Below are 72,089 nucleotides of genomic sequence, written 5' to 3' on the forward strand. Positions count from 1 at the left end.
CTTATCTTCTCCTCTTTCCACATCACCACCATCTCTACTTTTCCAGTCAATCATGGGAGTCGCCTACAGTGTTGGAGAGTAAGTGAAGAGCATTTTTGAGGAAACAAACAACATTTTGGAGGGATTCGGAATACTTGCATGTTGCATGTGTGTATCGGGCATGGTAATTGCATAGCAGATTGTTTTATTGGAATGACGATTGCATGCGTGTGCATCAACCAAAGAGCTTTTTTCGTTATTATTACTGTGCAAGCAAAGTATAACTGCTGTGAAATGTTGCAATGTTTCTTCAAAACCTCATTTTTCGGAAACGGGCATGTCTCAACAGTCTCAGTTTTGCCTCAACCAGTTTTCATTCAACAGTTTGAGGTGACACTGTCATCATAGCTTTCATATTTTAACTGTAGTCACTGTAGTATAATATATATGGCATATATATATATATATATATATATATATATATATATATATATATATATATATATATATATATATATGTTTTTTCTTTTAACTCGTGTAGTAAATGATGTCACATTTAATTAATACGCTATTTGAAATGATAGATTGAATGGTAAAAAAATATCTGGATATCTGGAAGCTGAAACATAATGGCTTTTTGAGCAAATACACTCACTGGGCACACATTAGGCACCCCTGTACAAGCTAACAAGATCCAAAGCTGAATTCAAAGTGCATGTACTTTATAAAGGTGATACTGCAGAAATGTATTTGCAGAAGTGAAGAGATGTTACGTATATTTTGATTGTTATTGAGCTGGATGAGAAGAGAATTGTATTAGAAATACTTATCATACTTTTGTGCCATGTAACAATAACATTCTGAATGGCATTGCATTGTGCAAGTGTACTTCATGTTGTGGCTGTGTTTGCGCCTGCCCTATACACTGTATACGTTAAATGCCTGGACCTTTTTTTTTATTTTTTATGAACATTCTGTGCTTTCTGTGAAGTAATCAGGCCCGTTTCCCTTTTATCTGTATACCTGTAGGGTTGACCACCTCTACACCTTCTTTGTACAATGGTCACCAGATATGTGCACAAACAGCAACAATAAGAAGAACGGTAAACCCCACTTTCAGAATCGGTGTCTCGTAGGAAAGAAGAACAAGGGACCTTCAAGTAAACATCTAAGCAACCCTGCAGCAACAAATTGGGGGGTAAGCGTTTGGACAAACATGTTTATATCGTACTTAATGTTTGTTTTGTCACACTGAGGTCTAAAGAATAGGTGCTCATACTGTAATTGCCTAATGTGTCCATGTAGAGAATCTTTTGGCAATGTTGGCATGCCATTAATCCCAGCAGTGGCAACTCCCACTCTCTCTTTACATGGACATCCTTTCTTGGACTACTTACCAGGGGCGGAGCCAGGACGTGGCTAATGGGTGGGCCTGGAAAAATCAGGGTGGGCCTGAATATTCCCCTCACTGAGCACAATCCTCCTGTCCCGACACATCGTATGTTCAAATAAAATGACAAACTGAAGAATATGAAGTTCAGATCAGCCTAAGACAACAACAATCATGCCATTCTTAATATTCAATATTATAAAAAACACAAGGAAACACAAATTCAAAAGTAATTTCATAATAAATTACAGACAATTTTAAGGTATATATTTTTTCATGAATCTCATTGGGTGGGCAGTCTGTCAATCTGGGTGGGCCCGTGCACACCCAGGCCCATCCATGGCTCCGTCCTTGCTATTTACCAGCATAGGCTGTGTACTTACAACTACACCGCCCCCTTCCTGGTTTACAGGAAAAAGAAACCATGCAGTGTGGCAGCACTAACCCAATGATGTGAGCCCTCATCTTGTCTTCTCACCATTTGAATACCACACACGTGGTGGGTTAAGACAGTTTGATAAAACATGGCATAGCAAAGAACAGCATCTGGCAAAGACATTAGGAGTTATGAAGTGCTATCTACTATGAATGACTTTCCGCCTTTTCCTCTGTTCCAGATTGTAACCGGTAAAGACCCAAAGCGCCGTTTAAGTCTGTGCAGTTCAGACTCTGAAACAGAGGACCCTGAGTACCAGGGGAAAGTTAAGAATGTTCTGCTACCTGTCCTAAGTGATTATAGCGAGCTTCTGGACGACAGACACCTGCTAAGTGTAAGTGTTGCCTTACATAGACATCAAACTGGCTACGTATACATCGACCAAATTTCTTTAATCCGATCAGAATTCTGATTAAAATCATGACCGGTCGGATGCACTGCTTTCATGGACACTAAAAGTATTGATCCGATTAGGACTTGCGTGTTCATGCATCACACTTTCGATTGGAACAAATTATTTTGACATGCGCACTTTGACCAAATATACCGGAAGTAATAGAAGAAGCCATCGCGACTTCCATGTCGACAAAACATTGCTCCATCCATTTCTACTTTAAACGTTAGCGTTATTTCACATATTTTTCCCATTTGCGCTGTTACGTCGAGTTAACGCTTCCTAATTGGAGCTGCATATGTACCAGTTCAGTCTTGCGCCCGCCATGTCTTTAGATCGGAACAAATTATTTTGACATGCGCAGATTGAACAAATATACCAGAAATGGTACAAGGAGAAGACGTAGCAACTTCCGTGTCAACCTGCCATGTCGTTTGCTCGCTCTGCTTCAACTTGAGGCTTCCGTGAACAACATAAACGCGTATAGTTGCATCACAGGCATGCATGGTAAACACAGTTTGTTCCGAAATTTCAGAATAAATGTCTTATGCGCGCCGATCGGAATTACAATCTACATAAACCACCTCCCTCGTACTGAATAAAATCTTGGTCGGAATGGGCATGATCGGGTCAGAATATTACACAAGGGATGTGAACATGAAGTATTTTTATTCCCAGGCATTTATCCGAATAAATGTGTCCATGTAAACCTAGCCGCTGATGCAAGAGACAATTACTGTATTGGCTCCATTAAGAGCATTTATCTGACAACTGTTCTAGCTATAAGCATTGGTAATGTGACTGATGGCCTGTTTTCTCACAGCTTGCATCTCACATGCCAGAAAGAACTCAAGGCTATCGGTGGCAATTGGTCTACAGCACTGCTGTCCATGGGAGCAGCCTAAAGACACTCTACAGAAATATGGCAGGTTTGGACAGTCCTGTGCTGCTGGTCGTCAAAGACATGCAGAAAAAGGTTTGTATCTGAGCTGTGCTATTCGGATAATATGAATGAATACACAACATCTACATCTGCTATCTGTCTGATGATCTTCAGGTTTTTGGAGCCTTTTCATCTGATCCGTTTAGAGTAAGCAAATATTGCTATGGAACAGGAGAAACCTTTCTCTTCACCTTCAACCCTGACTTCCAGGTACAAATTCATTTTACCTCACTATGCAGAGAATGGCCATTTAAGTGCAAATGTCCCATGTCTTTGTATTTGCCAATCATTCAGGCTTATAAGTGGACTGGAGAGAACTCCTACTTTGTAAGCGGCAACCTGGAGTCTCTTCATCTTGGAGGTGGAGGGTAGGTTAGAGTTACCTATAATTTATGTGAAAAGTTCTTCAAAGTACAGTATAAGAGCATCTCATAGATGAAACAGGACTGAATGACAATTATTTTTGACGGCTATATGTGAGGTGTCAAATTAGAAGTTACATTTGTCAGGTCTAACCAGATCATGCTTATTTGCTTGTGTAGGGGAGAATTTGGCCTATGGATAGATGCGGATCTGTACCGAGGCTCCAGTTTTTCATGTCCCACATTCCACAACGCTCCACTCTCCACACAGAAGGACTTCATCATACAAGACCTTGAAGTCTGGACAGTACGGAACTGAACAAGAACATCTGAAAAATATTGGAAACAAATTTGAAAGATGAGTGTGGATGCTTCCACCAACAAAGCTGTATGTAGCCAACAGTAGCTTAACGTGTGTGGGAGGCACTTAATGAGCAGGGCTGTTATATTGCCTCTCAGGCTGGTGTTTCCAGTTTGAGGTTATTCCCACTAAAAGATGACAAGTTGCTTCAAATCCTGTGATTTGGGGCACCGTTGCCTTAAACTACTGCCTGCCATCAGAAGCCTACACTAAGCCTTTAGCCTTCCATGCCCTCCTGTTTTTTGGGGAGCATTACAATTTAAAGTTCCTAAACCTGTTGGGTAAGAAACTTTGTGAAAACAAAGCGCCTTTAGGATGAAAAAAAAAAAAGATAAATACTGTACTTTATGTTGAACAGTCATGTTTGCGTGTAACTTAGAACTGTGTTTACTGTATGCAGACCTGGGCTGTTTTGGACATGAATATACATCCCCTTTCAAGGGAAATGATACATGGTACAACCACTTTAATGATGATGTGCCTCAAAGTAGTTTGTTTTTACTACACTGAGTATGATTCGAGTAACAGTGCCAATCTGCATTGAAGAACTACAGTTACTGGTGAAGGCCTAGAAGGTCAAACAAAATAAAAGTTCTCAATTTTATAAAGACAATAGAATAAATGTGTGTATGAATAAATGTGTGAATAAATGATGTGTGCTATATGAATTGGAAATGTATCGCACTGTCGACAGTTGCTGTATTTTGTAATGTTTTCCCTGTGACTTTTCTATGGGTTAAATGTTGACAAGACATTTTTGTCTATTTACATTTTAGCATTCAAGAAAAATAAGACAGAAAGTGAGCCAATTTCTTTCTCCTTTTTTTTTTAACATTCCCTGGTGGTGCTGGCACTGCCAGTGTTTTGAATTACTATCAAAGCAATGTCTTTAATGCTGACACTGAATAAAATAGCATATTTATTTGGACCACAATTTTTGTATATAATTCAACTGAACTGGCATTGTCACATAACACATGCACCACTAGTAATACAAACTCCATAATGCATTGCGGTGCTCATGCTGTTGGTTTAAAGAGTTTTTTAAATTATAATAATAAAAATTATCTTTTTTTTTTTTTTAAATGACATTAATGAAATTACCATGTATATTTGTATTCAAAATGTTGTCTGTCAAAGCTTTTGGCTCGAATAATTTCTGAGGTCTGGACCTAAGTAAGAACAATAAGACACTGTCACCATTCTACTTTCCCTGAAGACAACAAATTGAAAATATCGCTAGTAAAATACAGATATTTCAAAATGTATGCATACCCGGTATCTAATTTTAGACAAGCAGGGTAAATAGTGTACAGGCGATGATGAGTAGAGTTGTTTCGTTTATCTCTGTTGTCTATTTTGTGACAAAATATCTGCTCTGGGGTGCAGTTACCTTCCCTATAGACTCTCGTTAAGTTTGAAGTGTAGTAAGGGCAGGTAGGATGCTACATTCCACAACTCCTAGACGCAAGGTCTCCATAGATTTATAGATCTACTTGTGGATGCCCATTCCACAACCAGGTACAGTATGTGCTCTGCACCTCTCTGCATGGTAATATGTGTGGATCAAACACGGCAAAGTTCATTCCTCCACCCATCCACCTGTCTGTTGGAATTTATATTATTTGTTGTTTACATCTCACAATACCTGTACATAGGTAGGATTGCTACAAATGCTACAGAAAGAGGGCAGACTCAGTCAGTCTCTTTGACATATTATATATACAGTATGACCTTAATAATGTATATCTTTGCGTGACTGGTGTTTAGTGTGAAGTAGACATGTTTTATTAAGTCGCACATTTTAACAAGTAGAAGAGTTGCCCCGACTAACTCTGAAGATTTAATCAATCCAACTTTTGTTCATACAATGTCAGGGATGGGTAACTGGCGGCCACACAACCACACTCTGAGTGGTCCCCTGATTACCGGTAATTGGAAAAAAATATATATGGATTTTTTTCCACATAAGAATTTTACTCGAGTAAATACTCAAGTTAAAAAAACGCTTGGGTTGACTTCCTCTTTAAATTGTATTTTGGTGGGTATTATTTGTTTCATTGGTGTCTCTTGTAACTGTGGGAACATTTGTTTCAACAAACATAATGTAGAAATAATAATGATTATTCTTTGAATGTGTGTCACTCAACTTGCATGCAACCCTGTTACCATTACCTTTTTAGCATGGTAGAAGAAAAAGAAGCAGTTAATCACATGATACGCTGGACTTCAGATCATCAAACAGTTTTCCATTTTTACATGCAAACCTATTACATAAGTGCTAATGTTAAGCTCATCCAAGTGTCCCTTTACACAGTAGGTCTGACTGGCAGTTCACTTCTACTACGTCTCCTCGGTAACTCTGGCATATCCAAACCACCAGCACCCCCTACTGGCACTTAGCTGTTAAGTCATATCCCTCCCGTTTTGGGATATTTATTGGAAGCATATTTTTGTGTATTTTGAACATCAATTGATTTGATTTGTTTTAAATTCTAAAAGGTCCTAAAACCTTAGCATTTTTGTTCAGTTTTGTCTCCAGCGTGTCCCCGGGACCTTTTTTCATTAGTTCTTTAAAAGTTTGTACGGCTCTCTCCGCCAAACCATTCGATGAGTGATGGCGCTAACATGATGTGTGATTCCATTTTGCGTCATAAACTCCTTAGTTTGTTCAAGCACAAAATACTGGGCATTATCAGACACAATAATTTCTGGAATACCATGTGTACTGAAGCTGTTTCTCGAACAGTTTACTGTTGCTGCTGATGTTGCAGAGTTGACTGGATAGACATCAAGCCACTTAGAATGCGCACCCACAATGACTAAAACCATTTTCTCCCCATGTATGGACCTGCATAATCAATGTGAAGTCCCCTCCGCGGCTTCTCTGGCCACTCCCAATGGTGGAGTGGTGCACAAGCAGGTGCCTTCCTGTGTTCTTGGCATGCGGTGCATGATTTTACCTTATTTTCCACATCATTGTCCATTTGAGGCCACCACATATATCCTCTTGCCTGTCCTTTCATGCGGCTCATCGCTGATGTAACTGTTCCATCATGGAAGCTTTTCCTCTCTCTGGTATGACAATGCGGGCTCCCCACATCACACATCCATCTTTTACACTCAACTCACGTTGTCTCTGTTTATAGGGTACAAACTACAAAGTCTTTATCTAGATTGATTGGCCAACCTCTCAACATGTACTCCTTTTCTCTGGAGAGTATGGGATATTTTGCTGTACATTTCTGCAGTAGGTGTGATGTCATCACTGGAGTTCTGTTCTTGATCCAGCATTAACACCACTTCCTCAGATGATGGACCCTTGGATGTCTCTGGCAATGGAAGACGACTGAGCGCATCTGCGATACCATTGTCTTTACCTCAGGGGTCACCAAGTCCGGTCCTCAAGGGCACCTATCCTGCTGTCGTACAGCTTTCATCTCATGGAATAAACTTATCAGAGGTTTGTGATCTGTCTAAATTACAAATTTTCTGCCATATACTCGTGGAAATACTGTATTCCAAAAATAACTGCTAGTCCCTCTTTATCAAGCTGGGGATAGTTCTTTTCTTGATGCAAACCCAATGGGCTTCTCTTCTCCATTACTCATTCGGTGAGCTAGCAGTGCTCCCACCCCAAATGGTGATGCATCACAGGACAATATCATGTCTTTTTTTTTTTTTTTATCATAATGAACTGTTGGACTGTAAACATTCCTTTGATTGTTTGAAAGCCTTTTCTTGCTCTGGCCCCCAAGACCACATTTGATCCTTTCTTAATACTTCGTGCATAGGTGCCAGTAATGTGACAAGTTTGGGAAGAACTTATTGTAGAAATTCAACAATCCCAAATACACTCTGTCACTGAAGTGGGTGTGGGTGCCTCCTGTATTGCCTTCACCTTTGCTGGCAGTGGCAGTGCAGCCCTGTCTTGTCCACTTTGTGTCCCAAAAATTTTTGACACCCCTCATTTTCCATAAACTGGCACTTGCTCCCTTGTCAATGAAGTCCTGCACTTTCCAGCCACTGCAGAATTTGACCCTGTGTGTATTGTATATCTTTGTCATCTTTTCCCATAATAATGTACTCGAGATATGCTGCCACTTCTTCAGTCACTTGCACAACCCCTTCCATGGTACGCTTGAAAATGGCTGGACTGGAGCTCACACCAAAAGATATCCTTGTGTCTGTAAACAGTTCCTTGTGAGTGTTAACTGTTACATACGCTCTTGATTCTTCATCCAGCACAATCTGTTGGTATGCGTGGCTCATGTCTAATTTAGTGTACTTCTGTCCTCCAGTTAAGCAAGCTATCATGTCCTCCATTCTGGGAATGGGTACTGTTCAGTGGTTGAGAATTTGTTTACTGTTATTTTATAGTCCCCACAAATTGTGGCTCGGGAATCTGGTTTGAGAACTGGTACAATGGGTGCAGGCCCATTCTGAAAACTTTACGGACTCAATGATTTTCTCCTATAAAAGTCTCTCTACCTCTGTTCTACTTTTTTTTCATTGCAAAAGAAACTAATCTAATCACCCTGCTTGTAAAAGCAGGGTGTGACTTCCTTGGCTACATGGATTTGAGCTGTGAAGCCCTTCAACATCCCTAGCTCATCTTTAAATACTTCTTCATATTTAGACAACATTTCATGGAGAAGCGTTTTGGGGTGTGAACTAGTGTTCTGTCGTCCCGCCGTCTTTGCACCCTTTTTTCGCGCTTCGGCTAAGCCCCCATTCATGGCCCCTAAACCAGATTATTTATTATTATTTACTATTATTATTATATTTCCACATACAGGTACAGTATGTGCTCATTCATAGCAGATTCGATCGAAAAGGCGGGAAACTGACGACATTTGGTGGAATTGTACCTGTGCCGAAAAATTGTATATTCAAGTGTAAATATGGTTTATTACAAAGTCGAAAAGTTTTTGATGTGTAATTTCATTCGATTTTCAAAGTCACTGTTTACCGATGTAATTTGTCTTAGTTTAGCTGCCGTAGTTAGCAAACTTCTGCGCATGCGCCGCATGTCGTGTAGGAACCGCGAACCGTCCAAATAATGGAGCCATAGCTCCCATCGACTTCAAGACCGAGCGCAAGTTTTAATTTACTACAACTTTACTGACATTTTAATATAATTTAAACAGGAAAATTGCCAAAACTACAACCCGTACCGCCATGCTCGCTGACACAAGGACCTTAAGTCGATGACGTCACACGCACTGTCCCAATTCTGCAATTTTCGTTCTCTTGTAACCTGCGCCCTTGAACCCTTCGTGCACTTCGACTACGTGTGTACTTCAACGAAGACCGTAGGGTTCAAGTGTGGGCATTGGGATTGGGCCATATATTTCCGCTCTCCCTCCTCGATGAAATTTCTGGTGGGAGGTGCAAGCAGGTAACAGAGGAACGAGGAGCGTACAATTTGAGTAATGAGGGTGGAGAGCAAGATGGTGATGTGAGCGGTTGGGAAAATTGCAGGTCCGACAGTCAAAGTGAGTTTAGTGTTCAGAACTTAACACCCTGGTGAGGATATGCAAGAAGCTGAATTATAATACTGAATTATTTGGTCCAACGTGATAGCAAAAGTAGAAATATTTAACTAAAAAAAATGGCAAACTCAAAGCTAGTGGTTAGCATCCCGACCATAATTACAACCTGGTGGCGCTACAAGAAGCATGTGAGGAGGAAGATGCAGATGGAAATGATTGCAGATGGAGCTCCACTCTCATACTCCACTGACAAGCCCCCATCCAAAAATACGTCATAGTCGGATATATGCGACCTGACCGTTCAGATCACGGCCGCACTGAAAAAATTCGGATACGTATCCGATCTGGGACCACATATGAAAGCGACCCAGGTCACATTTGAAAAAATCGGAATTGAGCCGTTCAGATTGTCATAAAAAAAATCAGATACAGGTCGCATATGGCAAAAAATATCCAATCTGGGTCGCATTTGCCTGCGTTGTGAACCTAGCCTAAAGACTAGACTATCATTCTGTCCCTGACTCCAAAAGCCAAATTTGATTTATAGACTTTTTAAAGCATTCGACTCTATTGAGCACCATTTTCTGAAGGAACCCTTAAAAGGTTTGGGTTTTGGAGAAAAGATTTGCAAGATAATATGTATCATTTACAAGGACATTTACAGTTATGTTACATTGCACCCCGGTATCACCCAAAGAATTAATATGTCTTGACGAGGATGTCCAATTTCTCCGAAATTATTCATTATATGCACTCAACTGTTGGCCTATCTTATAGTGAACAACCCAGATATACAGGGCATAACAATGTTTAACAAAGAATTTAAAATTAGTCAGTTTGCTGATGATAATACAATCTCTTTTAAAAGACAAACTAAGGCTTCAAAATGTTATTTCCGAATTTTCTCATGCATCAGGACTTGAGCTAAATCTAAAAAAAATTGAATTATTACTACTTTATGATTCTGCTGATGTGAAATCCAAAATTAAATATTTTTACATAAACAATAACAGAGATGCCAAACCAAGAGAATCTAGAAATATGAAGGAAAAATATTGAGGAAATAACTAAAAGTTTAAATGACTGTTTGATGAGGGATCTAACTATATTAGGCTGAAATTTATTCTCAAAATCAGAAGGTATCCCAAAACTCGTATGCCCAAGTTATTCACTTTATATCACTCCACAAAATATCAAAAAGACAAATACGATATATCAATCCATTTGGCATAACAAAACCCACTATATGAAAAAAAATCACAACTCATAAAAGAATATAATAACGGAGGTTTAAAAACAATACACTTTTTAGAATTAATTGGATAAAAGCCTTTCTAAACAAACCAGATTCTTTATGGTTTCACATTCCCCAAAAATATTTTTAAAAGAGTTGGGGGTATTGAGTTTCTTTTAAAATATGATTTTGAAATATCTAGGTTGCCAGTGAAATTACCTGATTATCATAAACAGGTGTTACACTTTTGAAAGATAATATTTACCCATGATTTTACACCGCATGGCTCCACCCTGCGGAACAACTGATTAATAACCTCTAACGAAAAAACTTTGTTTGTTCAAAAATGGTACGAAAAAAATATCATCCTTATTACAGATATATTAGATAAAGATACAGGCGGCACAGTGGTCGACTGGTTAGCACGTCCGCCTCACAGTTCAGAGGTCGTGGGTTCGATCCCGGCCTGCCCATCCTGTGCGTGGGTTTTCTCCGGGTACTCCGGGTTCCTATCACATTCCAAAAACATGCATGTTTCACTCTAAATTGCCCCTATGTGTGAATGTGTGTGCAGATGTTTGTCTCTGTGTGCTCTGCGATTGGCTGGCAACCAGTTTGGGGTGTCCTCTGCCTACTGCCCGATGACTGCTGGGATAGGCTCCAGCATGCCCGCAACCCTTGTGAGGACAAGCGGTATAGATGATGGATGAATAAAGATGGTCAATTCCTGAGTCTGGAAGAATTTGAGAGAAAATGTAACATTACAAATTCTAAATGAGAATATAAAAGTGTTTGTAAAGCTGTTCCCAAACATCCATCCTTCCATTATCGATACCTCTTATCCTCACAAGGGTCGCAGGGCGTGCTAGAGCCTATCCCAGCTGTCTTCGGGCAGTAGGCGGGGGACACCCTGAATTGGTTGCCAGCCAATCGCAGGGCACACAAAGACAAACATCCGCACTCACAATCACACCTAGGGGCAATTTAGAGAGTCCAATCAACTTACCATGCATGTTTTTGGAATGTGGGAGGAAACCGGAGCACCCGTAGAAAACCCACGCAGGCACGGGGAGAACATGCAAACTCCACACAGGGAGGCCGGAGCCACGACCTCTGAACTGTGAGGCGGACGTGCTAAACAGTCGACCACCGTGTTCCCAAACATGATTCAAAATTATTATGGAAATTTAACAACAACCTGCTTCTTAATAAAGAATTCTGCAGTCAGGTATTAGCCCTATATCAAAGTGTATTGGTACTTGAAATGTCAGACCTAAATAAATGGGACTGGTTCAAATTTAGAATTAAACAGATAGCAATACAAACCGGAAAAGAATTAGCACAAAAAAGAAAATATAAACAAAAACAATTAATTGAAAATATAAATAAAATATGTAATGTAATGTAGCTCAGAACCTTCAGTTGATGAGAAAGCGAGATTGCATGCCCTTCAACTACAGCTAGATGAACTGTACTTAGAAAAGGCAAACGGTGCATATGTGAGGTCAAGAGCCAGGTGGCTCGAACATGGAGAAAAGAATTCAGCTTACCGGTACTTCTTTGGCTTAGAAAAACACAAACAAAGTAAAAAGATAATTAGTAAATTGAAAAAAACAAATCAATAATTGAAGATTGAGAACAAATAAATAAGGAAATTTGGTACTTTTACAATAATTTGTACAAATTAAATTTCCAAGGAAAATAATGTGATTTTCTTTATGGAACAGTTAACGACAAAATTAAGAAAATAAGTGAAGCCGAAAAAAGAATTTCTATAGGAAGATTTAAACACATCGGAAATTGAATCAGCATTAAAACAAATGAAAGAGGGTAAATCACCAGGAATTGATGGAATAACAATAGAATTTTATAAACATTTCTGGAACGACATCAAAAACCTGTTGTACAAAGCCTTCATGTAATGTATAAAAAAAGATTCTTATCCCCTACAATGAAAACAGGATTAATAACATTATTGCCTAAACCAAATAAGGATCTATTGGAACTTGATAATTGGAGGCCTATAACGTTGCTTTGCAATGATTACAAGATATTAGCTCTGGTGTATGCAAATCGACTCAAACAGGTTTTGGCTAAATTAGTTGAGTATCAATCTGCTTTTATTAAAGGCCGAAATATTCATAACAATGGTAGATTAATACTAGACATGCTGGACTATCAATCTTACTTTGAAACTGAAGGTTTTGTTCTGTTCATCGACTTTTTTATAGCATTTGATTCTATAGAACATACATTTTTAATTCATACATTACAGAAATTTGGATTCGGTGCTAGATTCTGTGAATTCATCAAAATGTTTTATAATGACACAGTTAGCTACATTTCTCTAAACCCAGGAATCACCCCTAAAATAAAAATTCATAGAGGCATTAGACAAGGCTGTCCGATATCACCAAAAATGTTCACTCTGTGTATCCATATATTAGCATATTTGATCGTTAATCACTCAGAAATGAATTGGATTAAATTTGGGGATTATGAATTTCAAATAAATCAATTTACGGATGATACGGTTTTATTTTTAAAAGGCAAATTAACAATTGAAAAGGCGTTAAAAGTGATCTCTGTTTTCTCCAAAGCATCTGGTTTAAATTTGAATCTGAACAAATGTGAAATTCTCTCATTGTCACATTGTGATGAAGTTCAAATCATGTCTATTCCTATTAAAAAGGAAGTAAAATACTTGGGTTTAAATATAATAAGAAATAATAAATTGAGGGAAAACAAAAATTATAATGACAAGTTTGAAGTTATGGAAAAGACACTAAATCCATTTTTCTCCATTTTTGGGCGAACCATTTTATCCAAGGGTGAAGGCATTTCAAATCTGGTCTATCCATGTCAGTCTCTATTTATTACTCCCCAAAGCATTAAGAAAGCCAACTCGATTATGTACAACTTCATATGGCGAAACAAAACACACTATGTAAGAAAGTCACAACTAGTCAAACAAAAGCCTTTCTTTTGCAAAATGATTCCACATGGTTCCATATCCCTAAAAGTATATTTAAGAAAGTGGGAGGATTAGACTTTTTGTTGAAATGTGATTATGAAAACACAAAACTGCCCATAAAAGTATCTGACTTCCATAAGCAAGTGTTACACTACTGGAAAATGGCATTTACCCACAACTTTAGTCCACATCGTTCCACCTTATGGAACAACAGAACAATAAAAAGAAATAAAAAAAACTCTATTCAAACAAAGGTGGTATGACAAGGGAATAATATTTGTAGCTGACCTTATGGATAACTTTGGATCAATTATGCCACTTGACTTTTAATGAGGGCGGCACGGTGGTCGACTGGTTAGCACGTCCGCCTCACAGTTCAGAGGTCGTGGGTTCGATCCTGGCTCCGGCCTCCCTGTGTGGAGTTTGCATGTTCTCCCCGTGCCTGCGTGGGTTTTCTCCGGGCACTCCGGTTTCCTCCCACATTCCAAAAACATGCATGGTAAGTTGATTGGATACTCTAAATTGCCCATAGGTGTGATTGTGAGTGCGGATGTTTGTCTCTGTGTGCCCTGCGATTGGCTGGCAACCAGTTCAGGGTGTCCCCCGCCAAAGACAGCTGGGATAGGCTCCAGCACGCCCCGCGACCCTTGTGAGGAGAAGCGGTACAGATAATGGATGGATGGACTTTTAATGATAAGTATGGAATACAATGTTCTTATACAGAATACAGAAATATATGTCGTGCTATTCCAGTCCCCTTAGCTCAACAAATTAAAAACACACTTTCATATTCAGACGTGAAGATAACTTTACTAGAAATTCGAATTGGCCATTATAAAATTGGAGATAAAAAATGCAATAACAAAGTCATTCAAACGAGTTTCAAACATTCAAATGAGATTCAAAGAAATCTTTTTTGATCTAGTCAAAGCTACAAACATAAGAACTAGTGAAATAAATTTAAGAATTTCAAATAAACATGTTAAATTGATGAAGTGGCCAGTTCATCCAAAAGCTAAAGAGCTGCAATTCAGGATTATCCTTTAATTACTATCCAGCTGCTGAGACTTTACGCAAGAGATTTGGGTTTGATGTGGAGCAATGTGTTTTTTGTTATACAAACAATGAGACTATTGAACATCTTTTTTACTCATGTCCAGCAATCAAACTATTTTAGAAATATTTGTTTGATTGGCTAAAAAACAATATCGTAAATATCACTCCCTTTAATAAAGAACACATTATTTTATTTAAAGATGAATCCCCTCTGTTGTCAAAGTTGATGAATATAATAATTATACTTGGGTAAATACCATATTCACTCCAGCAAAATGAGAAATAAGTGCCCGTCACTAAAATGTTTCCAAAATGAATTGAACAAATATTTCCAATCTTTAATCCTAATGGTAGAAAGAAGTGAAAAGATAAAAGGTTTGGTGGAAACTGCAAAACAATATAATTTGTTTGAATGTGAAGAGTCTCAATGATTGTTAACTTCAAATTTTGTTTTTACTTTATTTTATGTTTTTAAACACTTAAAGCAATTTTTGTAAAAGACATCTTTGAAAAAGCCTTGCAAATGTTCTTTTTCTGTTTCTAATGTATCAAGACAATGTTTTCTGAAGAATGACAGATGTTTTCCTGTTCGAGAATGTATATAAAAAAATAAAAATAAATATTAAAAAAAAAAAACACTTTCTTCTTTGTGTGTAAAACACAACAATGAATTGCGACCTCTAACGTAGATAGTAGCAACATCCCAAACGTATTTCAATTCAAAAATCAAAATATTAATTACAAAAGACAAAGAAATGCATCATTTCTTTTCACCAATTATTGAAAAACAAAATATTTTCAATTATTATTTATAAAAAATAACTACGCTTATTAAATGGCGCTAACATTATGGATAAATACCACATACACTAATGTAAATAGCAAACTAGAAATCCGTCCCTTAAATTGTTTAAAATAGAATTATAGTCACATTTTGCTTCCATGTCAACTACGGAGGGACTCGAATATGGACTTTCAGAAGCTATGTGAAGATGCCTCAAATTATTCACGTTTTGAATTGTAATGTTGTACATTGAGAACACAGATCGTAAAGGCTTAAAATGTCATTGAACATGCCTTGCTGTTCCTTTTTGTTTTAATGTTTGTGTTGTATTGTTTTAATGTTTTGTTACTTTCCCCTTTATTCGTCTTTCTACGGACTTGTAGCACAAACACAAATGTTTATGTTTCATTTCCCGTCGAGAGTTTTGGATATTGTATTGTCTGAATAAGGGTTTAAAAAAATTACTAGGATAATACAATCAGAAAAGGGGGAAAAAATACGCTGTCATAGTAACTAACGTGGGTCTGTTTTATTTTTTCTTTTGTTTGCGTTTTGTTTTTAATTTGATTGTATACTGTAGATGGCTCTTTGTTAGGATGTAGATTTGTGAATGTTTTGAATGTTAAATGGCTAATTTGTTTGTATTTGTTCTTGCATTAAAAAAAAAAAAATAGAGTAATGAGATGCACCAGATATTTACTCAACAGGTGTATATAAACCTAATGCATTGCGATGAAACCCAACACGGCGGAAGTGCGAATAAAGCATACAGAAACCATACACCACAGACATAATGAATTCTATTTAATTGGAAATACTTAATGTACAATAAAGGAAAAAATACAGTTTAAAATAATTATTAGATTAACGCGCCTGTGTGTCATGACGGGTACGGTGGTTACGTGATATGCGACGAAGTGAAAGTAGCTAGCTGGTTGTTCGAATCGCCAAATAGAATGAGGGAGACAGGGGACTGGTATGTTGTGTTACATATAGTGCGGGACTAGATTGTGAATGAGTGGTTAGGGTATAAGGGTGGATATTCGGACAGAGCCACTGAGTTTCCGAAATGTCGGAGTGAACCAGTGCACACTCGGAACATATTTCCGAACGCGCCCTACTTATATGCTTCCCTCGTAGTAGTTTGATGACTTGTGGGATCGACTGTGTTTGTTCGTCTTCCGGTCACACTTTCGACAATGGAGGGTGCCAATACCGTGACACAACCTGTGCAGGACAATTCCAAGACTAATGTTTTAGCCGAAGGATATGACAAGAAATGTATTTTTTGCAGGATTGTTAACCATGAAATGGACACGGAACTCCTCCACTGTGTGAGAACATTTTCATTACGGTGTAACATAGTAGTAACATAGTAGAGTAGCTGTACTCGCTAGCTAGCATTTCGTTCTAGTCGAGTCACCCGACTCTTAACTGCAATATTACCCCTTCGTCCACGGTTTGTTAAAAAAAATCCGTCTGCCTCATATTCTATCCTCGTATTAATTTAACGTGTTAAATACACGAGATGTTTAATCCTAGCCATCTCTTGTTTACAAAACAATTTGCTCATTGTTACTCTGTAACAAGTACCTTTATGGTTAAGAAAGCAAGTTGTACCGAAGTGAGCATTAATGGGTCTCTCAGTATGTTGCTGCATTAAAAGTTCTTCATTGTTTACCACAGGATGAGGATATCTCATGCTTCAGAGACATCAAGCCTGGAGCGCCGCACCATTACCTAGTTGTCCCGACTAAACATGTTGGAAACTGTAAATCACTCGGCAAAGAACACGTGCCCCTGGGTAAAGTCCCACTTCACATATTTGTGATACAGTATGCTATGTTTATGCATGTGGCAATCAGAAGTATCTCAAGCACAGGTACATCAAATTAAGTATTGACACTCTCAGTGAACAATATTTATTGCTAGCCATTTTATTTTTTAATTTAAAAATGAACAAACACATACCAATTAAGGCGAGAAAATGTGGTTGCATAAAAGTGGACGCCCTCAAATGACTACTTTGTGGCAGTACCTTTGGCTTTTATTATTTCACTCAAGTCTTTTAGGGTAAGAGTCATTGGTCCTTAGCACCACATCACATTTCTGGTGGAAAGGTTTGACGGCGTAACAGTTTCCGCTGCCAAAGTTTTTACAAGCTACTGGAATGACATCTGTCTGAAAAACAAAGAAACTCTTGTCGCCAAATTAGTGAAAGCCTGGGGTTGTCTAGTAGATGTACAGTATATATATTCAGTAGCAAACACGAGGAGATACAGTAGCTTCTCCAGCCAACTTTGCAGTGTGATGCTCTGTCAGCCTCAACTCAGTTTTGAGCTTTAACATGAATCCCATGTTGCCACCATGTGTTTACATGCTGACAAGAAGTTAACATGCCACCTTACCACGAGTGTGGAAGTGATGCGTCCATCAGTGTGGGAAATATTTGCCTACTGTTTGCTGCAAAAATGCTCAAAAATTGTGAATGTGCACAGCACTTTTTAGATTACTCCACAGATGTTTGATCAGATTCATGTCTGTACTCTGGCAGGCCCATTCCAAAAAAGTCTTATTCTGGTGAATCCATTCTATTATTAATTTGAATGTGTGCTTTTGACCATTGTCAGATCAAGTTTTTTTTCCATCTTCATCTTTCCAGCAGAAGCCCAAAGTTTGACTGGAATTTGGAACTGTTCATAATTCTTTCCCCCTTGATAGTTCCATCTGTAGAAAGCAGCCGCAAAGCTTGATGCTGATCCCACCATGCTTCACTGTAGTTATGATGTTCTTTTAGTAATGAGCAGTGTTGTGTTAGCGTCACACATACCTTTTGGAATTACGCCCAAAAAGCTCAACCTTGGTTTCTTTGGACCAAACCATATTATCCCCTATGTGTGGAGTTCAAGTGTATTTTCCAGTATGCAGCCAGACCTGAATGTTTTTCTTTGTAAGACATATCCCAGAAATAAGAAAATGGGAGAAATTTGTCATGTGATTTACCACACGACCAGTACTCCTTCAACGTTGCTGTCGGGCTCTTGGCAGCCTCTGTGACTATTTTTGGTTGTCTTTTCATCAATTTTTGAGGGACTTGTGGTACAGTGTATTAGTTTGTGTGGTAACATCACTGTTGTTCCTTATTTTGTCCAAATGATGATGACAGTCTTCGGTGTGTTAGGTGATTTATTCAAAGCCTTGGGGATTCTTTTGTACCCTTCTCTTGACACATACTTTTGAAAAATGAGTACCTCTGATGTTGTTTAAAAGCTCTCTGCTGATTTTGGACTGTGCTGGATGATGGATGGATGTAAGATGTGACTACAAAAATGCCAGTGTAGTTAATCAGAGGTACTTTAAATGAGGGCAGGTCAGTGTGTGTTGACTTCCATTTAACATGGTTAAATGAGTTTGAATGTGATTTGTCCCTTTGACCCTTTATAAGAGGGTGTGCATTCTTGTGCAACCACATTATTGCAGTTGTTTATTTTTTTTTCTCTCTACAAGTTTTAGATTTAACAAATCAATCGAGTTCTACATTAAATTAATGGTGGAAAAAAATATCACAAAATCCTGTCATTTCAACAGGGGCGTCTAGACTTTTTTTTATCGACTGTACGTACCTACCATTATCAACCTGTTCATAATGTATATTTTAACAGCTTGCTTATTTTAGGTATACTGTATGTTTGTTAAAAAAGATGTTGCCTGACCACGAGTAATTGTCTTTGTTGTCTTATGCAGTGAAGCACATGGTGGAGATAGGGAAGGAAATCCTGCAGAAAAACAATGTTACTGATCTCAGTGACGTCAGGTGAGCAACATTCAAGCACACAACTCTTACCCGACACAATTCAGTGGTCTCCAACATTGAATGGTTCTGAAATAAAACAGTTGTACATGGAAATAGAACAAAAAACAACTAAACAAAAACAAAAAAAAAGTAAAAGTGCAAAAAAATGTAGCATTACACAACCCGCGCATGGTCTCGGCCTTGTAAGCAGTTTTGAATATGTTATGGTCTCACTGGTTACCTAGCTAGCTGCCACATAATTAATGTTATTTCATAGTTTTTGTTGTCAGTGGTATGCCAATTGGTTTGAGTGGTTTGACTATTCTTGATATGTATTAGTACGCTGTTTTAGGGTTGGGGGTCAGTAAAAGTAACAAAGTAATATAACAAGTTACTCGTTATATATTTGCAGAGCTGGGCACTTGACCCTTTTTTGCCGGTCCGGCCGCAACCCTCCACCCTTGACCTGGGTACTCTTCCGGACACGACCCTCCGGCCATATTGATATACATTGTCGGCCCCCGCCCCGTTCCGCTCTCCAACCCCCCCAAAAAAAGTGTCCGTGATTGACGTCACCGCGGGAGAGATGCTAACGTCAGAGGCTTTTTAAAGATCATTAGCTGGCTAATTTACAATTTGAACCCGCTGTGGACACGCTTCAAATGCACAAGTAGTACTTACCGAACTGTGTGTTACTAGTAACTGCGTTACTTGCATTGCGAGCCCCGGGGTTGGATTTGTCATATTGTTTGTATAAATAATTATTTGGGTCCAACGGACGGCCAGAAGTCGCAGTCAACAAGATACTTATTTTCCACACTTCCCCTCCTTCACACTTCTCGGCCTTCAAAATAAAAGCATTCCAGCAAACCACTCTCCACAGCAGGTTTACTACGGCGTATTTCCGTAAGTAGGGAAGACGAGACAGAAGAAGTGCATGAACTCCACCTTGATGTGCCGGCGTCACCCTTGAGTGCTGCGCGCAGCTTGACTATACTCGTGGACACAAGTTGTTTTGAAACCGTTACATTCCAAGTCGGGGGGCGTCGCTTCAAAAAGACAGCGAGAACAATGGATATCGTGCCTGCTACAACCATAAAGTGACCGAGATGAGTAGACGATGCATTAAATTTTATTGCGAAAACGATCTGGAAGGTGGCGGCTAAGGGGGAACATGGGTAAGTAGCTTCTTTTTACACATACGCTGCTGCCAAACTAGTTTGCTTTGCAGCAGCAACGCGCTGCGTGGTGCATTCTCTCCTCCGTGTGGGAAACTATGTCATCGCAACATGTGACATAATGGATCGATCAGAGCAGCAACAATTCCTGGTGTGCGCATGGCATGTGTCGCAGACCTGTCGCCAACAGCACAATGCGTCGATCATGTGAATCAATGCGGCAGTTGTCGCTCTCGCCGTTGCGGGAGTAGAAAGAAGCCTAAAAAGAAGCCTTTCACTGAGTAGGCTGAGATGAAATTTGGCCGCATCACGAGCACGTCACGCGCATGAAGGCCGATTAGTGGGTCGGACTAAAATCCACTTTCGGCCCTGCTTAGTGCAGCCCTTTTTTAAAAATTTGTCGGCCCCCATCCCCCACCCCAAAAATGGGCATCCGGCCGGGCCGGAGGGTCCAACCGGTCCGCCCCAGGGATGGACTGCCTAGCTCTGTATATTTGTAATATTATTACAGCGTCCTGTAAACACGTTACAATTTTGGGACTATAAAACAAAATGAATCACCAGGAGAAAGCCGTCAATTATATCATTTATAACATAAGTTATTAACTGAATCAATCACTATTTATTTCTAACTTGCTTAGAGAAATCATGGTTAAAGATACGCACATAGTCCAAGGAATCTCTCTTATGAATGCCGTATTTTCACATCGTAGTCAGCATCTAACATGGCTGAGAAGTCGTTGTTTGTGAGACCAATCACTGTCATGTTTTCATGAAATATAACATAAAACATATTCAAAATACAAGCTGGAACAAACCCAAGTACAAAGCTGCATTTAGAATTGTGAAGAAGTAATTTGAAATATTTTACATTTTGGAAGTAACTTACCCAACACCGCTAGTACGCTTACTTTAGCATAGGACAACTAAATGTTACTAGTGTGACAAAACTGCTCTAGTTAAGCTCTGCTCGCTACTAATACTGCTAGTGAAGTGCTAGATGTTCAATGAGTACGGTAGAATTTTATTGTCACACTAGGAGCACTAGTAGTACTCTTCCGCACTCCAGAGGGCTATTGCGCCTCTTAAAGGTGAAACATCATATTGCTCGTTTTGAAACATTTGACAGTAGCTGATGGTGTGTGATTACTGTTACCGGCCAACTTGGCTGATGTGTGCCGATGTGCGGACGTGGCAGGGGTACTATACTACATTAACCCGATTGTCGAATGTGGACTAATTAGAGGTTACAGAATATCGTATTAATTGGTGAAAAACGGGATCTGCGCCAGCTGACTTTTTTTTCACCTGTGAGTAGCATTTCCACATGCTGATGGTGGGTTGAAGTTTTGAAATGCTGATCAGAAACAACTGCAGTCATCATAATAACGGTGCCGTGATCATTTGTTTGTACAGCATTTGATCACGTGTGGGCCATGCATGCAATGCATTGCTTGGCAACCTGATCAACTCTTACTGGCTTTGCACTGACTTCTTATCGTTTTTCGATTACATTACTTGACTTGGATTTATTCATAAGTGAATGCAAAAACCTGTAGATGAGCTGCACATGTCACTGGTGACGATCAGTATAACTTCCACATCCACTATGCAAGTTAATTCCACATTTAAAGTGTGACATACTTTCTAAATGGATCACAAAGGGATCACATCTCATTAAAACTTCACTATGTGGAAATCAGAGGCACCCTTAGACTTCCCCGAATCGTGTCTCTTTGTTGGTTGCTCATGGTGGGTATGTCAGAAGTCAAGGCGTAAAAAAAGAAAAAAAAGAAAAGGGTACTCACTGGAAGAGTGAACGTGAGAATATGTCCCTAAATGTTCAAATGGCTTTATAGAAAGCATGTATTTCATATCCTTGATTGGGAGGCTACTGGTGCATGACACATGGCTACTAGTTGGGCCTATTGGTGTTACCGGTATTTGTGCTGCACAGTAATTGACCAGTAAGGTGTATTTGTGTACTTGTAGTTCTAAAGTGGCACGATTAGTGAGGAAAAACATTACTTACTTACTTACTAGTTCGTCCTAGTCAGTGCATAGTAGTTAGTACATGGACCTTAACAATAAATGTGTAAATGGCTTTCTACTGTACATACTGGGCCGCTCCCTTATAAAAATTATTATTATTGTTTATGTGTATCCCAACTTTTAGGTACTTTTTTCTGGTTCTCAATTAAACTTTCTTTCTCTACAGGTTTGGTTTCCATTGGCCCCCATTCTGTTCAGTCTCACATCTACACCTTCATGTTCTGGCACCTGCCAGCCAGATGAGCTTCATGTCACGCCTGTTCTACAGACTAAATTCTTACTGGTTCATTACAGTAAGCTATCCCCTCTACATTTATGCTATGTTCTTTAGTAGATTTGTACAGTTGAGGTTATTACCTTTAGAGCTGTCCCGACTAGTCGCCATAGTTGACGTCTCCAATGACTAGGCTTGTCACGATACTAAAATTTCAACTTCGATACCAATACTGAGTTCAGTATCGATACGCGATACCATTTCGATACCACACGGAACAAATTAAAGCACAGGCTTTTTTTTAAAAAAAATGTTTACTGTAAAATATTTCTTATCGCCAAAAACTTTAATTATCATTAATACAACTGTTTTTTTAATAGGTAGTGCAAAAAAATAGTTCAGCTTCAGTATTTAACTTTGACAACCCTCTGTACAGTCAATGCCTGGAACAATGACACATTTTAAGTTGTCTGAGCCTGGGGTAGTGCAAAACAAAGGAAGAAGTAGTGCAAAGAACAAAACACACACACAAAAAAAAATTATTAATCTGTAAATTGTCTGAACTAGTGCAAAGAAATAACGATACTGTGCAACACCAATGGCACATCATTTTCAAGTTTTTTGAGGTAGTGAAAAAGAATAACACCCACTACTCACGGTTACATAAATTGACAACAAAATCTGTAAGTTGTCTGAGTATCTAGACCAGGAGTCTTCAATCCTGTTCCTCGAGGGCCAGTGTCCTGCCTGTTGGACAGATGGAAAACAGGTAGGACACTGGCCCTCTGGGAACAGGATTGTAGACCCCTGATCTAGACCCACATGTTTGTCTATTAAGGCAAACCAACAAGTCACAGATAATAATAATAGTAATGATAAAAAAATAAAATAAATTAAACTATTTTCAGTTTAATCCAGAACAGTAGCAGGTAGGATTGGGCATCGTTTGAATTTGGACGATTCCGGTTGATGTTTTGATTCAATTCTGGTTCCTAATGATTCGCAATTCCGATTCTTAACAAAAAAAAAATAGAAGGATTTATTTTTGGACAAATCACATAAACTTCTCTGTTCTTCAGTTTCATGAACTTTTTTGTGAACTTTACCATGGATTACTCAAAGGGCTGTTTTAAACCAGTATTTATTTTAATAATTTTTTTTTGCATTATTATCTAGAATTATTTTCCACAAGAGCTTTATTTTTTAGAAGTTCAAGACAATACAATGATGCAGCTGTTACTGAAAACATGCTACTGAACACTTGGCTAACCTTGTCTGGCTTTAAAAAGAAAATATATAAGACAAACACAACGCTCCATTTTACAGGCAAGCAAGGAAGTCTATCTAATCTAAGCAGTCTATGTAAACATATGATGCATATGTATGCACAGTGTATGTACAGTGTTTCTGTATATGCTACAGCTGCATATGCTATAAAATAAATATTTGCTGGATATGTGCATTTGTGTTTTGAACTTGTTGGTTCAATGTTGCCATTAGACGTACTTAGCCGATTCTGACTTTGGGTCATGAGCCCTACCCATTCTATGGCTCGGCGTTGGCCGAATGAGCCAGCCGGGCCGGCCCGGCCCGAGCAGGATCAGCAACCCCGCGAAGGGGCAGCGGCTGCTGGGAAGATCCGTGGGAAGGGCCGGGCGCACGCTCAGAGTCGCTGACCGAAAGGACCTCGGCAGCTTGGTTGGGGGCAAGCTTCCGTGCTATTGCGACACAGCTTTGGCTGCAGGAGCCCGGGGCGCACACTTTTTTTTCTAATCTGTAGTACTTCGTTTGTAGATCATGCGCACGGCTAACTAGGGAGTCGACGAGCACTCTGCACTCGGCAGAGTAGGGAAGGAGGGGCGGGTGCTCAGGGCAGGCTTCGGCAGTGTGTGCGGGAGCAGCAGACTATTTGGAGCAGACGTTGGCAAAGCGCTGTTGGTATCGAAGTCAGTGGTTTGGTATCGGTAATATCGATGCCACTGCAAGCTAGTATTGTATCCGTTCAAAATGTTTAGTAACGAGTAAGTATTGAAGTATTGATATTTTTGACAAGCCTACCGATGACGCAAATATGTCGGCCTACTCAACATATCTTTGACGCCGAGTGTCGATGACGTAAATACGCCGGCGCGCACATACTGTCGAGTGTCAATGACATAGGTGCGTCAACACGTGCATACTTTCAGTTGTAAACAAGTGCGCATTTGTGCACAGCAGAAAAGAAGGAATAGCAGAAATGGCAGAATCGCCGGCCGGATCCCAGACTGCGCTCCGGGCGCGGGCGGGGAAGAGGAGAGCGCTACTACGAATCAGCTAAAAAAGCGGACAAGAAAGTCCAAAGTATGGACATATTTCACGAAAAGTCAAACGAGTTGGTCGTCTGGAGCCTTTGTCAAGCCGAGTTGGCGTACCACATTAGCGATGAACGAATACCTGAAGCGATGTCACGCAGGTGCTGCTGGAAGACGACAGAAAGCAAAAAGTTTAAGGATCGTAAGGCCATCTAACTAACTACGAATATTACCCGGTTTTACTGAAGTTGCTGTTATGTGCGACGTATTAACGTGCATCGTTGAAGTTTCTTTTCTCAAAGCAGCGGGTTGCAGTCAAAATAACACAATGTTGTGTTTCAGCTTTGTGCATTATCGGGCTAACATTAGCGAGGCTATTTCACTCCAGTCAAACCCTGTTGGTGCTTGTAGGTAACGTTACTGGTTCCGTTGCTTTATGTATCCAGAAACAATAACATGTGACATCTGTGTACCGGTACATATCTACTCCGCTGCTGCTCCGTAAAGCTCTCGGTCTCAACCGTGTCAGCGGAGACTATGGGCATAGCACAGCATGCAAAAAAACAAAACAAAACAAAACAAAAACTAGAGGAAACCCTTGTCTGCTTAAAGGGACGGTGGGGATGGCCACGTTTTCACAAACACATTCATTTTATATATTTTTTGATCAGGAAAATGAAAAAAGTCGTCATTTTTTATTTTATCAATACATTTGGGAGAAATTAGGAAATAAGTGACTCTATGAATAACGCCCCTTGTTAATGAGCAGAATGGCCACGCCCCCTACCATTCTATCCTTGTTCGGCCGGAGTCACGCGAGGGACCGATTCCAAACTCTCCATTGGAAATCCTTGTACTTTCATTGCTTATAACGTCCCAAAACGGCGATCAATTGGCACCAAAATTTATGTGGACATCTCTACTAATGCCCACTTCAACACATCAAAAGGATTAACCTCTCCGTGGCTGATTTATATGAGAATGAGGAAATGTGGAAGTCAGCAGAGCTATATGGGCTGGAACCAGCGCACACTGCTTCTTTGCTTTAAAAAAAAAAAAAAAAAAAAATGCCTCTTTGCTGATCATGTTAGGACGGGCGAGGCATTAAACACCAGTCAGTATATTTACAGAGACTGAAGTGGAAATGAGACGTGCACATTTATTTGGATTGAGGAATGCCCCAGATTTTCGGCTTACAACGCGTGCGCATTCATACTCTTGTCCGCTTCAGCTTGTGGAAGTGGAGGAGCAATCGCCACGGTATTTTTGATTTTGTGGAGGCAATCATGATGAGATCACGTTTTATAAATCCAAACTATTGTGCAGAACACTTTTATACTTTCACAGTTTGAAGTGGACAAGAGTAGTAATGTGCATTTGCATTTTGGGGGCGATCAGTCACCGTTTTAGACAACAGAACTGACAAAGCGAGCAATATTACTAAGCATGCCTTCCTTGCGTGACGTAGACCGCTGAGACCGAAAACATAACATAAGCCCCTTTTTGGGGCGTGTAAATTTGTCGTAAACCTAATCACAAAAAAAGACCGTAAATCACTACAGAGTCTTTTGAGGTGGGCACTTTAGTACTAATGTCGTTTTTACATGCAAACCTATTATATAAGTGCCAATGTTAAGCTCACCCAAGTGTCCCTTTAATAGTCCGTGACGGCACTAATATACAATGTGTGCCTTTTCAAAATTATTGTAATATTTCAGTATTTCAGTATCTTCTTTAGCGCCCCCCCGCAAAAAAGATGAATGCACACCAGAAAGAACATCTGAACTCACACAAAGTATCCTTGAAATGATTGTCAAGGACATGAGGCACTTTGCAATTATGGAGAGTGATCCTCATTGGACTTTGTGTTTATTTAAGAGTTATTTAATTTTTAGTTATTTATTCTTATTAATTATTTTACTTGGGCTGCTTAACATGCAGTCATGTTGTTTCATCCATCCATTATCTGTACCGCTTCTCCTCACAAGGGTCGCGGGGCGTGCTGGAGCCTATCCCAGCTGTCTTTGGGCAGTAGGCGGGGGACACCCTGAACTGGTTGCCAGCCAATCGCAGGGCACACAGAGACAAACATCCGCACTCACAATCACACCTAGGGGCAATTTAGAGTATCCAATCAACTTACCATGCATGATTTTGGAATGTGGGAGGAAACCGGAGTGCCCGGAGAAAACCCACGCAGGCACGGGGAGAACATGCAAACTCCACACAGGGAGGCCGGAGCCGGGATCGAACCCACGACCTCTGAACTGTGAGGCGGACGTGCTAACCAGTCGACCACCGTGCCGCCATGTTGTTTCAATGACAGACAAATACCTCATTCAGGCTCACACGTCATGCTGCTTGCCTTAAAGAGATGTTAGTCTTCATTCAAATTCCAATGTTTTTTTTACTTTAATAAACAAAAAATTCAGAAGTGTTTTTGTGAATTAATAATCATCAACTCAAAAACAATCGCTAGATTAATCTAAAATTAATTGTTGGACTAATCGACTAAATTGATAGACTAATCGGGAGAAAAATAACCGTTTGGGACAGCCCAAATTACCTTATAGGGCAGCTCAGTGGGTATGCTTAGTTAAGGTGTTTCTCTGAGTACTCTAAATTTCACTCACATTCTTAAATGCATGTTAGGTTAGTTGGAGACTTTAAATTTCCCATGATTGAATGATTGTTTTGTCATGATATGCCTTGGTTTGGTTACTCGCCCATCCAAGCCACAGTCAGCTGCGAGTGTTGCCCAAAGCACCCTAAGCCTGATAAGAGGTCGATGGTGCATGGTTGGATGGGTTATCAAATAATTATCTAAAATATGTTTATTCTCTAGCCCCACTGTCATATTAGTAATTTTGTCTCTGACATTACATCTGTATCAATACTCTCTCATGCACTATACTATTAGCGTTTTATGATTAAGCAGAAATGAAGTAGCACCTGTGCAATTACTTTTTTGTTTTTCAGGTAGAACAACTCATAGAGCTTCTCAACTCGAAAGAAGAAACCAGCTGAATGTCGGATCCATCTCAGTTGGTCTTCCAGTGCCTAGTGTTTAAATTGAGGCAAATGATAAGACATCATGCATCTTTATATTTCTCAACATAAACTATGATATTATTATTATTATTATTAAATTAAAATCATACCAACTCAGGATTTCAGATAATGGGCCCAATTTTCATTCCCACTGCAAGTCAACCACAAAACGCAGTCTAACTGTGAGCATGGTTGGAGTTTTCTTTCTTTTGGTATTTTTGCTGGACTTTGCACGGGTACAGTAGAATCGGACATAATGGCAGAGCTAGGCATGTGACGGACCGGTCTGTCTTGTGATGGATGCCCATTTTGTAGGTGATAAATGATAGACGGGAAACTTAAAAAAAATAGTCTGACTAAGCATAGTCAGAAGCCTATTTTTTTCCTACCTATGTAATTATCGATTTTTGTCCCCCGCCCCTTGCTGGGCAATATTTTAAACGAATGTTTGTCAAAGTTAGTAGTCGGAAACACTAACAGAAGCCCGTAATGATAGTCTGACCGGCCTATAGGCGATTACTATATGGTCTGGCTGGAAAAAATGGGGGATAAATGGATAGCGGAAGGGTACCCCTGCTGTAGGCAAAAGGCAATAAACGGACCACGAATTGTAAAATGCCCAGCTCTCTGTAATGTGGCGTGGGGATTGAACCTGGCCAAGTGCCGTCCAATCATGGCCGCATCCCTCATTTTCATTAAAATCGGAAATCAGAAGAGTCGGACTGCACGCCTTACTTGACTTTGCGGAAACAGTAATAGACTCGCTGGGGTCAGTGCATGACATTGGCTGGTAAACTACAAGATCTCCCCTTGCAAATGATGTAGGCGGCCACGAATGTAACATGGGTGTGACAACCCCCAGTCCACAAAGCAATAGTTGTGCCGTGCTATTAATATGATAATGATTATAATTTGTTCAATTAATTCATTTCTACAATGATTCAGAGGCATTGTCTCACGTTGTTGTCATATTTATGAATGAAATACGAAAATCCACTACACATGTTCGCAGAGCCCCAAATCTGCCTGCCTGCGCCTTGATCAAATCCCACCAACACACTCGCTTTACACCACCTGCGTCACACCTGCTTTTAAGTCATGTATAGTTGACTTTTTGTCATGAGCCACACCACCCGAAACGGCCAGCAAGTCATAGTGTGTCTACCAAATTTACAAACGGGTTAAACTAGACTTGCCCCGGCACAAAAGTGGCGATGCACCCGTTTTTACGCTTACTTTCTGTTACCAAATCATCAGGTGCATCAGGGGCGCAACAGCTCAGTGCGTGGCAAAGCCCAGTGAGGCCCATTGCGGTCCCAAACGCACTGACTGGACTTGCCCTGGCACCAAAATGAAGTTGCGCTTGTTTTTGTGCCGAGCGCAAGGTCGCCTGCCTGCCAAAATAGGGCCTCGTGTTGAATCTGCATCAATAGAATTATAATAGTAGCAATATTGTGTTATAGAAAGGACTCATGACATTATTTGAAAGTACTGTTTAATTAAGGTACACAAGCCTTAATCAGTGTGATATTAAATCATTACTTCAACATGACATACAGTACAGTATGTTTAAAACAAATTACAATTACTACCTCAGCTATGTGGTATCTCTACTGCTGGGTGTTTTGTAACATTGGAAATAAGTGTTGGAGCATCAAGTACCATCTGCATGAACTATTTATAAGGTGCCTTTTATGTGGAAACAAGTAAGTAATCCTGACACTTCAGGTTAAGTATAGTATGTCTAGTAACCCTTACAAGAAGTAAGTAGACAAAAGCTTGTTCATGTGCACATGTGAAGATTGATTCAGTTTTCCGTCTGTTAGTTAGTGATGTTGTATTATACAATATAATTGACATAAATGAGTTACTCTTAAAAGTATAGTGAACAATTCTCCAGGACACACAAAAACATTTTTAAAAATGTCGATGATGGGTAGACATCTGTGGTGAATGCTAAAAATGTTAAATGTATTGTTGCTCAGACTTTCATTGATGTTGTCATTTTTGCAACATTAAATACATTTGTTCGAAAATTACCGTTCTGTTCACATTGCCAAATCTATTTCGTAAGGCATAGCAATGGACCAAATCTGTGGAAGTATTGTACATTATAGTATGCCATTGAAAAGGACAGGTTTATTCTGAAAAGGTTTTCTCACAACTGTTGTGGCGTAGCATACCCTGTGAAAGAAAGACCCAGCATAGACCTGCATGGTTTTGTTGTGTTTTTGTGCAGTAAAAACAAAACAGCCCAGATTCGAACAATCAAACCTTCCGTCACTGGGAAACCCGCTCTATGAAATGCGCCACAGCTGCCCAGCAGGGCCAGCATGTCACCGGGACCCTGCCAGGAGCTGGTGACCAGATGGTCTTGCCGGTGTCACCAGCTACCAGCAGGGCAACAACGGCAACTATGGTGGCTGTGGCTCATTTGGTAGAGCGGGTTACCCAGTGACCAAAGGTTTAGCTGTTTGAATCTAGCTGTTTTGCTGTTGAAAACACAACAATACCATGCTGGCTTATGCTGTGTTTTTTTGTTGTTGTTGTTGTTTTTGTTTTCTTTTATGTAGAGTGCCGCATGTTAATGTGAATGTTAAGGAAGGGAATTGTAAAATGTATGCACTTTAAAGAAGCATTAATATATTGTGATTAAATATTAAACTTTTTTTTTTTACTGGTCATTATTTTAACATAGGCACATCACAGTCACAAAGCAGACTGCACTTTCTAAAATGATATTTTATTTATTACAGCATACATGTTTAAATGGCTGGAGTTGTCAATCAATCCACTAACTAATGACAAACGTACTTACTGCTTTACTTTTAACAACAGCAGTTATTCTGTTGTAAAATGTTGCATGTCCAACACAATATTCATAAAAAAATATGTACATTGTAGCACCATGTATTTCGTTACTGTGACTTCATTTTAAAAGGTAACACATATACACAACACAAATGTGAACCATAGTCTGGCACTGTTTCATGCATGGAATATTGAGAACCTGCTGGCTAGTAAGAAGTGGCTCTTGACTGCTCTCATACACCACAACTTGTGTTCTCTTTTTATGTACAGTATTAGTTTAAGTCTCAACACCTACGTTGATACGCTTACATAATTTGCCATAAAACAAAATTTATTTGAATGATTTAGCAATCATGAAAACTACAAAGCTACCGTTACATAATTATCCCACACCTTGGTTTTCAGTCAGTGACTAAAAGCATTTCAATTTAAACAAGTTGTACTGTGCAACTACATCGGACAATAGCAGCATGCAACGTGACTCTTGTTTTGGTCATTGCAAGAGAGTGATCACAACATGGTCATCCTTCCCTTGCCACAGCATCTCCCCCTCAAAGTTAACCAGCTTCTGCTTCCGGGCTCTTAGAAGAATCCCCACCAGTTTGTTGGAGATGGTCACATAATGCTCAAACAGCTTGCCGAATTCTACAGAGATATCTCTGCGGTTCCCATCTTCGTGGCTCCGCACCCCAATGTCTTGAATCACCTCACACAACTCCTGAACTTCTCTGCTGATGTGTGTGTGAGCATCCTCCCCACGTTGTGCTGTCAGTGAGCCTTGCAGGGGCCTCCCATAGTCATCGTGACCCCTCCGAGGGACCACTGCCATCGGCCTGGTGTCATGATGACTGAAGGGGTTGAGCTTCTGGTGTTCCTGGTGATTATCAGACCACTTCTGCCAGTTATCCTTCAGTCCTTTGACAGACACGATGCACACTGCTTTGTCATCCGTGAACTGAGCAGGATCATTATTTCCATCCATGATGTTGGGGCTCAGCTGAACTAAAACGATGAAGTCAATTAACAAAAATGTGTGATGTTAAATTGACAGTCAAGTTGCTTTGATGGAGAAGAAACGTTTAAGTTAAATATAATTGTATTAAAAGTTATGGTTTAGATCAAATCTCAAATAGATTTCTTCCTCATCATTCAAACAATACACCAGTTGACCACCCTAAAAAACAAAAAACGATCGTTGTATAACGAAACCTTTTAAGGAATGGCATGTAAAATAGTATGTGATGAAACTTACATCTCAAACTGTAAGCGTCCCGTGCAATAAAAGTTCACTTGAGCCAAAGTGCATAGTGACCACTGCTATTAAAACCAGCTCCTGTAAATAGTGCAGCAACATTGCTGACAAAAGCAAGTGCACACACAGTACAGTATATCGCCGTGGCAAGGCAAAGCCGCTGCGATGGACCTTTGTCAACCAATGAGCGCTTCGCGATGACCCAACTAGCCAATCGCAACGGACAGAAGGCGGGATAGATATGCGCCTGCCCTGTTGAGGTAAAGCAGATTACGACCTAGGATGAACTGGTTGGTCTTGACACGCAAGAAAAGAAAAGGCATGTTAAGTTACTTTGGTTATTAGTAACACGTTAACAATTACATTACCGGGTTCGGGGTGGAGTTGGGCATTCAAAATTACACGTATATCTGTTATTACATATAACTCCATACACCTGTATGAATACAATACGCAGCCAATACGGCTTGTTGTTGTCCTATTAGTACTATACGTAGTTATATAATCACGTATGGCATTTTAAACACACTTAATAATGAAAAGAAACTTAGGTTATTTCACTCAATGGGTCAGGTTCTTCCACTCAATAGGTCACTTTTCACTTCATATTTGTTTCGAGCCGGGCGTATTTTGATTGAACGACAAACATGGCAGCCCCCGGTAGACGTGCATGCCTTCAATATTTAATACATCTTGCTCAAGATAACTTGGACTTCAGGTTACCGGTAAATGTGGATACATTTATATCGGCTCCACCCTGCTGTTTTCATGAGGGACAGTAAATACATTTACAGAAATTAGTGGCGCTATAGACTATATCCGACTGTCGTGTGTTAGCTGGCCGCTAATACATTCCGAAGCATTTAGAAAACGGCGGAATTCAGCCAAAAAGGGCTTTCATAATCGGCGGCTGTGCGATCACATGGAAAAAAAAAAGCTTATTAACCAGAATGATGTGATTTACTAACTTATGATTTCGTTGCGTTAGGGCATGCTGTATGAAAGTATACGCATTAGTTTATCTGAATGATATTTGCATTTATTTTAACAAAAGTAACAATAATTGTATCCTCATGAAGCAGGATAGACAACAATATCTTCCCCCCCTCTTCATAATATCGATCTGCTTCAGTGTCACTAATCATTTGTTTCTCACTACTGATGCCAGATGGGCCAGAGAGGGACTCATTTTCAGCCCTGGAGTTTCAGGGCTTATATCGGATCCCTTTAGTACACGTTTTAGTGAAGGGACACAATTTTACACTTATTACTGTATCAATATAAAATAGCTTGAATTTCCCTCCAACGATATTCATTTTGCATTTGATAAAAAATCTAATTTACAATTGAATGTGCGTAAAAGATAACGACCAGTGTTTATTTGAACAAGTATGACAACATAAATAGTTTAAATGGGCAAAAAGAAAAAAAACAGGGAAGTATACACAACATGGGATAATAAGACATTTTACACTTACAAGGCACATTTACAAAACGCTAAAATAGCAAGATTAAAACAGGTACCACTGCACTTCCTGGTAATGCTCTGATTTTGAAACCTATCCACACTACTTAGCTGACGTGCTAACTACGGCATCAGCGGCAAACGTTGTAGGCTTTCCCATCATGCTTTGTTGTCGTTACAACTTTAACACTTGTGTGCATTTTTGCTGCTTTTGATATGAAATTATTGTGACTTGGTAACAATAAAACACAGTAAAAAAAACAAAAAAAACCACTGTTCCGTGGCACAGTAGTGTGCAGCGAGAGATCATCAAGCGTGCCTACCCAATGTAAATTATTTTGACCAGAAATATGTCATTTCTAATTACAAAAACGGTTTTGTTTATTTATGCCAACCACGTATAATAACAGGCAAAACAATGAAATGTTCTTACACTAGATGACGGAAGGTTCATAATGACCCTGTATGGCGACTTTTTGTGAATCGTTGTATTAAGTGGTGTGCCCGTGAGATTTTTTCCGATATGAAATATGTAGGTTGAGAAACACTGCGATATATAACATAATGGCCATTCTCTTGAGCCACAGTAATGCTTTTGAACAACAATGAGATGAGAGTCAGACTCAAGTGTTGTGAATGTACTGTATTTACTGTTTTCTAAATGGAACTGCTGGCCAGAAGAAACTACAAAGCAAGCTGGAATAGTGGTCCAAACAGTGTTTATCAGGGATGAGCAACTGGTTGGCCGCCGGCTGCACTCTGAAGGGCTCTTTGATTAATTCTCAACAACAAATGAAATAAAATTGCAAACACCCCAAATTATTAGAAAAACGCTGATAAACATTTAATATAAGTTCCCCAGGGGAAACGGGTAGAAAGAAATTCCCAGAAAAAAAAACCAAAAAAAAAAAAACCAATAAGTCAAGTTGCCTATCTCTGGTGTATATTGCAGTTCGGCCCATCAGGAATTCGCCAGAATGTCCATATTACCCAATCCCCACCTGACTGGTGCAACAATACTTCGAAAAGGCTTGCCGTATGTAAAATAATTACTCATGTGTTCATGTCTCCAGGAAATCAAGGCTCTGCTGGCTCTCAGAGGAAAATGTTTTAATCCTGGGGAGAACTTCAAAGAAAAGGTAACAACGGGGTTTGTATTAAAGGAGAAGTCAACCCAAACATTTTTTTCCCAGAATATGTTTATGTTCTATGCAGACTCACTAATCTAAATACAGCATTCTGATTAATACTGGTATTGCGTTTGTGGAATATGAGAAATCCACCTGTTTTTAGCTTGCTCAGTGGGCGGCCATTTTGCCACTTCTGTCAACTGAAGATGACATCAAAGAAGAATGGGCGATTTGAAAATGTTCAAAATGTACTTGCGAAAAAAAAAAACATTGTCTGTGTCAGGTTCACACCAAGTGAGGCATTAGTAAACAATGCACACAATGAGGAGAGAAGACACTCAACACAATATTGTCTTTTTACTTGCAAGGAGAGCGCAGGGAAGTGTACGATTACAGTTCCTAAAACCCTCTGCCCGGCTCCTGCGCCTCCTCCCTTTTATTTTCTTAGGAGTCCCTGATTACAAAGGTGTTCCAGCTCTAAGCGAAAGGGTAGCGAAAGCAGCTGGAACACTCATTATTAAGAATAATAATGTATATAATGATTCATGTGTTAGTTCCCTGCGATTGGCTGGCAACCAATTCAGGGTGTCTCCCGCCTACTGCCCGAAGACAGCTGGGATAGGCTCCAGTACGCCCGCGACCCTTGTGAGGAGAAGCGGTATAGATAATGGATGGATGGATGATTCATGTGTTAGATTTTTCACGATTAGGCTTGTTAGCTTTGTAGGTTTAGCTTTATATTATATAAAAACAGGGGGGAATGTAAAAAATAATAATGTATGACATGATTCATGTGTTAGATTTTTCATGATTAGGCTTGTTAGCTTTATTAGCTTGTGGGTTTAGCTTTAGCTTTTTCCATATCAATCAATCAATCACATTTTATTTATATAGCACTTTTCATACATAAAAATGCAACTCAAAGTGCTTTAAAACATTCAAAGCAAAACATAGAATTATCTTCAATCAAAAGAAAAGATAAATTATTTAAAAGTTGTTGAAAGCCAAACTAAAAAGGTGTGTCTTGAGCTTCCTCTTAAAAATATCAACAGTCTCTGCAGACCTGACATCCTCTGGCAGGCTATTCCAAAGGTGAGGACCAAAATGGCTGAATGCAGCCTCGCCATGCATTTTGGTCCTCACCCTTGGAATAAATAAAAGGCCGGCGCCAGAGGACCTCAGGATCCGCGAGGGCTGGTATGATAAAAGCAAATCAGATAAATAAGATGGCCCAAGACCATTAACACATTTATAAACTAATAAAAGTACTTTAAAATCGATCCTGAAACACACAGGGAGCCAATGCAGCAATTTCAAAACTGGCGTAATGTGCTCCCGCCCTCTGGTTCTCGTCAGCACCCGAGCGGCTGAATTCTGCAGTAGTTGCAGTGGTGAAATGCTCTTTTTCGGGAGGCCAGAGAGCAGGGCATTACAGTAATCTAAACGACAGGAAATAAAGGCATGCATCAGCACTTCCGTGTTAGCCTGAGAGAGAAACGGGCGGACTCTGGCGATATTCTTAAGGTGATAAAAACCAATCTTGGTTACATTTTTAATATGAGGAATAAAACTGAGCTCAGAGTCAAAAATGACGCCAAGGTTCTTCACACAGTGTGAGGGATTAAAAATGTGTAGTTTTGGTAAAAGCTTCTCTCTCTGACCTTCGGGACCGATAACTAAAACCTCAGTCTTGTCCTCATTGAGCTGTAGGAAATTATCTGCCATCCATGACTTGATATCTAAAATGCAATTTAAAAGGGTATCAATGGGTCCTGTGTCATCAGGAGACACGGCAATATACAGCTGCGTGTCATCAGCATAGCTGTGAAAGCTGATGCCGTGTCCCCTGATGACATCCCCGAGGGGAAGCATATAAAGATTAAAAAGTAAGGGGCCTAAAATCGAACCTTGAGGAACCCCACATTTAATTTCATGAGTTTTAGAGGAACAAGTATCCATACTTACAAAGAAATATCGGTCTGTGAGATAGGAATAAAACCAGTCAAAAACAGTACCAGAGATGCCCACTAGATTTTTAAGTCTATTTAATAAAATTTGGTGATCTACTGTATCAAAAGCAGCGCTTAGATCCAGTAGCACCAAGACTGTGAGTTTTCTCACGTCTGCAGTGCACCTAATATCATTTAAGATCCTTAAAAGAGCAGTCACCGTACTGTGGTTCATCCTAAAACCAGATTGATATTTCTCCAAAATATTATTTGTATTTAAAAAATGAATCAACTGGATGAAAACCAGTTTTTCTAAAATCTTACTTAAAAACGGTAAGTTGGATACGGGTCTGTAGTTATTAAAAACGCTCGGGTCAGAACCGCTCTTCTTCAGAAGGGGCTTCACCACCGCCGTTTTAAAGGCAGCGGGGAAGACGCCTGTCTGAAGAGAGCAATTGACTATATTTAAAATTTGTTCTTCAAAAAATCCATAAAATGTCTTAAAAAGAAATGTGGGAATTGGATCCAAAAGGCAGGTTGTTGGGTTTACCTGGGAGAAAACTCGAACAAGTGTCCATATAGGCCCAACTTGCTTGGTGTGCTTTGCTTCCACATATGTATGAAAAAGGCTCACACACACGCACGCACGCACGCACACACACACGCATAGACAAAACAGGTTCAGAGTGTTCCATCTGATTTCGCTGAGAGTTAGTCTTTAAAACTGTAAAACAGATTAAGTCTATAAAACTGTAAAACAGAGTTAGTCTTTAAAACTGTGTAAGCCTTGAGAATACAAGTCCCTATCGTGGCAAGACAAAGTGAGTCTATAAAACTGTTAGGGCAACGGTTCCCTGTATGTACTCATTTCCGTGATAAAATGCTGCTAAAAGTGTGACTGTGTAAACTGTGTTAGTGGTATAAACAGGATTGTAAGTGACAACTGTGTGTGGACGCAATAGGCAAGAATCCTCCGCCGCTTGAGGATTGCCACAAACTGTGTTGATTGTCACCCTGTTTTAAGGTAAAAGTCAGTGTAGGACACCGTAGGTGTCATAAAACTGACTACATCAAAAGAATGGGGAAAGCTAACAGTAAAATCAGTGATAAAAGTGATCCTAAACAAAACCTCGCATGCAAAGATTGGAAATTTGTGGAGCGTCACTCTCCTTCTAAAATACAGGTACAACACTTAAACCTTTGGATAACAAGACATGACTTTGCTGTCCATCTTAAAAATTTCAATAACAATAATGATAATAATAATAAACCTGCAGATGTTAAACCCAGCCACATTGTTACTACTTCCTGAGGATGGAGCAAGACATGATTGCCAGGAGTTGGCAGAAATAACTCCAGTTTTCGCATTTGCCACAATAACACACCTTTGTATGGTATTGGATGAATAGAGCCATGATAACATCAACGGCAAGCCAAAGTCAGAATCGGCTAAGTACGTCTAATGGCAACATTGAACCAACAAGTTCAAAACGCAAATGCACATATCCAGCAAATATTTATTTTATAGCATATGCAGCTGTAGCATATACAGAAACACTGTACATACACTGTGCATACATATGCATCATATGTTTACATAGACTGCTTGGATTAGATAGACTTCCTTGCTTGCCCATAAAATGCAGGGTTGTGTTTGTCATATATATTTTCTTTCTGAAGCAAGACAAGGTTAGCCAATTAAGTGTTCAGTAGCATGTTTTCAGTCACAGCTGCAATATTGTATTGTCTTGAACTTCTCAAAAATAAAACTCTTGTGAAAAATAATACTAGATAATGCAAAAAAAAAAAAATGTATTAAAATAAATACTGGTTAAAAACAGCCCTTTGAGTAATCCATGGTAAAGTTCACAAATAGTAAAAAGTTCATGAAATTGAAGAACAGAGAAGTTCATGTGATTTGTCCAAAAATAACTAATTCTATTTTTTTTGACAAGAATCAAAATTGCGAATCGTTACAAACCAGAATCGAATCAAAACATCAGAACCGGAATCGTCCAAATTCAAACGATGCCCAACCCTACCTGCTACTGTTCTGGATAGCCAATAACTGAAAGTATTTTAATTTATTTTATTTTATTTTTTATTATTACTATTATTATTATCTGTGACTTGTTGGTTTGCCTTAATAGATAAACATGTGGGTCTAGATACTCAGACAACTTACAGATTTTGTTGTCAATTTATGTTACTGTGAGTAGTGGGTGTTATTCTTTTTCACAACCTCAAACAACTTGAAAATGATGTGCCATTGGTGTTGCACAGTTTGTTTATCTCTTTCCACTAGTTCAGACAATTTACTGATTAATAATTTTTTTTTGTGTGTGTTTTGTTCTTTGCACTACTTCTTCCTTTGTTTTGCAGGCTCAGACAACTTAAAATGTGTCATTGTTCCAGGCATTGACTGTAAAGAGGGCTGTCGATGTTAGATACTGAAGTTGTACGATTTTTTTTTGCACTACCTCTTAAAAACTATTGTATTAATGATAATTTAAGTTTTTGGCGGTAAAAAAGTTTTACAGTAAAAAAAAAAAGCCTGTGCTTTAATTTGTTCCATGTGGTATCGAAATGGTATCGAGTATCGATACTGAACTGGGTGTCTGTATCGAAGTTGAAATTCTCGTATCGTGACAATCGTGATTATGTACTTTATAATATGAATTATACAAAACAGGAAAATACTGCATCATAAAATAAATATGAAGTTAACAGTACCTTAACTCTCTCCAAGGGTCCTTTCTGGTGTCTGGAGGATTTGACAGAGGACGATGTCTGCTGCATCATGGCCCGATCTGTTTGTGCAAAGTAAGAATTTTTATGCTTGTATCAATATTTGTCTGTACATATTGCACCTATAACAATGTTTACTTTTTGCCATTTATGAGGTTTATTTTTTTATGGGGTATTCTGCGCACTGATATTTTGTTATTGTTATTACTAAACTTACATCAAGGTCTGCGTTTGAGCTATGGGGCCACGGACGAAGCCACAGTGAGCTCAGAACATCCTTACTGAACTACCCCGCAGAAAAGACGGTTAGTGATACAAAGTTTTGCTGTGTAGTGTTAAACAAACTTTATGGTGCTACTAAAGCATGAATTTTCTGCTTTACCTTTGCAGTTGCCATTCTTGCATAAAGACTCAACATACAGAATAAATGTTTACACCTTCAACAAAACTCTGGATTTCACAGAGAGAATTAAGCGAATTGACGTAAGTGTTTGAAATAAGAATGTAAATTTGAATGAAAAAAATTGCATTTCTATCAACTTGTGCATCAATTAACCCAACCCCACACTTTGTTCTGTCAAATGCTAGGACAATCTAATACGTTCAAATACAAAATAAAAAAAAATACTGCATACACAGGATTCGATGTTAACAGTGGCCTGATGGCCCGTAGCCACCATGTGACTGTCGGGGCACCTGAAATCCGCTAATGGTAGCCCGTCTGGTCCTACAATACAAATTTCTAGGGCCTGACCAATTAATTGGCCAATTGTTCTTAGTTCATGCATTCTAACCATTTAAAGCAATTGCAAGATTCAAGTATTTGCCTAATTGGCTAAACAATTGAATATTAGTCCAATTATCATGAATAATGATGGCATGTATCAATTGATTAAGTCATTCAAAGTGACATGTTACCCAAGACTAAGGATGGGCCGAGCCGAGCCCCTGTACTAAACCGGGGCTGAATTTTTAAAAGACTGCAGTATCGATAAACTCCACCCTTAACGGTTCTGTTAACAGTTCTGGAGAAATTATTCAATTTAATTTTCGATTGATTTTGGCTACATGAACGTGATTTTGCACCTGCTACCTCACTGATGTCATCTCTAACTAACTATAAAAATATGTTCGTCCAAGATGCATGTTCACAATCGGAGGCGAGCAATCTCGCTCCCCGGCTTCGCCATGCACGAGAGAGGCACCTGTGACTCCTTCCTGTGCCAATGTAGTGGCAGTGCTGTGTGTTCATATTATGACATGATACGTTGTCGTAAGATGCGTAGAGGAGGATCCAAATGCAGGGAGGCAGGAGGCAAAAATCAAGTGCAATGTAAAGTATTTAATTAAAAGAAAACGAAAAGGCAAACAATGCACTGGAATCACACCAAAACAACAAGGATCAAAAGAAACTAAAGAAACACTAGGACTAGGACTTGACAACGGACCAATGACAATCGACAACAAACTGACCAGGAGTGAAAGAAAGCAGGGAACTAAGCCCATGTTCACACTGAGATTTAGCCAGCTTCGTTCCCTAAAGTAATCCCATAAACAGGGAAGCGCTTCAAGAAATGCGAGCATTCACCTGAACATTCATGATCAATATAGACACAACTCGAGCTGTCACGTACGACGCTTGTCACACGTGATATTAGCAGAACTATACAAGCCCCGAGGCACTATTTTGAAGCAACGATTCATGAAGGTGGATACAAGCTTCGAAGTTTCGGTTTCGTTTGACCCCCTAGTTATCCGCCATTGTTGCTGTCAGTAGGGCTGGGCCAATAATTCGATATCGATATTTATCGCGATTGACACGTGATCGATAGCAATAGAAAATGCCTTCGATAAAACGTTGATGGAAAAAAAAAAGAAAAGAAAAACAAACCCGATCGCAGCATGGTGCATGATGTAGGCAGCGCGCTTCCGCCTCCAAACATGAAGAAGAAGCGTTTAAACTAAAGAAGAAGCAGCTTTTAAACCAACGAGGACAAAGCGTTTAAACCAACAAGAAGAAGCTGTTAACTCAACGGAGCATGCTTGCGGGCCCGCCGGCCGTGCGCTATACTTGCGGGTCCGGCGGCCGTGCGCTGTGCTCGCGTCCAGCGAGCGAGCGCCGCAACTTTGCTCAAATAAATGACACCTCGACTCAGTACAAGTCTTACAATTAAATTATATTATGCGTGATAACCCTATTAAAAACCTGTGGATGGAGCCATGGTGTACAAGTAGAGGAGTTCTTGTCTTTGACATGCTAGCAATAGTTAGCCTTATCCGACACCGGCATCGCACTCAAGGTAAAATCAAGCAAGTAAAATATGAATGGACTATGGCAATAATGAGTCCGCTAAAAAGATAAAGTAGTCCTAAGACGGTTGGTCAACGTTGATGTATGCACTGCAAGAGAGTATTCGTTCACTTACATTGGATGAACATTGAATGAAGGCTAAAATATGTGTCAACAACTGCTTTGGGGTTGACCTAGACCTAATGCAAATAAGCATTTACAATGCACTGATGGAGGACAAACTGCACATTACATTACATAACGATGTACAAAAAACATTTAACTGTTATTTAAAGACAAGGTTTAAAACAAAATCAATAGTTATCAATATTGACTGATATGAAATACTTTGATTGTGACAGTTTTTCAAACCTTTCTCAGCCCTTCTAAGCACATTGTTTAAAACAGTTTATTTAATCTTAATATTCACCAGTTTATTTCACTCTTTCATAGTTATGTTGAAGGTTAAAGGTTAAGTATTATGTAAAAAAAAAAAAAACTAAATTCATTTTTCTCTAGGTCATTGATTCTAGTTATAGTTAAAAGTGTTAAAAAACAGACAAAAAAAAATAAAAATCTTTAAAACTGAGTTTATTTAATCTTTATATCGACCAGTTTATTTCACTCTTTCATAGTTACATTGACCTCTTATTAAAGGTTAAGTATTATGTTAAAATAAAATAACCTAAATGTATTTTTCTTCGGGTCATTATTTTCAATAGTTTAAAAAAAGAAAAAAAATCTACATATATATCGATATCAACCAATATGAAACACTTATATCGTGATATACTTTTCAGTCATATCGCCCAGCCTTAGCTGTCAGTGATGGTGTTTCCACCCACCCATCCATTCTCTATACTGCTTATCCTCACAAGGGTCGCGGGATTGCTGGAGCGTATCCCAGCTGTCAACGGGCAGTAAGCGGGGTACACCCTGGACTGGTTGCCAGCCAATCACAGGTCACACTGAGACAAACATACACACAATCACACCTAGGGGCAATTTAGAGTGTTGAACTAACATACCATGCATGTTTTTGGAACGTGAGAGGAAACCGGAGTACCCGAGAAAACCCACGCAGGCATGGGGAGAACATGCAAACCCCACCCCTTTTTTCCCCCTCTGTAATTTCAGGGAAGTACACGTATGTGCCGTGCACACGGAAACGCATGGGGCAGCATTGAGAGATCTATCCACTCGAGGACCGGTTATGAAAGTTATCGGTTTCAGTCTCTAAACACCTATGTGTGGATGAAATGCCAAAACAGTAATACAGCGGATAAAATGAAATGCATTTCCGTGTGAACGGGGCCTGAATACAGACAATTTGATGAGACAACGAGGAACACCTGGACAAGACACAAAGGGTTGGAGGGAGCTGATTGGCTAACACCAGGGACTGGGATGACAAGCACATGCGGACTCAATAACCTAATAAGACAGACAGACAAAGGAACACAAGGAACTAAGTAGGGTTGCCAACCGTCCCCTGAAAAACGGAATCGTCCCGTATTGAGTTGTAAAGGGATGCACTTTGTCCCGTAATGTTGTGCGAGTCCAAAATAGTCTGTAAAATATCGATGGAATTAATGAACAACAGTTCCCTTTAGGTAACAACTTACGGTAACGGTCCTAGCCTAGGACATCCTCTGCTCTGTGACCAATGAGCTGACAGTACATTCATACACAAGTATGACGATACAGAATCCGCTTATCTTATTGGTCGAGGCAGCATTGTACGGACAAACATAATAATTTTTGGGTGGAATAAATAAGTACAATCGATTGACAAGTACTTTAAATAGATAGACAATACATAAAACTAGAGCTGGGCATTTTACCAAAAAATTGCGGTCCGTTTATCACCTTGCGCCTACAGCCGGAATGACATGACATTTCAGTTTTCCTTATGCAAAAATGTATACATTTCAGTTTTTTTCTGTCAAGATGGGGTGCTGAGTTTACATTAATGAGAAATAAAATGAACTTTTTTTATTTTGGCAAATGGCGGCAACGACACAGAAAGTGAAAAATTTCAAGGGGTCTGAATACTTTCCGCACCAACTATACACAGATAATACTCAGCGAGACAGACAGTCTCTGATAATTAGGTGCTGTGACATTCAGCTGAACTAAAAAAGTATTATTTTTTTCTTTTTAAGATCATTTTTGACGCACATCATTTGAAATCATTAGAAGTGTCAGTGTACCTCAAGTTAAAGTGAATGTATTGTGTATTCTCTCTACAGGCAATGGATTATCTTCCATTTGAGGGTCTTGTAAGTCTAAAGAGCCCTCAACATGTCTTCTGCTTGCTGGAAGATTATGGCACTGACCCAAACAACATTCCTCAGCATCCATATTACATTTATTTTGGCCGATGGGTGAGAAACTAGAGCGCTTGGACTGTAAATGACATCTATATTTTAACAAGAATCCAGAGCATTCATTTAAATAAGAGTTTCAAAATTATGCTGATGATACACATTTTTCACATGGAAAAGAGCATCTATGTCATTGCTATGACAAATGTGGACCTGTGTTAATAATTTCCCTCAAAGTGTTTTTTTCAATGATACACAATGCTATATTACAAACTAGATGTTAGCTTGCTATCTTTTTCTTATATAGAATGATACCATTTATCAAAACTTGTTCACCACAGTGGTTTGAAAATGCATTACACTACACTCTAGCAGGTGAAGTCTAGGAGCAAAATTGATTGACACCAGTAAGGGCACATAAGCCAATTGAATCATATCTTTAAAATGTGCAAAAATGATTTTCATCTTTTTGCCCTATCACCTGTGATTAACCTCCTGACAGATAGCAGATGGTCAGCGTGAATTGATTCGTTCTCACAGTGTGAAGAACAGACACTTCATTGGAAACACCAGTATGGACGCAGGCCTCTCCTTCATCATGGCCAACCATGCCAAGGTCAAAGAGCATGATCTTGTCTTTGACCCCTTTGTCGGAACTGGTGAGTTAGTTAGATTCTGTATTTCTCTCATGCACATGCAGACTCATACCTTCATAGAAAAAAAATATGATCAATTAATGTGACAAAATAACATTATGATTTAAAAAAAATTCAAAATCATTCAAATATTTTGATTTCAGAGTTTAGAATGAAATGGTGCTCTTTTGATTTGTTAAAGGAAGCCTGTTGGTTGCTTGTTCTCACTTTGGAGCCTATGTGTGTGGATCAGATATTGATTACAACACTATCCATGGCAAAGGTATCTTTTTTCCTCTATAATCATAGTTTTATTCCTTCTGTACGTTAATTGAAATGTGGAGATTTTCTAATAGGTCAAAACACACAAAGTCTGTATTTGGGATCTCATTTAACTGTATCACCAAGCGTCATTTTCTTCTTTTTTTTCTTTTCCAGGAAGGTCCAGCCGCAAAGATCAGAAGTGGCGAGGACCAGATGAGAACATCCGAGCCAACTTGCGACAGTACGGAACAGAGAAGATGTACGTGGATGTGATGGTGTCTGATGCATCCAAGCCTGTGTGGAGGGAGACCGCTCTCTTTGATGCCATCATTACCGATCGTATGTTTGTCATCATAGCATCTGTGTAATTTTTCATAATTTGTCATTTGGAGCTACACATTCCAGCTTATTTTACAGTAGTTGAAATGGGTAGAAATGTATTAATTTAACTCAGTTTAATATTGTGAATGTATTTTGCAATTTTATACAACTACCGTTTCGAAAAATCTTTGTGTCACTTGGTTGTTTGTCTCATGTGGTCAGCTCCATATGGTATACGCGAGTCCACAAGGAGAACAGGCTCCCAGAAAGAGACTACAAAATCTGTGGATGGCGTGTAAGTTTATTTGATAGTCGACCACCAAAACGGTAATGAGAAACAATTACAGGGAAATGCTTAATGTTTTGTTCATTCCAGCTATGCCGAGTCACACGTGGCTGTGTCCCAGTCCTACCACCTGAGTGAAATATTAGCTGACATGCTCAACTTCTCTGCACATCGCCTGGTCATGCGAGGGAGGCTGGTCTACTGGCTGCCTGTTTATAGGCCAGAGTGAGTAAACATATGTATGCTATCACTGATAGATGGAGCACTTCAATATTAAGTGATTTTAACCATTTAGTATAATATTGAACCATATTGGACCAGTAATATCTCAGAGACTGAGAGGAATCTTCAACCCCACATGCAGTGAAAAATGTTAAATAAAATGCGTTCCTGTTTATTCCATGGAACTCTTGCATTTCACTCATTCATCTTTCCTGATTATTTACTTGGGTCTTGTGGTCTTGTGAGGTAATGCAATTATCTACCAAAAGGGGGCATCTTTGCACCAAAAAACAGCATCGAACACTATAAGGGTTATATTCTACTTTTGTATATACAGTAGTAAAGCCTACAGACCACCTGAGACACCTTTTGGGAAATTCTGCTATGTTACAGCAGTTTGAACATCTGCCTCAGTTTTTGCTGTTGACCAGAACCACAAAGGATTTTTCAGCACATTTTCCCATTGCCTTGCAAAACACCCTCAAGCATTATTCCATTCCCACTTAGAGGAAACATTGCCCTGCAAGTGCATACTCACCTGTGTTCACAATATTTGCAGTAAGCAGCATACAGGTGTGTCCCAGTAAACCACAGCTGACAACAGTAAGCTCTCTTTTACCCTTGACAACTTTAGGATGTACTGTATCACATGAAACAAAGGTGTTTGTTGTTGAAAGTTATGTGCAGACGTAGTACTGCCTTCATATGCAGGTGTGAACTGCTAATGGTAAAAACCACAACAAACAGCAGCAGCCACGACGGACATTTGTAAAATAACACCCTGCAGGGAGATGGGGATGAGCTAATTCCGCATCATTCGGGTTTTCCTGCAAGTTTGTCAGCAAATCCACAAATGTTAGTAACCTTTGAAGCGTACTTTTGTTCCTGCTATTAGATTTGCGGTTGCATTCACACAGAGTTTACATGGATGTGGGTGGCCCCTCTACAAGCACATGCTTACACGTGTGCCCTAATGTTCACACATTTGTCTTTCCTACTCATCTACTAGTGCTTGAACTCCATGTCTGTCAGAGCACTGCCAAAATAAACGAGTGAAGCCAGGCACGTCAGATGTATGTCAACTGTCTGTCTGCGTGGTGTGCAGGCTGACCCCTGTGTGCTTTCATATGTGTGGAAGCCCAAATGCGGTCTGTCTCTTGGGCCTAATCTGAAGCTCTACATGGCAGCTATCAGGTTTCTGTTAACCCCCCAATTTGTGTACATATCTGCAGCCGTGGCTGGATGATTGGAACAATGGAGATCTTATGCGTCTGTCTGCCTTCTCTGTGCTCTTGCACATGCTCATACGTGTGCACATGTTTGTGTGAGTGCATGTTTATGAGATTAACAGGTGTCATAAAATCCTGTCATCACATCCTCACAATGTCGCCGAAGAGATGAGCTCAATGTGATCAATGAGTAATGGAAGTGAAATATTTACCTAAAAGCAACACACAACTCCAAATTCATTTTCCTTTATTCTATTAGGCAGTGTGTATGAACATTACAAAAATGCAAATATCAGTCGAATCTGATTCCCTGAAAAATGGTTTAAGATGATCAAAATATTGGCATACATTGTACTCATTGTGCCATATTGGAGATTTTTGACCCGTTAGTATTGCCGTAATTTAGATGACACTTCTAACCATCTCCAGGTTTCTTATTCTTCCTTCGAGAAAGAAAGAAAGAAAGGGGAAAAAATGTCATTTAGTGCAGAAGTGACTGGCCATCGTAGGCAGTCAACCCATGTGCTGTACAACGAAGTGTAACGGGTCCATTATGGTGACATAATGTACGAAAACTGTGATAGATCCTCACCTAGATTTATGTGGACATGTTGTAGCAGACATGTCAAAATGAACAGCAGCTTGTTACAGAAAGAAAGGCATTACAGTGATTACGCGAACTGGTCAAAAATGTCCAATATAGCAGCATTCAGGGTATATCATTATTTTAATACTTAACCCATTAAGGCCTAAAGTGCCTGGCTCAACAGTTCCCCAAAACCTAAGGTCGTCTTCAACACCTACAAAATAATTAATATCTCAGCCCCTAGCAGACAGAAACATAATTCCAAAAGAATTTGAGAGCTTAGACATGTGGCTTTCACACAGACTCGAGTTAATTCAACTTTATTGTTTCAATCGAAGAGGTGAAAATAAAATGTCAGTGCAAGAGAAGCACTACGTTTAATTTAAAAAAAAAGAGTGGTAATTACCATCCTCTTTTCTGTTACAAAGACATCGATATTGTCATTATCTACAGACATATATCTTAACCATATATCACGTTTGACTGGTTCTGTTGGTTCAAAGTCCACAATCGCGTTGTCTATATCACTGCCATTATTCATTTCAGAGATCCTGCGATCGAAGGCGTCCGCCATTACTACTCGAAAGAATTCCGGATATCCTCCAACGACTCTCGACACCGTCACATGTCTATTGACGTTTACGCTCTCCCGGCTTTAAGGGTTGAAAGACGCAACAGCGCTCCCGGCTCTAGTGGTAGAAACGCGGTTATACGCTCCCGTCCTTAATGGGTTGAAAGGGAAGTTAACTCAAAAATGTTCTATGCACCATAACTAATCTAAACACAACATTCTGATTAATTTTACATTTGTGGAATAGGAGTTAAGCAGCAAAATCCACCCGTTTTTATCCATCTCAGGGGGCGGCCATTTTTCCACTGGCTGTCGGCTGAAAGTGACATCACAGTTGCTCAGGGGGTCATGTAATGATCAATCATGACTCAGCTTCAGAAAACAGGTGAGCCGTGATTGGTTGTTACCTGAGCCCTGAGGTACAGTGATGTCATTTTCAGTCGACAGAAAGTGGCAAAATGGCCGCCGCCTGAGTTCTCTTAAAACAGATGTATTTTATTGCTTAACTCATATTAATCAGAATGCCTTGTTTAGATTAGTGGGGCTGCATAAAACATTTTCTTGTAAAGAAATTTTTTTGTTGACTTCCCCTTTAACCCATTAAGGCCTAAAGCACCTGGCTAAACATCTCTCTAAAACCTATGGTCGTCTTTGGAATCATCCTATTGAAAGCTTGAAGTTTTCCTGGAAATTTAACACCTACAAAGTAATAGATAGAGTCAGTACGGAAAGTATTCAGACCAGTTGAAATTCTTCACTTTCTATGTCATTGTTGCCATTTGCCAAAATCAAAAAGGTTACTTTTATTTCTCATTAATGTACACCCAGCACCCCATCTTGACATAAAAAAAACACTGAAATGTAGACATTTTAGCAAATTTATGAAAAAAGAAAAACTGAAATATCCTATGGTCATAAGTATTCAGACCCCTTGCAGCGACCTTCTTATTTAACTCATATGCCGTCCATTTCTTCTGATCCTCCTTCAGATGGTTCTGCACCTTTATTGGAGTCCAAATGTGTTTGATTAAACTGATTGGTCTATATAAGACCTGACAGCTCACAGTACATGTCAGAGTAAATGACAATCATGTGGTCAAAGGAACCATCCAAAGTGATTGAGAATTGTGGCAAGGCACAGATCTGGCCAAGGTTACAAAATAATTTCTGCAGCACTCAAGGTTCCTAAGAGCACAGTGGCCTCCATAATCCTCAAATGGAAGAAGTTTGGGGTGACCACAACTCTTCCTAGACCAGGCCATTCAGCAAAACAAGCAATTGTGAGAGAAGAGCCTTGGTGAGAGAGGTGAAGAAGAACCCAAAGATCACTGGCTGAGCTCCAGAAATGCATTAGGGAGATGGGAGAAATATACACAAAGTCAACTATCACTGCAGTCCTACACCAGTCAGGGATTTATGGCAGACTGGCCCAAATGGAAGCCTCTCCTCAGTGCAAGACACATGAAAGCCTGCATAGTTTGCCAAAAAACACATGAAGGACTCCCAGACTATGAGAAATAGGATTCTCTGGTCTGATGAGCCCCCCGTGAGCCGTCACCTTATCGTGGTGGAGGGGTTTGCGCGCCCCAATGATCCTAGGAGCTACATTGTCTGGGGCTTTATGCCCCTGGTAGGGTCACCCATGGCAAACAGGTCCTAGGTGAGGGACCAGACTAAGCACGGCTCAAAATGACCCCTTATGATGAGAAAAATTAACGGACCACGTTTTCCCTCGCCCGGACGCGGGTCACCGGGGCCCCCTTCTGGAGCCAGGCCTGGAGGTGGGGCTCGACGGCGAGCGCCTGGTGGCCGGGCCTGCACCCATGGGGCCCGGCCGGGCTCAGCCCGAAAAGGATACGTGGGTCCCCCTTCCCATGGGCTCACCACTGGTGGGAGGGGCCAAAGGGGTCGGGTGCCGTGTGAGCTGGGCGGCGGCGGAAGACGGGGACCTTGGCGGTCCGATCCCCGGCAGCAAAAACTAGCTCTTGGGACATGGAATGTCACCTCTCTGGCAGGGAAGGAGCCTGAGCTGGTGTGTGAGGCTGAGAGGTTCCGATTAGATATAGTCGGGCTCACCTCCACGCACAGCTTGGGTTCTGGTCCCAGTCCTCTCGAGAGGGGTTGGACACTCTTCCACTCTGGAGTTGCCCAGGGTGAGAGGCGCCGAGCAGGTGTGGGCATACTTATTGCCCCCCGGCTTGGCGCCTGTACATTGGGGTTTACCCCGGTGGACGAGAGGGTAGCCTCCCTCCGCCTGAGGGTGGGGGGACGGGTCCTGACTGTTGTTTGTGCTTATGCACCAAACGGCAGCGCAGAGTACCCACCCTTTTTGGAGTCCTTGGAGGGTGTGCTGGAGGGCGCTCCACCTGGGGACTCCATCGTTCTGCTGGGGGACTTCAATGCTCACGTGGGCAATGACAGTGAGACCTGGAGAGGTGTGATTGGGAGGAACGGCCCCCCCGATCTGAACCCGAGCGGTGTTCGGTTACTGGACTTCTGTGCTCATCACGGATTGTCCATAACGAACACCATGTTCAAGCATAAGGGTGTCCATATGTGCACTTGGCACCAGGATACCCTAGGCCGCAGTTCGATGATCGACTTTGTAGTCGTATCATCGGACTTGCGGCCGCATGTTTTGGACACTCGGGTGAAGAGAGGGGCGGAGCTGTCAACTGATCACCATCTGGTGGTGAGTTGGCTCTGATGGTGGGGGAAGATGCCGGTCCGACCTGGCAGACCCAAACGTATTGTGAGGGTTTGCTGGGAACGTCTGGCAGAATCCCCTGTCAGAAGGAGTTTCAACTCCCACCTCCGGCAGAACTTTTCCCACGTCCCGGGGGAGGCGGGGGACATCGAGTCCGAGTGGACCATGTTTCGTGCCTCCATTGTTGAGGCGGCCGATCGGAGCTGCGGCCGCAAGGTGGTCGGTGCCTGTCGTGGCGGCAATCCCCGAACCCGCTGGTGGACACCAGCGGTAAGGGATGCTGTCCAGCTGAAGAAGGAGTCCTATCGGGCCTTTTTGGCCTGCGGGACCCCGGAGGCAGCTGACGGGTACCGGCTGGCCAAGCGGAATGCGGCTCTGGCGGTTGCTGAGGCAAAAACCCGGGTGTGGGAGGAGTTCGGGGAGGCCATGGAAAATGACTTCCGGACGGCTTCGAGGAAATTCTGGTCCGCCATCCGGCGTCTCAGGAGGGGGAAGCAGTGCACCATTAACACTGTTTATAGTGGAGATGGGGTGCTGCTGACCTCAACTCGGGACATTGTGGGTCGGTGGGGAGAGTACTTCGAAGACCTCCTCAATTCCACCGACACGCCTTCCACTGAGGAAGCAGAGCCTGGAGACTCTGAGGTGGGCTCTCCTATCTCTGGGGTTGAAGTCACCGAGGTAGTCAAAAAGCTCCTCGGTGGCAAAGCCCCGGGGGTGGATGAGATCCGCCCGGAGTTCATAAAGGCTCTGGATGTTGAGGGGCTGTCATGGTTGACACGTCTCTTCAACATCGCGTGGACATCGGGGACAGTGCCTCTGGATTGGCAGACCGGGGTGGTGGTCCCCCTTTTTAAGAAGGGGGACCGGAGGGTGTGCTCCAATTACAGAGGGATCACACTCCTCAGCCTCCCCGGCAAGGTCTATTCAGGGGTGCTGGAGAGGAGGGTCCGTCGGAAGGTCGAATCCCGGATTCAGGAGGAGCAATGTGGTTTTCGTCCTGGCCGTGGAACAGTGGACCAGCTCTACACCCTCAGCAGGGTCCTCGAGGGTGCATGGGAGTTTGCCCAACCGGTCTACATGTGTCTTGTGGACTTGGAGAAGGCGTTCGACCGTGTCCCTCGGGGAGTTCTGTGGGGGGTGCTTCGGGAGTACGGGGTACCGAGCCCCCTGATAAGGGCTGTCCGGTCCCTGTACCACCGATGCCAGAGTTTGGTCCGAATTGCCGGCAGTAAGTCGGATTCGTTTCCTGTGGGGGTTGGACTCCGCCAAGGCTGCCCTTTGTCACCGATTCTGTTCATAACCTTTATGGACAGAATTTCTAGGCGCAGCCGAGGTGTCGAGGGGGTCCGGTTTGGTGGCCTCAGTATTGCATCTCTGCTTTTTGCAGATGATGTAGTACTGTTGGCTTCTTCAAGCCGCGATCTCCAACTCTCGCTGGAGCGGTTCGCAGCCGAGTGTGAAACGGTCGGAATGAAGATCAGCACCTCCAAATCTGAGACCATGGTCCTCAGTCGGAAAAGGGTGGCGTGCCCTCTCCAGGTCGGGGATGAGATTCTGCCCCAAGTGGAGGAGTTCAAGTATCTTGGGGTCTTGTTCACGAGTGAGGGTAAGATGGAACGGGAGATTGACAGGCGGATCGGTGCAGCGTCTGCTGTGATGCGGACCCTGTATCGGTCTGTCGTGGTGAAGAAGGAGCTTAGCCGAAAGGCGAAGCTCTCAATTTACCGGTCGATCTACGTTCCTACTCTCACCTATGGTCATGAGCTGTGGGTCATGACCGAAAGAACAAGATCTCGGATACAAGCGGCCGAAATGGGTTTCCTTCGCAGGGTGTCTGGGCTCTCCCTTAGAGATAGGGTGAGAAGTTCGGCCATCCGGGAGGGACTCAGAGTCGAGCCGCTGCTCCTCCGCGTCGAGAGGAGCCAGTTGAGGTGGCTCGGGCATCTGATTAGGATGCCTCCTGGACGCCTCCCTGGTGAGGTGTTCCGGGCATGTCCCACCGGTAGGAGACCCCGAGGACGACCCAGAACACGCTGGAGAGACTATGTCTCCCGGCTTGCCTGGGAACGCCTTGGGATCCTTCCGGAAGAGCTGGAGAATGTTGCTGGGGAGAGGGAAGTCTGGGCTTCCCTGCTGAAGCTGCTGCCTCCGCGACCCGACTTCGGATAAGCGGGAGATAATGGATGGATGGATGGATGGTCTGATGAGACTCAGACTGAACTTTTTGGTATTAATTCTAAGCAGGATGTGTGGAAAAAACCTGGCACTGCTCATCACCTGCCCAATACAATCCCTACAGTGAAACATGGTGGTGGGAGTATCATGTTGTATAGGTGTTTTTCAGGGACTGGTTGCAATTGAAGGAAAGATGAATGCGGCCAAGTACAGAGAGATCCTGGAGGAAAACCTCTTCCAGAGTGCTCAGGACCTCAGACTGGGCCAAAGGTTCACCTTTCAACAGGACAATAACCCCAAGCACACAGCTAAAATAACAAAGGAGTCTCTTCAGAACAACTCTGTGACCTTTCTTGACTGGCCCAGCGAGAGCCTTGACCTAAACCCGATTGAGCATCCCTGAAGAGACCTGAAAATGGCTGTCCACCACTCTTCACTATCCAACCTGACAGAACTGGGGAGGATCTGCAAGGAAGAATGGCAGAGGATCCCCAAATCCAGGTGTGAAAAACGTGTTGCATCATTCCCAAGAAGACTCATGGCTGAACAAGCTCAAAAGTGTACTTCTACTCAATACTGAGCACAGGGTCTGAATAATTATGACCATATGATATTTCAGTTTTCTTTTTTAATAAAAAGATTTTGGGTTTTTTTTTCTTTCAATATGCGGTGCTGAGTGTACGTCACTGAGAAATGAAATTAACTTTTGGGATTTTGGCAAATGGCTGCAATAACACAGTGATAAATTTCAAGGGGTCTGAATACTTTCCGTACCCACTGTTATGTAAAGAAAATATCTCAGCCTCTGTAGCAGATAGAAACACAATTCCAAAAGAAATTGAAAGCTTCGACGTGGCTTTCAAACTGGCCCGAGTTTATTAATCGCCACTATTTTCAATCGAAGGTGTAAAAATAACTTTTATCAGTGCAAGAGAAGCACAATTTTTAATTAAAAAAAAATCGAGTTGTAAATACCAGTCTCTAATCTGTTACATCGATATTGTCATTGTCTACAAACATATATTAACCATATATCACGTTCGACTGGTTCAAACTTCACGAGTGTACCGTCTTTTTCACTTCGCCGGTGTCCGCCATTACTGCGGCCATTACCGACATCCTCCGAGTAGTCACGACACCGTCACGTGTATATTCAGATGTATGTAATTGTCTTGGAGACAGAGAATTGGATTAAAAAAAGAAAATGACATATACGCTCTCCCAGCTGTGAAGGTAGAAACACGCAATAGCGCTCCCGGCTTTTGTGGTAGACACGTGGATAGTACTCCTGGCCTTAATGGGTTAATTGGCTTCAACCTTATTTCGGGGTATCAGATGCTAATCATGCCATTGATATTTGCATTTTCAATGTTGATACATACTGCCTAATTAAAGGAAGGAAAAATAATTTGGAGTCGTGGGTTGCTTTCAACACACACTAGGGAGCACACTAGTGGTTTGTAGTCTGCCTCACAGTCAAGTTTCAAATCTCAGCTCTAAATTGTCCTTCGGTGTGAGTGGTATTGTGAATGGGGGTGTGACTGTACTGTGCTGTATGTGTAACCAGTTATGTGTAGCCCACCTCTTGACAAAGGTCATCTGGGATCAGGACCATCTGTGACCCTAATGAGTACACACGGACGCTGTATAGAAAATTGATGGAAAAATACCAAAATAACATGAAATTCAGCTGTATTTTGTATGAAATGGCCCTTACCAAAGACCCCATAGTTCTTCTGTGTGTCATTTGATTGACAGGGAACAATTGTATGCTGCCTGCATCACACCAAGTTACTGTGACAGCTAAATATTGGCTGGCTGTATGGAACTACATGTCGTCATAGCAACGGGGCAAACAAATAGTCATTAGCAAATCTAACCAGCATTTGCTACCGTGTTAATTGGACTTTTGCGACAAATGTGAAACACACATTTGAACCTTATGTCAAAGTTGGTCTAAAATTAAAGCCATTAATTGAATTTGAATGTGACTGGTTATTTGATGAATCGAAATTAAGTTATTGTTTCTGTGCTCTATATTCCAATTATAATTATTTTTATTAATTACAATTTTATGGCCTGTAGGCTTCCCCTTGGATGACTAATTGGAGACTAATATGAATATTTTTGCATGTTTGCAGATACCATGAGGAGATAGTTCCTCTCCATCCATGTCTGCGGCTCATTAGCAACTGTGAACAAATGTTATCAAGCCACACGTCTCGTCGCCTAATCACCATGGAGAAAGTCAAAGAACCCGAGGTGTGTGTGTGTGTTTTGTGAGGTTGAAATCAATCTATAGGTTACTCAGTCATACATCATGTCTTTGTTGAAGCACACAAGAGTTTGAGGATGTATGCAAATGAATTTTCACACATCTCTTGTGTAGGCCTACCTCCTTCAATGTGCTTATGTGAATTATTTTTCAGTTGAGAAAATGTGAAGGGTTTCAAAAATCTTGTTTCTTGATGTGACAGGAGTTTACCTCATAATAGAATTGAATTGAGATCCCAATTAAACTTAGGACTTTTAAGAGTGTGCTGCTCTTAAATTATGTTTTGTGGTTTTCTAATTATAAGTGACAGTGCACAGTAACAACTTGTGCGTTTACTACAGTATGTGTCAGCATGCACAGCAACAAAGATATGACATAATTCGTGTGAAATGAGAGCATATGTCTTAACTGCCTACCCTCCCCTTAATTTGGTTTGCATCAAAATGTTCTTTATTATGTAACCACATGAGTACATGTCATGTACATACAGTATATGTGCAAGTGAAATGGAAGCCATAGATTGAAGTTTCACCATCTGGCAGTGCTCATCTTATTTCTTTCCTACTGGAAAAAGAAATGACTTGATCACACAACAAACCCTCTCTCTCTGTTATCCCTTTCACCAAGTACTGCCATGATACAAACACATCTATTCTTGCTCAAGTGTTTTATCTTCATAAGAAAGCCTCCTTCCACTCTTCCGCAATCAAACATGCTATATCTATCTATCTATCTATCTATCTATCTATCTATCTATCTATCTATCTATCTATCTATCTATCTATCTATCTATCTATATATATATATATATATATATATATATATTAGGGATGGGACGAGATCTCGTGCTACGAGATCTCGCGAGATTAGAATGCCACCTCGCGAGTGGACTAGAATGCCACCGATGCTCAACAGCAGCAGCACTTTTGACGTCTAAATAAAGACAGCTCGAGCTGCCCGCGCACAAACTAATTATGGACGTAATCACGCGCTAGAACAACTCTTTGGACATGATGGCTCGCAATCAAGAGCAGCGGGGTGCCGTATCTGCAGTTCTGAGGAGCCCAAAACTACGACGAGTTGCAGAAATCTTGACACAGACGCAGTGACATTCCTCTTGTTGAAGATCGACTGAGAAACAAGTTGAACTCTACAATACAATACAATCTTATTTATATAGCGCATTTCATAACAGCTAGAGCTGTAACAAAGCCCTTTAAAAACAATACAATAAATAAAAAAAACAATAAGAGGCAGTGATACATCTATTAATAAATAGATCAATAAATATTAACAAATATATAAAATATAAAAATATATATAAATAAATAAAGCCAATAAATTAACATAAAACACTATATACAATTGAGTTACTGCCCCACGAGCACAGTTGGATTTTGTCAAAGTGTTCAGTAAGAGGAAAGATCTTAGCTTTAGCTGTTATTGCAGCAATATTTGAGAGCATGTAACGAAAGTGACTCCAGTTTGCATTTGCACTTTAGAGCTAGATGATTAATTTTCTTGCTGTCTGTTCGATAAAAAACACTTTGAAAACTGAAAAAATTACATTAGGTATTTGTTTTATATTCAAAATTTAGCAAAAACCTCATCTCGTCTCGTTCTCGCGGACTCAATCTCGTGAGACATCTAGTGTCGTGGGATTTTTGTCTCGTCCCATCCCTAATATATATATATATATATATATATATATATATATATATATATATATATATATATATATATATAGTAATTACATTACTATAAAATTACATTTTGTAATTGATCGCATCAAAATATTTGACGCATTAAACGCTTGCGCAGAATGACCACCGATGCATAATCCCACTCAGAAGTGCACAGTGAGCAGCAGAGCGGACGCGTGTCGCCCGCGGGGGTATCAAGAAGCATTTCAAAAGAAGAGGGCAGCTTTAAATCTCAGAAATGTGAATAAATTGGTTTGCCTCAACGACTGAAGAGGAGTAGAGAAGAGGGCTGTCTTGTTTTGTGTTCATAAAGTCAGTTTAAAGGAGGAACACACGACGTGCTGATACCACCTACAGCATAGCACAGCATAACATAATGAGCCAATCACATTCGTGTGCACCTGAGGCACCACTCGGAAAAAATTAACTCTGAGAATATTACAAGGGCCACATATAAATGTGTGCATTACACACACACACTCGCACCCCCCCACACACACACACACATTTGCACACATTTGAAATATTTCTGTCTCTGTTCTGAGGCCCTTTCGCGTTTTTGTTTTTGTAGTGAATAAAAATCCTGTCTACTACAGAAAGAATATTAATATCTTTAATTTAAAAATTGTAATTTTCATCTCATGAGGATTTGTTGTTGTAATCAAAAAATACGTTGCATATGAACAGCATGTCGAATGTATATATCCGTCTTGTGTCTTTTATCTTTCCAGTCCAACAACAATTCACAGAAAAATGATGGTTCGAATTGCGATTAATAACGATCAATTATTTTTTGTGATTAACTCGATTAAAATTTTTAATCATTTGACAGCCCTGATATATATATTTAGTTAGTTGGTTAGCGAGTTTGCTTCGTCCCTGCAATTAACTGGTGTCCATTCTAGGATGTCCCCTGCCTGCTCAAATTCAGCTGGGATAGGCTCCAGCTCACCTGCGACCCTAATGTTGATAAGCAGTATAGAAAATAGTTGTATGGACACTTCTTTCTGGAGTCAGGCATATCACCTGTAACCTTTGTCTGTCTTTCCAAAGGAACTGGACAGTCAGGCTCATCTTTCAAACCCTCGCTTCAGCGCCTACCAGGGACACAACACGTTCAGAGAGAAGTACTTCAGTGGACTCAGCAAGAGGCTTAGCAAAGAGAGCAGATCTGTTGTCAATGGAGACTCAATCATTCAAGGCTCAGATAATGACTGTTGGCAGGCTCCAAAAGAAAACAACGACAAACACCAGCCAATTCATTAAGTTCACCTGTAAAATATCCAAAAGAAGAGCTGTAAAAGAAAAGAGTTTGCCTTTACAAAGCTATGATGTTTTGTTTTGATTGACGCTATCAGAAAGGTATATAATGTGAATATCATACCAATATGTGCTTTACCAGTTTGACCATAGAAATAAACATATTGTTAAATGAATACATTTACAGCATTACAGTCGGTGTTCCCTCTGTTTTTTCAAGTGTCTGAGCAAACACACAAACTCCCTGAGAGTTGCTCGGATCACTATGAGGAACGTGAACACTGTGGCTGCACTAGTTTTGCACCTGTTCAACTTGAGATAAAATACATTAAATACATGTCTTATTAAAATAAGCAAATTACCCCAGTAGTTGGAACACGCCAGTATTGGAACGGAACTCATTCATAAATTGAGGTTTTCCTGTATTTGTATGAATTTATTTTTTACAGTTGTTGTAGATCAATGGATTGTGCAGGTGTACTGATATACTGTAATGTTTTGGCAAGTTGGTGTAGCTATTTGTGGAGGTAACAAACATGTAACTTTAAACTGTGTTTTTACTATTTATTTTCTAATAAAATATATAAGCATATAACAAATTCCCAATAGTCTATTGCCTCTGTTGAGTGACCCTATCGGTGTAAAATCTAAACTGGTGTTTTTCCAACTTTTTTGAGTCAAGGCACATTTATTTCATTGAAAAAAATCCCACGGCACACCACCAGCTGAAATTGTGAAAAAAAAGAGCATATTTTAACGATATGTGTTATATTGTTTATATAAGCATTATTTAACATTGAAGAATGACGTTCTATTACAATGTCTTGAATAGGAAATAAATAAACACAAAGAAAACGTAAACATATTTTATAATGTTTCATATTGATACTTACTGTTTGGATAAACATGCGTCACTAATTCGCTTGTCTCTAAACAAAGACAATTTGCTACCTGCTGCTGCTGCTACCTGTTGGTATGGAAGAGTACTACAACGTAGTAACTACATTACGCTGACAGGCGCTAGACCGCACAGGCACACAAATTAGATATTTTCCCACGGCACACCTGACAATATCTTGCGGCACACCGGCACAGAGTTTGAAAAACACTGATCTAAACAATATGGGATATGTTTTGTACTACATACAAAACATACTCTGTTCTACTTTGTACAAACATACCCTTTCATGCAGAGGTGCCCAAGTCTGGTCCTCAAGAGTCCCTATCCAGCCTGTTTTTGGTGTGATTTGCTCATCAGCAAGGTTTGCAAAAGCCTGATAACGATCCTGATGATTTGAATCAGATGCGTTGCAGTAGAGATACAGTCCATCTAAAACAGGCTGGATAGGGGATCTCGAGGACCGCACTTGGGCACGCCTGCTTTAATGTATGTGTTTTACTGACTTGTCTGTATGTATTTATGTTGGATGATGTCAGATGATGTCACCTCATTTTCCAAATTAGAATCCAGGAGCTGTATTATCGAATGTTTTATGCCTTTCAAAATCACGGAAATACATTAGAAAGACAAGAGGAAACTTTTCTATTTTTAAATATCTCCTCGCTTCCAATGGTCACTCAGAAGTTAGCTAAATGGTATACTAGGCAATGATACGCAACAACAACAAAAAAATCTTCCAGCATAACAATTTATACAACCTGGTTTTGACATGCAATACTTTGGAGTATGAGATTTAAATCAGATTTTTTTTATGCTAGACAAAGGCAGCTTGTTTATTGGCCAGAGAGCAGACAAATAGCGAAATGACTTGCAGTCTTGCTTATTATTCATCTCCTGAGAGCAATGCAGCAGACCCTCATGTTTACCAGAAGACTACCACGGTCCCCTTTTCTTGTTTTCAAAGGAAGTGAGTCCTCGGCACCTTCACGTTAGGCCGGGCTCGCACCATTTGCGGCGCATGTTGTTTATTGTTTCCACCAAGATCTTTTGTTGCACATCTTCATCAAGGGCAAACAATTGGAGACCTCACACTTATCACTTGTCTTGTTAAATATAAACAAGTCTGATGGTTTCCATTTGCAAAACCAAGTGCCTTAAGTTTAAAATCTGCTTGGATTTCTCTTTGATGCTTGCTGTGTTCGTGTTTCCTTGCGGTGCCACAAAACAGCGACAAAATCCCACAATCTCCATTGTTAGAGACTAGAGACTATAATTAGGAAAGAGTTTGGTGGAGGGGATTCCTCTTTTCAACACATAATTCAATCCAGACCTTGCAGAAATGTTCACTGTGCATGAATTTGAGTATCTGCACTGCAAATTGGCTTGTGTGAAAAATTTGGGGACAGTTAGTGACTACGTTTACATGCAGTCAACCCAAACATTTTTTTTTCAAGAATATGTTCTATGCAAGCCCACTAGTTGACACAAGGCATTCTGATAAATATTGCGTTTGTGGAATAAGAGTTATTCCACCGTTTTAGCCAACTTGTCACTTCTGTCGACTGAAAATGACGTCACAACTGCCCAGTGTAAGTTGGTTGAAGTTGGAAACACTAACGGAAGCCCGTTTACGATGATAGTCGGACCGGCCTATAGGCGATTAGTATTTGGTCTGGCCGGACAAAAAAGCCGATAGATGGATGTCGGAAGGGTACCCACGCCGCAGGCGGAAGGATGGACCAGGAATTTTTAGTAAAATGCCCACTAAACATGTATTTCTGGTGGAGTGCGCGCCAAACACCACGCATACAAGCACTTCCTGTACTACAAAGACCAAGATTCCTTGTAGTTGACCATGCGCAGACTGTCCCGTGGATTTGGGATATTCCGATCGACGTATACATGCATGCATAATCGGGTTGGAAAAAGAATATGATACAGTATTCAGAATTTTTAAAAGCCGAATAACGGCATATTCGGGTTATTGTGCGCATTTACATGGATTTTAAAAAGCCGTAAACAGTGGTACCCCTACTTACGAAATTAATTGGTTCTGGAAAAAATTTCTTAAGTAGAAAGTTTTGTAAGTAAAGGCGCGTTTTCCATGTAAATGCCCTAATCCGTTCCAAGCCCCCCACTATTCAGACATAAATGTTTTATAAAGCATGACTGCATCAAAACATGTTACAAATACATGTTACAATTAGATTATTGCACAATAAATGAGAGTTGTGCATAATGTAAAAAACAAAGAATAGAGTAAAGGATAAAAATTATGGTCGTTTACCTTAATTGCTGTCCTCATCGCTTTTTGCCCTCTTTAGTTCATGTTCTCTCTCAGAAGTGGTTTTTGCCTGCCGTTTTGTAAAGAACAGATTTAATAACGTGGCGACTGTCGATACATTACGGTCATATTCTTTGGCGAGATCAACCAAACGTATCCCTTTTTCATACTTTTCTATTATCTCTTGCTTTGTTTTGTTTGTTTTTGTTATATTTTAAATCTATTTTAAAAAAGCATATTGTCTGTGTTCAACAAATTGGTATATGTCTATCTTAACTTTCAAAATAAAAGTATAGCATATTTTATATTTTATTTTGACTTCATAGTCTCTGTGGGGCCGGTCAGAGACTGGGCAGGCCGAATGTGGATTCACCCAATTCTGGGCTAGCCTGTGTAGTCTAGGAACACGCATACGTTAAAATGGTGTGCATACCTGGGTTTCTGGGTTCGGCTGTTCTGAATCTTATGAAAGTTGTAATTTGCCCTTACATATCTGAATATAACCTTACACATTACACATTATTGTCGAATGTCTGCTGTCACTTGAAAGGAAATCAGTGATGTAAGGCATGCATGTTTGAAAAGATGTTTCCACCTGTACAAATTACGCCGAAAGTGTACAACTTGACAGATATGGGTGTGTCGCCTGTATTTGACCCTTATTGGTGTCTATTTGAAATTGAAACCACATCCTTACATAATTAGTAATAATTGAAGTTGCCTGGTTAGGGTCAAGACGATTTTCTTCAGCATAATTTTTCTCCTTGCTTGCAAGATAGAATCAAACTTCCTTAAGGTATACAAAACCCTCACATGATGGTATTTGATGAAAAAAAATGTGGATTGGAGGAGCCATTTCATGTGCATATCGTCGTTGTCCTCTGAAAAACACTTATCTCCAATTTTGGAAACTTTTTTAATTTCCACATTAATGAGATGTCTGCAACGCGGAAACACCATTCATGTAAAAATAAGAAAATGAAAAAAAAATGGAAATAAGTGTTTTTCACATGACAGAGACGATATGTAATTCACCAAGTTGACCGTTATGTGTCACCATTGTTCATTCATGTTTTTGAAAGTTCTATCATGTATACGGTGTCAGGCATTTTAATTATACCTGGCAGATCAATCACGTTTGTAAGAACAAACACGCTTCATCAAAGGACTTCACCAATGCGTAAGAGCGGTTCAAACAGTCCATGTGTTGGGTCCCCTGATTTTGCTCCTTGAGCCCCGCCCCCTTTTTCCGCTGTGCGTGTGGGAGGTTGCCTTTGTGCAGGTTTGTAGAGACGATTGGTGCTTGGACCTAGTGCTTGCACCAGGTGTGAGCAATCATCATCACTTCAGTGGCACATTATAAGCTAGTCCCAAACACCACTTTGTTGCCAGATCAACTCTCGAATTAGGGTTTGTGCATCCAGCCACTATCATGAGCCTTCTCAAGTAATTCCAGACTTTTGACCCTGCTTTGTTTATGAATTTTCAGAATACCTTGCATCAACCCTGCGCTGTGAACTCCGCCTACTACCAGAAAATCCCTGGATTCGCTCTCCGTACTGCACCTGGACAACTCAGTGCTTGCTCAACTGAACATCCAACTATGTTTGACTCAATAAACTCAACGTTATATTTCCCAAGTTGCCTTCAGTCTCTGCAATTGTGTCCTCCACATGACCAGATCCTTGACACCATGTCTAGTCACCCTCAGTGTCTTAAAAGTAGACTACCACTACCAGCTGAGATGGTTGAATCAATACTGTTTCCTTGACTTGATTCAATTAAAAATGTGCATGTAGATTCTGCTTTGGATGACGGCAGAACAACATCAACATTGACGTGTGATTAATGGTTGAAAAGCAAACATTGACTCAACATTTTATCAACCTTGTGCTTTCTGTCTAATTTCTACTTTAGGTCTCAACGTATAAGTACTCTATAGTTAAGCTGAACCATATTTCAACATTGATTCACCCCTATTTTGCTATCTGGGTGATGACTTTGAGTCACTGTTTTGGAACAATGACTCCAGATTTGAATTCTGAAATCCTTATGAAAGTCCTATTGACCATGCCAGTGACATCATGTGGTACCTCCAGACGACATGTTTCACATAATAAATTAGGACTTTGGAGCGTTAGAACTGCTAGTAGAATTTGAATGATTTTGAGGGTTTTTCAAGTATTTACTGTAATTTTTACATTTCCAAGTAACAAAAGTAATTTTATGTAATAGTGCAGCGATGTCTGTGTAACAGCATAATATGTTATCACGCGGCATAAGAAGGCACTGTCTACCGTGCATATCTATTTTTAGATTAATGGCCTAGAATTATTTTTACTACATGAAGATAGAGTTGCTGTAATTTATGACTTAAGAGCATTCTGTCTTAGACATTTGCGCTGCCACCGTAGTTCCGAAATGGAACGCTATCATGAACCAAGGACCCTTCTTTTACCTTCATAAAGCTTCACATGAACTTATGAAAGTGATACATATTGAAGACCATCTGAGGCTTGGTGTTTGATTGATGCTTGTTGTTAGTCACACATATACTACCCACAAAAGGTTAGGGATATTCAGATTTGCATTAAATTTCAGCATGAGCCTAAAATTTATTACTACATTCACAGGTCAATCTAATTTGACCTTCTCTAAATGGTGAAAACAAATACCCCACTGTTCAATGTTTCACTGCTTTTCGTAAATCGTATTGTTCTTTAACAAGGAACTGATGAGCAAATTTCACAACAGGTGTCTAATCCATGAATTGACCAATGCATTTCCAAAGATGTCCACTTCTATGCCTTTTTGTGGCTCCCCAGTCTCTCTCTAGCTGTGTTGCAACCTATTGATGACTCTCTGTGACACTCTAAATTTTGTGTACATTTCTGTCTGAGAACATCTTGTTTGAATGTTCACAGTGGCTTTCAATTGTTACAAGTCTTGGTCTCATGATGCCAAAATCTGAATGACATGATGAAGCAGACTGTTTAAATACCAACTCTAGTTGAACCAGGAAATGTATTGGCTGATTCATGGCTCAAACACTTGTTTTGAATTTTATTGTTCAGGTTATTGTTAGAGGAAAACCAAGGAATGCAAAAAGTATTTAAACAATGAACACTTGGACAAAAAGTTCAGACAAAGTCCAATTAAGTTAACTTGTAAAGTTTATGATATCCCTTATAATTCTTGTCTGTCTATCTATCTATCTATCTATCTATCTATCTATCTATCTATCTATCTATCTATCTATCTATCTATCTATCTATCTATCTATCTATCTATCTATCTATCTATCTATCTATCTATCTATCTATCTATCCATCCATCCATCCATCCATCCATCCATCCATCCATCCATCTATCTATTTGTCTGTCTGTCTAGCTATTGTGTATGTATATATATATATAACCGCACACGCACGCACCCTCACAAACTAACAGGACTTGATTCCATTAAGCTATTGAATACAAGTGCCACTAGATGTCAGACTTGAGCAAAAGAAACCCTTCACAGTGATTGTAAGCATCCCATTCTCAGTTGTATATGTTGTAGTCCAGGCTACAGACCATTTATAATCAGTGTTGTGCAGCTTGTAAACAAACATTTGAGAGGCCTTGCTTTTGAAGTGATAGAGCTGCACTTGAGGGAGTGCAGAGCAGTCCTGAACACGCAACATCCTCTTTCAGACACTCGCCTGGAAGTGGCAAAGAAGGTTGTTAGCCTCGGAAGACAAGGGGGTTACTGAACGTCCTGTCACCCAACTTCCTTTTCCTTCTTTCATCTAGTCAGTGTTTGCTCTCAGTGGCCATTTTTAACTCTTGCTGTATGTCACCATGCAGTGCGTTATCACAGGAAGCTACAGCCACTGATGCCTTTCTTTAAATAAACCGATACATTTTCCACTCGGTTTCTTGTTTGCTACAGTCGTACATGGTTATTGCCATTAAAAGAAGGAAGTGCGCTCAATTTGCATGCATACTGCATAGTGCTCACGTTGGTGTGTGGTCAGCGCTGATCTTCATTCATGAATCATGACCAAAACCTTTCCTTGAAGCCCCAACTATGATGACTTACTGTAACTGCCAAGTGGGCAGACACACGCACACAGGCAAAATGGCAAACATTGAGAATTGTGACACATTTCCTCCTCTCCCACTGGAATCATAAACAACAAATGCCTGAAGTTTGGCCACATTTAAAACGCAAATGAGGAAATGGACATAATTAACGGCAAACAGATCATTGCTCTGCACAGGGCAAATATGTACACCCTCGTCCTGGTATTCAGTCACACTCATTCATTACTTGTAATTGGAAAACTGGAAGCTCCTGATGCTCACCAAAACGGAACGTTTGTTCAAGTTGAATCCGTAAGACTATCAGCTCTACAACATCATTCTGTTCCAATTTTGATTGACATTTTCAAAGATACTAATTTGTGTAGAAATCACATCCTTCTCAGACATGTTTCTCATATTTTGCCCGTGTTGTGTTTTCAAAAAAAGTCAGTGTTATTATCCCTGCCCCAGAATGCAGATGGTACATTACCAAATTATCCATATTATCTGATATCAATCACACAGTAACTTCCAATATAGACCTGCCATCGAAGCACCTCTCATCACTTTCCTTATGATATTCCATTCTAATGTCTGTTTATGCAATCTGAGGTTTTGATTTGAAGTGCTTGATTATTCCCTCCTTGACCCTTGGCACTAGGGTTGCTCGTTCAAGCGATTTTGAACCGTAACCGAATTTTCTGGATAAAACGATGTTAAAAACATTCAAATCGGCACGATTTTTTTATTTTTGGTGTATCTAAGCCACCGTAGTTTCCTCTGCATTTCTGCTTCCTAAAACGAGCGTGCAGTCCGCTAACAACAACAACATCCATGGCTACCGGCGATTCTGCTATTTGCTCAGTCAAGTGAGCGTTTCGTTAATAAATTGGGCAAATATAGATCTGTAGGGTAGTGTGTATGTAAAATACAACCCGTGAGCAAGTTACTCAACGTCTGAAAGGCGTCCCTTTTTTTCTCCTCTACAACGGACCTCTGGTCCACATCTTGCCAAATGCTATCATGGCTGTTTAGCTGACTGGAATGTCTTATCCATGAGGGTATGTTAGTTCATTGTGGCCAGGGTATATGCATGACGTATGTTCAAATGTTTTCTCGTCCCGTACTCTGTGGATTCTATCACCCGTATCACTGCAGGGTGAAGTGGCTCCTGGCTCCCCAACACTCTCACACCTGTCTTTTCTGCACAGGTGAGCCTGCTGAGAACTACCAAGGTCCAGCATTACTGTGTTGACTGAGTTTCTTTCCATGGATTACGTGGGTAACAAAAGGAACATTTAGGATAGAACACATAAGTACGGAGAATCTTTATGTAATGTAAGGGTACCGATACCATTAGTACTGTAGTACAACAATGACTGTTGTGCAAATGATGGGGAGAGTCATCAATCAAAAATATAGTAGTGCAATAATTACGATGCATACAATGACAGTTGTGGAGATGATGCAAAGAATTGTCACACAATTTAAAGTGACCAATAGTGCAGTAATTATGATACAATGATTCATTTGGTTGTATGTCATTCACAGAAGCTTTTTGTCAGAAAGTATTTCCAGAGAAGGGTACTTTTTTTGTTGGTATCCTTCCGTCCTCATCCCTCCGTCCTTACTGTCCTCCAACCCTGTCCATCCTAGTCCTTTAAAGCACTTTCGTCCTTACATTGTGCTTGCGTGGGTTTTCTCCGGGTACTCCGGTTTCCTCCCACATTCAAAAAAACATGCTTGGTAGGTTAATTGGACACTCTAAATTGCCCCTAGGTGTGATTGTGAGTGCGGATGTTTGTTTGTCTTTGTGTGCCGTGCGATTGGCTGGCAACCAATTCAGGGTGTCCCCCGCCCACTGCCCGAAGACAGCTGGGATAGGCTCCAGCGCGACCCTTGTGAGGATAAGCGGTATCGATAATGGATTGGATGGATAGTTTTGTTGCATGTACTGTTTGTGAATGTCGTGTTGTGTTTGACCTGTCTCATGCTGCTCCCTTCTGCAAGCTAGTGGCGATTGACCGCTATTGCTTTTTGTGAAATTCAGCTCTTCTTCTGCTTAGCTCTAGTGACGCTCTTTCAGTTGCCACAATCTTATAAAACACTTAATTTTTTTACAGTGAAGAATTACAAGAATAGTAACGAACAGTGACTGAACATATCTATCTAGAAATACACAGTAGACTGAATCATGATGAATTTATTAGTCATAAAAAATAAACAAATAAAAAATAAGAAATGCAGTTTTTCTTTTCTTGCTACTACTAATTAGTGTTACTGGGCAAACGTGTGACCAATTCATTACATACACTGCTATTTTTGCTACACAAAATAAAGCTGAGTTTTTTGCAATGTATACTCTGATATAAACTGACATTTATGTCAAGTTCTTTTATAGTTCCGTAGACAAGGCTGGAGTGAGCTGCACACTTCAAAATGCCTGCTGAGATTTCTGAAAACTGAACCAGATGTGGTAGATTCTCACAGCATAGTAGGATGAGGTATGAAGAAGGTTGGGATTTCGGACAAAATGTTCAAGTGCAATCATATCACATTGTGACAGGTTCTTCGAATGGTTGGGATTTAAAATATAATCGGTGATTCCTTATTACTGTATGTTAATGTTTTGAGGTCATATGAGGAACTGCTAAGAAAAGAAACAACTGGACTTATATCCATCCACGTTACTGCAGTAAAGAGCTGTCTATCCACAAAAAAAACAATGCAATGTCATGTGTGGGTATCTTTACCATACACTCAAGATGATAGTTGTGTTTTTTTTTTTTTTTCAATTTTATTATTTTTTTTTTTTTATGTTTAAACACTTTGAATTAGATTTCCACCATCTGTGCTGCTTGAAAGCACCGGGGGACATTTCTTGGCAAGTGATGAAGAGATTGCCGTAGTGTGGTGGGAGTCATGTCCGTGTATTTAAGCAGTTTTATCTCACCTTTTATGAGACACTTAGCACCTCATCAGAGCTTTTCCAGACAGAGTTGTTGTAAAAAGGGACTACTGGAGGCTTGCCAACCTGTAGTCACGGTGAGTCTGAATGGCAGGTGTTGGTCGGTGTTTCCTCTCTAGTAGCACCCACTAACGATACATCTACACCATTCTGGAAACAGGCTGCATCCATTTTAACAAAGGTTATACTGTACAACAATCTCTCCAGTAAAGTTCAATCTTTTTGAAATCTTGCAGCTTTCATGAGGTACAACAAACTTTCATGATGATGGCCAACATATTCTACTGTGTCTCTCGTGTGATCAAACATTTTTGAGCATTCATTAAGCGCTCATATAGAAACAAGTCAGCATCAGAGTGTGATCCATGGAAATAAATTATAAATGACAGCTTATGCAAAGCACACTTTAATGGGAGGAAGTCAGGCAAGAAATTCCAACCTCATGTCATAAGCTTTGATTGCTCTCATTCAGTCAAATACTGTAAACGGACCAATTTACATTTAGATGACTAATTAAGGGGGAAAAAACATATCAAAAGAGTCTTTATTTGGCCAAAGGAAACTTTCGCCAACATCCTACCTATCATCTGTGAGTCTAGTTCTCATCAAAGATGTGTGTGCCCTTGTATGTGTTTCCAAAAGCCATTCATCATAATTTTCGTGCAAAAAAAAAAAAAATCTGTAATGAAAGCTAAGCAGAGAAAAATGCAATGTGATACTTTCAACATATAATCAAAAACAGACATGCCATGCAATGCTCTGATTAGCTGACAGACTACCCAAGGAGGGGATATGTGACATTTTGAGCAACGTCTCAAGGCATGGACACAAAGAAGACATTGGGCATCACTTTTTGCCTCCATGAGGCTTCAAGCAGAAGCAAACCACTGGCCGATAAGGAAAATAGCTAACCACTACTCACTTGATAGAATTTTTAAAATAATGCTCAATTTTACTTTGGAGATTTCCTCAACATAATGAATTTTATTGAATTTTATCACATTTGATAAATACCAGCTGTGTTCACAACCTCCTGCTCGGAAAAGACAACTATGTCAAGGAGTAAATTGAAAGAGTCACGCACAAGCTGTCTAGACAATGCACAAGCATGATCACACCTCTTAACCATACATGGCTTTGAATCAAGACGGCAACTGCAGTCTCTCACTAAAAGGAAAGTTAACCCCCAAATATTCTTTCTAAACATGGAATTCCGATTAATATTGCGTTTGTGGAATATGAGTTAAGCAGCAAAATGCACCCGCTTTTAGCCATCTCAGGGGCGACTATTTTGTCACTTTCTGTTGAAATGTCTGTTGAAAATGACTTTACAGTTGCTCAGGGCTCAGGTAAAGACCAATCACGGCTCACCTGGTTTCTGAGTTGGTCTCGCAAGCTGAGCCGTGATTGGTTGTTACCTGAGCCCTGAGTAACTGTGATGTCATTTTCAGTCGACAGAAAGTGGCAAAATGGCCGCCGCCTGAGATGTACAAAAACAGGTGGATTTTATTGCTTAACTCATATTCCATAAACTCAATATTAATCAGAATGCCGTGTTTCGACTGGTGGGGCTGCATAGAACATATTCTTGAAAAAAGTATGTTTGGGTTGACATCCTTTTAAGGTTTTGAGGTTGAAATAAAGTGACTATTAACATGCGGATTCGTGGTCTACTGCATAATGTTGCATACAGCTCATCTTTATTAAATTTGATGCAATCCTAACATATGTAGAGCCATTTTTAGGGATGGGGGAATGCACTGTGTAGCTCTTAGTATGACAAAACTGCAAATGATTTGCATGTCACAGTATGTGTCGAATAGGTGTGCCCCTCTGTTAAATCTTGCTTGGGGCCCCAAAGAGGTCATGACCAAAGACAAGGGCAAATCAAAGCACTTCCGTCTCTCTGCTGAGAACCTGACTGATTAAAATCTATGATCCCTCCAGGACTCAGAAAAAAGCTGAAAGAGGGTGGTGTCTCATAGGCACAACTTTAAGGAGAAAACACTTATGAATTATGCCGGAGTAATGTCATCCCATCCCCTCCCCCTTGGTCCCACAATGAACATATTTGTAGCTTAATATCTCATTTGTTTTTGAACAAGACTGGCCATAACTTAACATTTTGGGAACAGTTTTTATGAGTTTGGTGTGGAAGAGAGAAGAGACCTCAACACTAATTAAACACTTTTAGGATGAATTACAACACAGATTGTGAGTCCCTTAGGTCGAACATCAATAACCCCTTCTCAAATCTTGTCTAAATCTAGTCTTTTCAAAATAGTCACATTTGTTATTTTTTACAGTTATGTTTCATTTTGTCGTGGCCACAAATCCTAATCCTTATGACTTGACCAATAGTATGTTTATTATTATTATTAATTATTATTATTATTGGGCGGCACGGTGGTCGACTGGTTAGCACGTCCGCCTCAGAGTTCAGAGGTCGTGGGTTTGATCCCGGCTCCGGCCACCCTGTGTGGAGTTTGCATGTTCTCCCCGTGCCTGCGTGGGTTTCCTCCGGGTACTCCGGTTTCCTCCCACATTCCAAAAACATGCATGGTAAGTTGATTGGACTGTCTAAATTGCCCCTAGGTGTGATTGTGAGTGCGGATGTTTGTCTCTGTGTGCCCTGCGATTGGCTGGCAACCAATTCAGGGTGTCCCCCGCCTACTGTCCGAAGACAGCTGGGATAGGCTCCAGCACGCCCGCGACCCTTGTGAGGATAAGCGGTATGGATAATGAATGAATGAATGAATGAATTATTATTATTATTATTATTCGTAGTAGTAGTCGTTGTAGTAGTAGTAGTAGTAGTAGTAGTAGTAGTAGTTGGAGTAATAGTATTGCTACTTGTTCTGCCATGCTCTTTCCATTCTATACATTTATGCATTAAAATTACAGTATTTGTTTGTTACTATCTTTTACATTATTGTTTATTTGTTATTTTTGTCTAAAATCGAAATATCCAAAGAGTCTTTATAAGTGGTGAGTGGTAGCGGTTAAAGTTTAAGGCAGAATAAAAGGTCATTCACATAAAAGTGACTTACAGTCAGTTAGGTCAGTGTGAACAGATGTGTAATTGTCCAACATGGACTATGCTACCTTGGAAAATGCTCAACAGGTGAGCAGTTGCCTTTCTTGCAGTGTTGCAATGTTTCGGGGTTTAGAAACACCCACAGATAATGACTACGTAACAAGGGTCCTTAAGTAATGACAGACGACATTGCTTTGTGAGTAAGCAGTATCAGCTGACGCAATGGATAAACTTTCTGTCCAACACGTTCAATATCAATTCTGTGTTCTACACAGTACGCTGAAAAAATTGGAGTGATATTTCCTTGAAAAAACTATACATAGTAATGTTTTTTTTCACTGAGAAATTCTAAGTAAATTTTGCAAGGAGATTTTTTGAGTACATTTTACTTGCATAATATTAGTTTATTTAAAAAAGAAAAAGTAACTCAAGAGTTAAGGATTAAACCCACAACCTTCAGATTGGATGACAGCCTACAGCACTTGAGTCATGCAACTACTACTTTGTGTTAGTATATATCTGGTGTCTCCAAAATAAGACCCCAAAATCTTGGTCTTTTGGAGGTACGAGTATTCCGCCTGACACCAACGACACACTAATACACAGTAGGTAGGAGTAACATGGCTCAGGTGCTA

The 72,089-nt window shown here is 40.3% G+C and overlaps 4 protein-coding genes across 5 annotated transcripts in view; 3 read left to right on the forward strand and 1 right to left on the reverse strand.

Annotated features, from left to right (window-relative positions):
* ncoa7a (nuclear receptor coactivator 7a) overlaps positions 1–4,799 on the forward strand; it is a 4,889-nt gene extending 90 nt beyond the window's left edge. The window contains exons 1-7 of the mRNA XM_086038791.1: positions 1–78; positions 1,009–1,177; positions 1,987–2,139; positions 3,023–3,175; positions 3,257–3,352; positions 3,437–3,510; positions 3,685–4,799. The exon at positions 1–78 is cut by the window's left edge and continues 90 nt beyond it. Of these exons, the coding sequence (XP_085894917.1) occupies positions 53–78; positions 1,009–1,177; positions 1,987–2,139; positions 3,023–3,175; positions 3,257–3,352; positions 3,437–3,510; positions 3,685–3,823 (810 nt within the window). The 5' untranslated portion in view covers positions 1–52 and the 3' untranslated portion in view covers positions 3,824–4,799. The remainder of the gene's footprint in view (positions 79–1,008; positions 1,178–1,986; positions 2,140–3,022; positions 3,176–3,256; positions 3,353–3,436; positions 3,511–3,684) is intronic.
* Positions 4,800–16,303: 11,504 nt separating this feature from the next.
* Positions 16,304–30,656, forward strand: hint3 (histidine triad nucleotide binding protein 3). The gene is made up of 5 exons (XM_086038288.1): positions 16,304–16,742; positions 17,095–17,212; positions 19,153–19,222; positions 22,598–22,724; positions 27,916–30,656. Exons 1-5 carry the CDS (start codon positions 16,608–16,610, stop codon positions 27,961–27,963), a joined length of 498 nt encoding a protein of 165 aa, XP_085894414.1. The 5' UTR covers positions 16,304–16,607; the 3' UTR covers positions 27,964–30,656.
* Positions 30,657–30,714: 58 nt separating this feature from the next.
* On the reverse strand, positions 30,715–32,194 carry LOC147144153 (actin-binding Rho-activating protein). Its single transcript, XM_086038289.1, has 2 exons — positions 32,051–32,194; positions 30,715–31,800 (listed from the first exon to the last, which is right to left on the reverse strand). Exon 2 carries the CDS (start codon positions 31,778–31,780, stop codon positions 31,292–31,294), a length of 489 nt encoding a protein of 162 aa, XP_085894415.1. The 5' UTR covers positions 31,781–31,800; positions 32,051–32,194; the 3' UTR covers positions 30,715–31,291.
* Positions 32,195–32,299: 105 nt separating this feature from the next.
* trmt11 (tRNA methyltransferase 11) lies at positions 32,300–58,795 on the forward strand. Of its 2 annotated transcripts, none has more exons than XM_086038287.1 (13): positions 32,300–32,369; positions 34,589–34,654; positions 39,344–39,417; positions 39,566–39,647; positions 39,733–39,825; positions 43,885–44,019; positions 44,462–44,618; positions 44,797–44,877; positions 45,033–45,197; positions 45,402–45,474; positions 45,556–45,690; positions 55,100–55,220; positions 57,990–58,795. In XM_086038287.1, exons 3-13 carry the CDS (start codon positions 39,395–39,397, stop codon positions 58,200–58,202), a joined length of 1,278 nt encoding a protein of 425 aa, XP_085894413.1. In that variant the 5' UTR covers positions 32,300–32,369; positions 34,589–34,654; positions 39,344–39,394; the 3' UTR covers positions 58,203–58,795. The 2 variants fall into 2 exon arrangements, with proteins under 2 accessions (XP_085894413.1, XP_085894412.1); XM_086038286.1 differs by lacking the exon at positions 32,300–32,369 and adding an exon at positions 32,629–32,775.
* Positions 58,796–72,089: the final 13,294 nt, after the last annotated feature.

Source organism: Filicampus tigris, chromosome 8 (genome assembly GCF_054856515.1).
Source record: "Filicampus tigris isolate MCC_2025a chromosome 8, RoL_Ftig_1.0, whole genome shotgun sequence".
In the NCBI taxonomy this organism is placed as follows: domain Eukaryota; kingdom Metazoa; phylum Chordata; class Actinopteri; order Syngnathiformes; family Syngnathidae; genus Filicampus; species Filicampus tigris.

What these genes read in the sequence shown, in the direction of transcription:
- hint3 (XM_086038288.1), top strand. Translation starts at nt 16,608, where the DNA reads ATGGAGGGTGCCAATACCGTGACACAACCTGTGCAGGACAATTCCAAG. An exon ending in ACACGGAACTCCTCCACTGT is followed by an intron (nt 16,743 to 17,094) that starts GTGAGAACATTT and finishes TGTTTACCACAG; the next exon opens with GATGAGGATATCTCATGCTT. An exon ending in ATTCTTACTGGTTCATTACA is followed by an intron (nt 22,725 to 27,915) that starts GTAAGCTATCCC and finishes TTTGTTTTTCAG; the next exon opens with GTAGAACAACTCATAGAGCT.
- LOC147144153 (XM_086038289.1), bottom strand. Translation starts at nt 31,780, where the DNA reads ATGGATGGAAATAATGATCCTGCTCAGTTCACGGATGACAAAGCAGTG.
- trmt11 (XM_086038286.1), top strand. Translation starts at nt 32,698, where the DNA reads ATGGCAGCCCCCGGTAGACGTGCATGCCTTCAATATTTAATACATCTT. An exon ending in ACAAAATCTGTGGATGGCGT is followed by an intron (nt 45,475 to 45,555) that starts GTAAGTTTATTT and finishes TGTTCATTCCAG; the next exon opens with CTATGCCGAGTCACACGTGG. An exon ending in AGAAAGTCAAAGAACCCGAG is followed by an intron (nt 55,221 to 57,989) that starts GTGTGTGTGTGT and finishes GTCTTTCCAAAG; the next exon opens with GAACTGGACAGTCAGGCTCA.